This window comes from Trichosurus vulpecula, chromosome 2 (assembly GCF_011100635.1).
Source record: "Trichosurus vulpecula isolate mTriVul1 chromosome 2, mTriVul1.pri, whole genome shotgun sequence".
Lineage (NCBI taxonomy): Eukaryota > Metazoa > Chordata > Mammalia > Diprotodontia > Phalangeridae > Trichosurus > Trichosurus vulpecula.
Window position 1 is genome coordinate 84,401,114 of NC_050574.1, and position 72,089 is coordinate 84,473,202.

The window sequence follows — 72,089 nt, forward strand, 5'->3', positions numbered from 1 at the left end:
GGAGATGGAGTCAGGTGGTCAGATCTCATCTCCCTTGCAGATGGAGATGACTGTGGTGAGATTGGTGTATGTTTAGGAGGATAGTGATGTGTTAATGAAGACAAAGAATGAGTTCTGATTCTGACATGCCTCTTGTTAATAAATAACCAGAAATTTGGTGGTTTTCTTTTCAGCTTGCTTTCTAGAAAGGAGGCCCAATTTCCTTCATTCTTCACTCTATGTCCCTGATCAATGCCACTCATTTCCGCCCTACTTTCTACCTCATTGGCTTCCCTGGTTTGGAGGCCATTCAACACTGGATCCTTATCCCCTTCTGCCTTATGTATCTGGTGGCCATCTTGGGTAACTGCTTCATCCTGTTCATCATTAAGACAAACAATCATCTCCACACACCCATGTACTACCTTCTCTCACTGCTGGCCCTCAATGACCTTGGCCTCTCGGTGTCCACACTGCCTACCACATTGGTCACCTTCTGGCTTGGTTCCCAGGGCATCTACTTTGGCACCTGCCAGTTCCAGATGTTTTGTATCCATTCCTTCTCCTTCATGGAGTCTGCTGTGCTCCTTGTCATGTCATTTGACCGTTTTGTGGCCATCTGTTGCCCGTTGCGGTACTCAGTGATTGTCACAGGCCAGAGAGTGACTCAGGCTGGCCTTGCCATCATTCTTAGGGGTCCTGTGGCTCTACTCCCCATTGTCCTCCTCCTCCAAGCATTCCCATACTGTGGACGGAGAATACTCTCTCACTCTTTTTGTCTGCACCAGGATGTGATTCGCCTGGCCTGTACTGACACTACCTTCAACAATCTGTATGGGCTGACACTGGTGGTATTCACGGTAGTTCTTGACCTGGTTTTCATTGCCTTGTCCTATGCACTCATTCTCCACTCTGTGATGGGCCTGGCCTCACGAGAAGAGCGGCTACGGGCATTTCAGACATGTACCTCACATCTCAGTGCTGTGATGGTTTTTTTTGTACCTATGGTGGGGCTGTCTTTAGTACACCGCTTTGGAAAGCATGCTTCACCTGTGGTCCACCTCCTTATGGCTAACGTCTACCTATTTGTGCCTCCCATGCTGAACCCTATTATCTATAGCATCAAGACCAAGGAGATACGCCGAGCAATTGTCAAGCTCATGGAGCAACTAAAATGGAGTTCTAGGTACTAGGGTTAATAGAAGCCTTCCTGGAAGTGGGGCAGATAATGGTTCCTTTTATATTCAATTAATGACAAATATGTATTAAACCTCTGCTGGGTGCTAGACATTGGGCTCTATCCTGAAAAAGTACATATTTTAAATACACAATCTCTTCCCTCAGGGAGCTCAGCATTTAGTAGATACGTAAGACATCAACACGGGTAACTATAAAACAAAATGTAACATGTCCATTGTGGACAGATGGACCAGTTTCAAACCCAGAGACATCAATAACAACATCATGGCTCATACTTCCATTGAGATTTATCTAGAAATGTTGGATTTGGCTCATTTCTCCTATACCTCTGATCTAGGTGTCTTCAGTTCCCTTGTAAGTACTTTAGTTCATAAGGCATGGAACATAGAATAAGTTTATTGTACCCAGTGTTTTGATTCAATTCAGTTTAATTCAATTCTGAACCAGAGGTCTTAGCTCTTTCTCTAAGCCAATATTCCTTCTATTAATGCAAAAACCTGTATCCTCATTACAAAACAAACAAACAAACAAAAAACTTATGAAGTTGGGGCTAGGGGTGGGGTGGGGAAGTTGACACAAAATGTTATGTGAGATCCAAAGGACAGAAGATCATTATTCCTGGAAAGACTTCCTGGAGGCTTCATGTAGGGGATGACATTTGAACTGGATTGGTTCTTTGATGATAATGTTAGTCAAAGTCTTTCAGAACTAGAGACTTAAAGGAACAGAAGCCTCCTCCTTCCGATTGTGGAAAGGATGTGAGGCCACACTCCATCCAGGAAGGTATCACAGACACAGATACTAGCTATTTTTAACTCAGATAAAATTTACTCAGAGACCCTCTGACCTGTTTCCACTTCTGGCTTCTTCAGTACAGTCCATTCTCTGCCCAAGTGTCTTCCCTCTTTAGTTCCCATAATATTAATAATTTTCTCTAGAAGACTTCCTCTCCCCTCTCATCGGGCTAGGTCCTCCCCCCTCATACTTCCTTACCCCCACCCCACCCCAAGCTCCCTGGCCTATTAAAGAAACTAGCCTCTTCCACTCTGCCAGTTCACTTCCAACTCAATGGTCAGAACAGTCTCCCGGCTCAGATCTCCCAAATTGGGACGCTATAGGAACTTCCTCTTCCACAGCTATGAAGTAAGTGAATCCTAGGGACTTGTTGTAGCCAGAATGGCCTTTGTTTTCTTTGAATGACTCAGCTTACCTCATTGAGCCTCTGGACACTGTGGCTTGCTCTTCCGGGGCAGGACCAGACAACTTCCTGTGTGATGAGTCATGGGGCTGGCTGAGGGGAGGTGTTAACGGCTATGCTAGGGGGAGGGGCCAAGTCAAGAACCAATCGGCCCTGGTCGTTCAGGCGGTGCTTGATGATGTCAAAAACTCTATAAGAGGGGAGAGGACAGCTTGAAGATCCTCTTTTCCTTTTCCGGTTGGAGCCAACGACAGTTACAGCGACAGTTACAGCGACAGTTACGGCAGTTACGTCAGTTACAGCCACAGACACAGCCACAGCTGAAGCAGGAGCTGCCAGTAGCAGAGCTGACCTACGGGAGAAAGCTGAACAAAGACTTCAGGCCAGTGGGTAATCTTATTACCATAGAGGGGGAAACATGATTTTGCTTTACGCAATCATGCTTCTCTGTAGCCTCCTGGTTACTCTTTCAAGGCGTACTTATTGGGCCTGGAAGCTTTTGATCAATATATCAAAATGGGGTTGCTGGTTCATGGGTTGGTTACTGTGGAGCCTAAATAAATGTTTTGATTCTTCTGCCTTCTACTTTGAGAGTTTCTTATATCCGGCGATTCCGAACGTTTCAGACATGTTTATGATCCTCTTTGAGATTATAAACTCTGCCCTCCTAATACATTTGGCGACGAGGATGGGATCGCTAGGTATAAGATCTCTATTTAGAAGCAGAACAATTCCAGAGGAAGAGATGAATATCCCAGGATGGGAGGATCCATTTTATTCCTCCCTAGCAAAAGAATTGGCTAAAAAAGCTGGACCCTGTGAAAACTGGGAACCAAGGCTACGGAGAGGAGATCCTAGGGATTTGGAAAAGTGTTTACGAGAAGTTGGGATTCAGTCAGGGGCATCACTATCTAGGCAAAGCTGGATAGTGTTATCAGCCTACCGGCTAGTATACGAAAGATTGAGATTAAGTGAAAGACATGGGGGCACTCCTACCCCACAGCAAGAAGAGGAATCTCAGATAGCAGGAGACCAAACTGACTCAAATGAGAACTTTTCTATTAATGTGGCTAAGAGCAACAGGAGACCAAAAAAGCCCAGAGTGCATTTCAACCCAGCCCAGAAAGAGCCTGACTGCCTGCTTCGTCCTAGCCATGGTGGCAGAGGAAGTGAGTGGGGAGAAAATGAGACAATGTTAGAGGCTGAGGCACAAAACACTACTGGGGTTCAGGATGTGCCTCACACAGAGAATAGGAGATGGTTAAATGATCAGACAAGGGCTCGACCCATACAAAGGAGGAAGACAGAAACCCGAGGTGAAGATTCAGTTACAAGGGAAATTCAGGAAGATTTCTCACCGCAAGAGGTCACAGATATTTTGAGTAGATTCAGCCAAAGAATAGGAGAACCATTGATATCTTGGATGGTAAGACTCAGTGATCAAGGGGCCAGTGGAATATCAGTAGATGGGACAGACTGCATGAGATTCATAGGTATCAGCCATGATCCTCTAGTTCAACAAGCTTTTAGGGAACATCATCAGCAAGGAGATGGTGATAGCAGGACTACTCTGTTGGCATTAGCCGCTGTGGGATGCAATAAGAGATATGCTACTGATTCTATGTGGCCCACTGAGCACAGACCCTGGTATTCACTTAGAGATTGTATCATGAGACTAAAGGAGGAGGTAATGAAGACTGCCATTATGATAGGAACTGCAGACAAATATTACAACGATCCAATGGGACTGCCTCATAGGAATTTAATAATTAGGACAGCTCCCCCTGCTTATAAACAACTAATTTTGAATTTATTACTTGGAGAAGTAGGGAGCCATCTTACAACAGTGATAAATAAGATTTTACAGTTATATGACTTAGGTGACTGGGGAAGGGATAGATCTCCTCGAGAGAGAAGAGTGAATAACCAGCAAACTTGGCGCCAAAGGAGAGTAACAAGGAAAGAAATGTTTACTGCTTTATTGAGAGCAGGGGTAGGTTTTGAAATGATAGATGGAATTCCAACCAATGAATTATATAGAATGTACAGAGATAAAGGCCTTGATAACAGGAGAGATAGGGAAATCAGAACTGCTCCTGCAAATGCTACAGATGTTGAACCTTCATATCCAAGTGAATCACATGAAAGGGAATACTAGGGAACAGGCCAGGCCCCAGCCCAAATTAAGGAAATACGTAAGCTGGATTGCAGACCTCACATTAACTTGACCATATATTGGAAAAATGGGTCAAGTATGGTAACTGAGGCATTAATAGATACTGGGGCCGAGGCCACCCTTATTTATGGAAATCCAGACAAGTTCAGCCATGGAACTCCTATTACCATTACAGGACTAGGAGGGACTGAAATATCAGCCAGACAAGTTAAATTGATGATGAAAATTGGACAGTTGCCCAAGAAAGAATATAGTGTGGTTATTGTGCCTATTCCTGAATACATCATTGGAATAGACATTTTGAAGGGTATGACCTTAAATTTACCTGAAGGGAAATACCAATTTGCTGTGAGGAAAATAGGCATTAATGCAGTCTTAGTGGGGAAAATCAAGATGGATCCAATCACTTTGCCCGAACCTTCTGAAGTAATTACTTTGAGGCAATATCGTGTGCCAGGTGGGCAAGATGAAATTGCCAACACTATAAGAGAATGTGTTGAGGCAGGAGTGTTAGTCCCTACAACTACTCAATGGAACAACCCTGTCTGGCCAGTCCGAAAGTCAGATGGAACATGGAGGATGACAGTAGATTATAGACAGCTGAACAAAGTGACTCCTCCCTTGTATGCTGCTGTTCCAGACACGGTTACTTTAATAGAGAGAATACAAAAACGTGAAGGGACTTGGTATGCAGTTATTGATTTGGCCAATGCCTTCTTTACAATCCCAATAGACCCCAAGCAATGGAATCAGTTTGCTTTTACTTGGCAAGGCCGACAGTATACATTTACACGCCTGCCGCAAGGATATATTCATAGCCCAACTATTTGCCACAGGATTGTAGCTGAACATTTGGATGAATTAAAGTTACCTGGTGTACAGCTTACACATTACATAGATGACATCATGATACAGGGAAAGAATATAAAGGAGGTGGAGGAGAGTTTAGCATTATTAATTGACCATATGAAAAGCAAAGGATGGGAAATCAACCCCGCAAAGGTTCAAGGGCCAGCTCAAACTGTAAAATTCTTGGGGATACAGTGGAATAGAGGACTGCGAGAAATTCTCCCACAAGCTCGACAAAAAATCCAGGATTTTCCCACCCCTACCAATAAGAAAGAGGCCCAAAAGTTCATAGGGCTGTTTGGTTATTGGAGACACCACATCCCACATTTGGGACAGATTTTAAAACCCTTGTATAAAGTCACCAGAAAGAAATATGAATTTGACTGGGGACTTGAACAAAGTAGAGCTTTTGAGGAAGCAAAGGCTGCTATTCAATTAGCTCTAGACTTATGGCCTATGCAAAATGGGCCAGTGGAGTTACAAGTGACTGTACAAGATGACTATGCAAATTGGAGTCTGTGGCAAAAACAACAAAGCCGAAGTGTACCTTTAGGCTTTTGGTCAAGGAAACTGCCCTCATCTGGAGTGCAATATACACCTTTTGAGAAGCAGCTGTTAGCTGCATATTGGGCTTTAGTAGAAACTGAGCAACTAACTCTGGGTCATGAAGTGGTATTAAGGCCTGGAATTCCAATTATGACTTGGGTAATGAGTACCCCAGCTTCTCACAGAATTGGACATGCACAAGAGGCAAGCATAATCAAATGGAAGTGGTATATTCAGAATAGGTCCAGAGCAGGCAAAAATGGAGTTTCTGCTCTACATGAATCTGTGGCGAACATTGATACTGAGAGCAATGAAAAGCCCCTTGAATCTAAGCAACAGATGGTACCATCCTTAGTGAAATGGAATAATGGATATGACGGACTAAATGAAGAACAGAAGAAACATGCTTGGTTTACTGATGGGACAGCAAAATATTTAGGACAGAAGAGACATTGGAAAGCAGTAGCCTATAACCCCTGTACAAGGAGAACTCTGGAAAGTTCTGGGATAGGTGGAAGTAGCCAATATGCTGAACTGATGGCAGTGCATCAGGCCATCAGAGCAGAGAAAGGAGGACAGTGTCATATATTTACTGACTCGTGGGCGGTAGCTAATGGATTAGCTACGTGGATGCCTATATGGAGGAATCAGAATTGGGAGATTCATGGCAAACAAGTTTGGGGTAAAGAGTTATGGGAAAATATATGGGACATGTCTTTGGTTACAGATCTGTCAGTTTTTCATGTTGATGCTCATGCAACCCTGACCACACCAGAACGTGAATACAATGCACATGCGGATCGACTAGCAAAGATTGCTACTGAATGTATTGTCCCTACTCCGACTCCAACTGATGACCCAGCCTTAGCAAGATGGGTCCACCAGACTGCTGGCCATTTAGGGGTCCAGGCCACCCATCGATGGGCACAGGATCGAGGTATCAGTATTTCTCATGCGTTGTTAAAACAAATAACAGAGGAGTGTTGTATATGCCAATTAGAAAAAGAACGAACTCTTCCTAGGATAGTTACTGGAGAAATAGCAAGGGGAAAAGTTCCAGCCCAAATTTGGCAGATAGATTATATTGGCCCACTACCCCAGGATAAAGGATGTAAATATGTATGTACGTGTGTTGACACCTATTCAGGTGTACTAGTGGCTTGTCCTTATAAAGACGCAACTCAGAAAAACACCTGTAAAACTTTAGATATTGTAAGTTTATATTATGGAACCCCAATGCAGATTCAAAGTGACAATGGGTCACATTTCAAGGGCAAAGAAGTGAAAAGATATTGTGTGTTGAATAATATAGAATGGATATATCATATTCCATATTACCCACAAGCATCTGGGCTAATTGAAAGAATGAATGGATTGTTTAAAGAACAGCTGAGAAAATTAAGCTCAAATAATTCATATCGACATTGGAAGGATAATTTGTCTATTGCCTTACGTAATTTGAATAATAGGCCCTTAGGGGGGAGTACACCTCTAGCCAGAATGATGACCCCAAATCTGCAGATCAGAGAACAGCAAACATGTGAGATCCAAAACATTGAATTTTGGACTGTGAGGGAAGATGTCCCACTACCAAGTCCAGGAACACCTGGTTCAGCAGGATATGATTTACATTGTATAGAGAATTTTAGGTTAAATAGGAAAGAGATAAGAAAAACCCCTACTGGAGTATGTATGAGAATCCCCAAGAATCATCTTGGACGGATATTACCTAAACCAGGATTAGCGGCTCAAGGAATACATGTATTGGCTGGAGTGATAGATTCTAATTATCAAAAAGAAATTGTTGTGACACTCCAGAATATGGGTAAAAAACCTGTACAATTTTGTAGAAATGATAGGATGGTTCAAGTCATTATTATCCCCTGTGAAAAAATACCCTTTGTGAAAACTGACCCTCCTCCCAAAATAACTACTAGAGGGGCAAAAGGGTCTTGCTCCATTGATAGAATAAAGTCAGGAGCTAAGGTATGGGTAAAACGGAAGCCAGATGATATTCCAAAGGCTGCAGAAGTTATAGCCCATGGGAAGGACAACACTGTAACAGTTGTCTATTCAGGGGAAAATAATTACCAAATCGTACCCCTGAACCATATATTTTACCGTGAATAGGTTATAATAATAGATTCACAGACTATTCTTTTTGTCCTTTGTTTTGGCTAACCTTGTTGCTAGTTTTGTTTCCTTCAGGCTTAAGCACCCTGCACTTTCCGGTGACTGCCTAAGCATGTAGCATTCTTGGAATTCCTGCCAGCTCGTTAAAGAAATGACCTCTGGAATGGGACTTTTTGGGGGCAGGGCCATCTCTACATCCAATTTCAGCATGAAGAAGCTATGGAAAATGAGACCTTCACCCCTCACCCCAAGATTTTGAGCCCCAATCGTTCAAGGGGGGTGGAAATGATGATAGTGTTCTGTTTACTTATTTTGTGTTATCCTTGCTGTGTTGTTTTATTGTTATGATATTATTGATCCTATGTAATGGATACAAGGATTTAGGGGTGCACATTTGAATTATTAATAATTATTTTGGGGATGATTGATTGAAAAGATTATCTTGCTGGGACCTAGGGGTGGATCACATTTGAATCGTAAACCAATATTTAAGAATGTCACCAAATGATATGTTTTGCTTTATAATGAATGATATGTTTTAGTTTCCTTTGTAATTGGATCACAATGTATGTTCTAGGATACATGGCTGATTAGATTATGTATCCTATAACAAGGGGTGGAGTGTAGCCAGAATGGCCTTTGTTTTCTTTGAATGACTCAGCTTACCTCATTGAGCCTCTGGACACTGTGGCTTGCTCTTCCGGGGCAGGACCAGACAACTTCCTGTGTGATGAGTCATGGGGCTGGCTGAGGGGAGGTGTTAACGGCTATGCTAGGGGGAGGGGCCAAGTCAAGAACCAATCGGCCCTGGTCGTTCAGGCGGTGCTTGATGATGTCAAAAACTCTATAAGAGGGGAGAGGACAGCTTGAAGATCCTCTTTTCCTTTTCCGGTTGGAGCCAACGACAGTTACAGCGACAGTTACAGCGACAGTTACGGCAGTTACGTCAGTTACAGCCACAGACACAGCCACAGCTGAAGCCAGTAGCAGAGCTGACCTACGGGAGAAAGCTGAACAAAGACTTCAGGCCAGTGGGTAATCTTATTACCATAGAGGGGGAAACATGATTTTGCTTTACGCAATCATGCTTCTCTGTAGCCTCCTGGTTACTCTTTCAAGGCGTACTTATTGGGCCTGGAAGCTTTTGATCAATATATCAAAATGGGGTTGCTGGTTCATGGGTTGGTTACTGTGGAGCCTAAATAAATGTTTTGATTCTTCTGCCTTCTACTTTGAGAGTTTCTTATATCCGGTGATTCCGAACGTTTCAGACATGTTTATGATCCTCTTTGAGATTATAAACTCTGCCCTCCTAATACACTTGTCATCTCCTTAGTCATGACCATGACAAAGTACAGTTATTGAACATGTCAAAGCACAGAACCCAGGCTACAAAGTAAATCAAGAATCCTTATACTACAAGAGGCACAGTGGAGAGGGTGCTGGACTTGGAATCAGAAAGATGGGAATTCAAATCTCACATGAGACATTTACTAGCTGTGTGACCTTGGACAAGTAAAATGAGGGGATTGGATTTGAGGACCTCAAAAGTCCCTTCTTGTTCTAAATCTATGATATGACTCATGTCAGGCTGGGGGTTTGGGGGAGGGGCAGATCATGGAACTGGGTCCCTCAGGCTTTGGTGGGAGAGATTAATGGGAATTGTATGTAGTTATGACCAGGGTACAGTGCCAGGCCTAGAGTCAGGAAGACCTGAGTTCAAATCTAGCCTCAGACAATCATTAGTTGTGGCTAGTCACTTAATCCTGTTTGTCTCAGTTTCCGCATCTGTAAAATGAGCTGGATAAGGAAATGGCAAACCACTCCAGTATCTTTGCCAAGAAAACTCCAAATGGAGTCATGAAGAGTCAGACACAACTGAACAACAGCATGCCTAACTGTATGTTACTTTTATGACTAAATGCATAATATATATGTTTGACATTATACACTTGTAAATATTTCTAGGCAGTGGGGTGGGGTCTGGGAAGAACTAAGATGTATATAATCAGCCTGAGTACCTAAGGCTGTGTGACGGGCAGATCTGAGAAACACTGACAGAAGCTGACTCTTGACCCAGAGCTCTTTCCAGGGTCACCAAAATCAAAATAAAATAAACCTACTGCAGCGTGAACATTTCAATAAGGAGCCAGCTTTTGTGATTAAATACATGTCAAGTTGGGCAAAACCATTTCAGTGACAAACCTTGCCTCCCAGACAGCTTCCCAGGGCAAGCTGAGGTGTGTTGTTTCAGAACCTCATATCTCTCTTGTTCCTGGCTCCCAGTTCAATCTGATTCAAGCATCATTTACTGAGTTTCTACTATATGTGAGGCGCTATGGTGGGTATTGGAGACACAAACAAAAAACTACAAACATGAAACGCAAAGTCAGAACTACCCCCTATTCCTTCTTTCTAAATCCTCTATTCTTAGCAGAAACCAGGCCTATTTCCTTTGTTCTACCATAGATTGAGCTAACTCCAAGGGACCAGCCTCATCCCCAGGACCCTGTTTACATATTCAATCCATCAGCTGTACAGATTCATAGGTGGGGTCCCCTTGACCTAAGGAGAAGCAAGTAAGCTCTCTAAAATTAGAACGTGGACAGAGTACCCCTGGAGAAAGACAATCCTTGTGAGGAATCCATAATCCCTAAAGTCAATCAGGATGAGGATAAAGTCCCCTACGATACAATTCCACATGTAGAATAAACACAAACCAATCTAACTCAGGGACAGAGCCTTAGATCTAAAGAAGCCAAAGGACTGTGTTGATTAAAGGACATCTAGAATCTCTGCCTCTTGGGGGCTAGCTACTGGGACTACAGCACCCACACTTTAGATATTCAGCTCTTTTGCTATGTATGTTTCGTCAATATACAATTATTTATTAAATGTGGTCTCTGAGCTAGGCTCAGCAGTGGGCACTGGGGATAAAAAGACAAAAATGAAACACTCTCCTCTCAAGGGGTTTACATTCTGTAGGAGAGGCAACCTGTGTGGCCGAAGTGGCAAACACAAGGCCTGGGGGCCCAATGTGGCCTACAGCATTCCTGAGAGTGGTCTGAACCACATTATAATGTAATTGGAAAATACTTAGCAAAAAAAATAAAATAACATGTAGATAACAATACATTTAAAAAAAAAAAACAAAGTCAATATGCTGCTGTAGGAGTCCTTATGTGGAGCTTTTTCTATTTGTTTGCCACCTAAAGGGTAAAACAAAACAAAACAAAGCAAAAACACGATAAATACAAAGTAATTTAAGGACGAAACCGTACAGATTTGGAAGGGGGGCCAGAGGAAGCCACTTTCACTACAAATAAAAACTGTCCTTTTGTATTCGTCTCTGATTCCAATCCTCAGTTCCAGCTTTGAGTCTTTCTTGGATACAGCTCTGTTCTCTAAATTCCAGGTTCAATCATTCATTCATTCATTTATTCAACAATTATTTGTTATTTACCTACTGTGTCCTAAGCACTGTGCTCAGCTCTGGGGGGAGAAATGAAGTTTATTCATTTTTTTTTAAAAATAAATGTTGTTTTTATTTTCACTTCCAAATTCTCTCCTCTCTATCTTTCCCCCACTCTTTGAGAAGGCAAGAAATAGAATACTCAAGCAATCAAGTTTATTGTTCTCCCATAGAGGGAAAATTAATGGATTGGAAAATAACTACAGTATAAAACAAAATTAAATAAAACTCCTAATTTTACAGAGAAGGAAACCAAAGGCCCAGAGACAGATAATGATTTGTCCATTATCACATAGCTAGTTAGCAGCAAAGCCAAGATTTGAAGAAAGATCTTTGGACACCACATCTTGTGCTCTTGCAGAGGCAACAACCCACCATCCTGGTCTGCCTTAGAGTTCTGCTGGGGGATGTGGAGTTGCCTTGTGGATTAAGTCTTGATCTGAGCAAGAAAGGCCTGTATTCAAATTCTGCCAGAGTCTTTTAGTAACTGTGTGACCCCGAGGCAATTCTTTTGATATCACTGTCTCTGTTCCTCCTTGGGAAAGTGAGGATAAAGATAACATCTAGTTCAAAGACTTACCCTTGAGGTTCAAATGAGAAAATGAATTGGAAGGGTTTTAAAAGACTTAAGGTGCTATATAAAAGTTATTACCCTACATTTCCCTACTGATTCTCAGACTCCTCCTCTCTAAAAAGGTGGGGTTAAACTAGATGATTCTCAAGGTGTCTTTTAACTTCAAATCCTAGGAACAGCATAAGGCTTTGCTATAATCTCCCAGGAGAAGAGTGAGGACACTGGCCCCACAGGCCTGGGGTGGATACCGGGGCTCCCTGGGAAGAAGTACATCAGTGACTTGGAAATCTCTGCTGAACCTCAAGTCTCAGTGTCAATCTACGAAAGGGGGGGGGATGATGTAACTATCCTGGCAGGGGAGGGGGCCCATATGCTCTTGGGTACTCTGGACAAGGGCCTTAAAGGTACCAGGCAGGCAGAGCACTGTCTCTGTCTCTACAGCCTGTCTCTACAGATGTGGGCAGAGGCACTTGAACTGGCAGAGAGAGCAGGTGAATGAATGCCAAGATGAACACCTGGAGAGGGTAGGGGTTAGGATCCTGTCTCGTGGCAGGAACAGAATCTTGTATTAATGACCTGAGGGAGAGAAGGGGATGCAGGAGAGAGAGAATTTTGAATCATAGTAATACTGTTCCTCACCTTTCTATAGCCTGCTTGTATTTGTTTACACCTGACCTTCATAAAAGTCCTGTGAGGCAAGGAAGACAGTTGTTTAAATCCTGCCTGTTCGGACCAAATCCCTACTGTATGTGGAGATTGAGCCAAAGAGAAATGAAGGAATTTGTCCAAAGCCACACAGCTATTCAGTGACAGTCTTGAAATCATGGATCAAACCCAGGTCTCTGATTGTATGTGCAATGCTCTTACCACTATTTTCAGATCCCACGGGCTTGATTTCAAGAACAGAACATATGAGAAGGACCTGGAGCTTCATCATGAAAGATAGAGCACATTCACAAAAACAAAAACAAAAACAAAAACAAACTTCCTGACAGGGAATTGAGTAAGATATTGGCAGTGCTAATGGAGGGTGGCCATGGAGTCTCCATTCCTGGAGGTCTTGAAAGATTAGATAGATTCACATCTCACAAAGAAAGATTATTTCAAGAGACAGGGCACTGGATGAGGTGGCTGCAGGGAGAGAGACACCATTGTAAGGCCAATATCTCCGCATCTTTCCATTTATAGAGCCTCAAACGCTCAGTCTTCTCTTTCAGTATCATCCAGCCTCCCTTGCCTATGTTCCTTAGCCAAGAAAGAGGTCAAATTGGCCCTTTAAGAGCTGATTATTAAATTTTCAGTCGAGAACATTTATTCACTAAATCTGGACTTGGTTTATTGTTTTGCTGATTGTCTAGACCCAAGCTAGTGATGGAGAAAATATTAATAATGCAAATTAAACTAAAAAGTGTGTAATGGGTAATTTTTTCCTGAGAGTTGATTGATAAATATTTACCTGTATTTTTCTGACCTTAGCCTTCCCTTTCTCTATTCCTCATCCTTCCCCTTCTTGTCTCCCCAGTCTGGTCTTACTCTGTGTTCCTCGGTCTGCTCTCTGTCTTTCAGTGTCTCCTTTTCTAACCCTCGGTCTTTGCTTTTCCTGTCCTCAATATCAGAGTATCTACCTCTCTCTCTGCACCCCTCTGCGCTACCAGTGAGAAAAGGCAATTGAGGTGAAGAAGACGATGCCATGCCTTCAATGTAAACAGAAAAAGTATCAGGAGCAGCAAGAAAAGATCCCAGATATAGCAACTATTGCCTAGAGCAAGGTGTCTTAAGCTTTTTATTCTGTTGTGAACCCCTTTGGCAGTATAGCTAAGCCTATGGGCTCTTCAGAAGAATATTTTTAAATGCATAAAATAAAAAATTAAGATTATAAAAAGTAGCCAATTATATCAAAATATATTCAGTTACTTATAGCTCTGATTGAGAGAGAAGAATAGGAGTGGAGGAGGCTGCGATGAGGGAGAGGAAGAGAAAGATGTGGGAGCAGATGTTCATACACCCATGCACAGAGAATGGGTGGGGCGGACTGTGCTAAAGATTTTTTAAATTTAATTTATTTTCACTTCTGAGTACTATCTTTCTCACCTGCTGACCTACGACCTACTCTCCAACTGAGAAAGGAAATAAAGCATCTTGCATATAGACATAGTCCAGTAAAAATAAATTTCTGTACTCTGTGCTATATATTTTAACAAGATTAGGTAAATACAGTCTCATAGATATCACTGAGACTATGTGGGATGTGACACATGATTAGGAAAGGAACTGGAAGACTGATTTTATTGGTACAGAGAACCCCTTGGTAAAGAAATTTCTTCTATTGATACAGGTCAGCAACTTCCTCTGTAACTTCAGGTCTTAGAGATTCACCAATGACTTACAGAGTCATTTGCCTCAGGTTCCACAGCCAGTATATGATGGATGAAATTTGACCCTCTCTGCAGCGGGCTTTGAAACTAGCTCCCTACCCACATTGCAATTTTCCCAGTCGTGATTAGCATGATAATGCAAGAATATCCTGTTTTTAAAAGGAACAAACTAGATGTTAAAAAATGTAGATGGAATGAAGTAGATATATACATTTGGGTAAGGACCGACAGACTGACTAAGAACATTGGATTTGGTGTCAGAGGACCTGAGTTAGGATCCTGGCTCTCCTCTCTAGTAAAGGAATAAGTCTTTTATCTTCTCTGAGTCTCATTTTGCTGATTTGTGCAATAAGGAAGTTGATCTAAATAATTATGAGATCTTAGATTAATACGTGGAAGGGTCACTAAAAGCAACCCCCTCATTTTATAGACGGGGAAACTAAGCTTCAGTGACATACCTATGGTCGCACAGGAAATGAGTATCAGATGCAGGATTTGAACAATAATTTTCTTTACTCCCAGACCAGCCCCCTATAACTATGATGTGTCTCAATATTACTAAGTCCTGTGATCCTATAAGATTATGGAGCTCTCTCTCTCTCAGGACTGAAAGATGAGCAGCTAATAAATTCTTGGGCAGTTAGGTGGTACAGTGGACAAAGCACTGGGACTGGAGTCAGGAAGACCCAAGTTCAAATTTAGTTTCAGATACTTACTAGACGTGTGACCCTGGGCAAAGTACTTAAACCCTATTTGCCTCAGTTCATCATTTGTAAAATGAGCTGGAGAAGGAAATGGCAAATGACTATCTTTGCAAGGAAAGCTCTAAATGAGGTCACAAGGACATGACTGAACAACAAATTATTACCTTTAATTTCTGGATAATTTCACTCTTCAGAAGTTGGAAGAAGTAAAAGCAACAGCTATTAAGGACCTGCTTTCAGCTTAAAGGGAGGAGCTGTTTAGTGAAGTATGAATGCTGTGAATTTTGGGAGGCAGTGGTCATTGCATCTTATGAATTCCTTACCAATGGGGTAGTAGATTCCAAGTATAATCTGATATGTTCCTTGCACTACAATATTGTGGATTTCAAAGAGTTCAGAGAAAAGAGGTCAACTTAAGTCTTGATACCCTGTTTGGATCTTGGGATATGAAGAAAAGGGGGCTAGGAAAAGAGGAGGCATGTAGGGACTATTGAAAACAGAGTTAGGATTCTGAGGTTCCTGAACTTACTTAACTCTACAAGATAAGTCAAATAAAGAGGTGAGTGGGGAGCATGGCAGTGCCCCAAAACAATAATAAGGAAGATAGGAACAGGGCAGGGGGTTGAGGAGGATCGGAGAGTGAAGTAAATTTTTTTGAAACATATTGAATTTAGTATGCCTGTGGGTTGTGATGTCACCTATGTGATGTCACCAAAGCAGTTGCTGTATATGACTATAACATAGGAGAAAGATAAGGCTATATATATTCATCTTGGAATCATCTATATATGGCTGATAGTTGAAATATGGAAGCTAATGAAATGGCTAACTGAGGTAATAACGAGGGAAATGAAAATAGGGTCCCTGATAGAGCCTTTGGAGACACCCATGTTTAATGGGAATAACATGGAGGAGGAACCACTAAAGGAGATGAGGAATTATTGGAAAAATAAGAAGAGAAACAGGAGTGAGCAGTTTCACAAAAACCTAGAGAGGAGAGAGTTTCTAGTAGCACAGTGTGGTCAGTTCTGGCCAAAGGAATAGAAAAGTCAAGAATAAGGAGGACTGAGCAAGGGCCATTTGATTTGGTAATTATGAGATCATTGGTAACTGTGGAGAGATCAGTTTAGTTGAATGATGTCAAAAGCCAGGTTGTATAAGATTTTGGCAGTGAGAGGAGAAATTGAGATATCTAGTGTAGACAGCTTTCTTTAGTTGACATTGTGTGGGACAAGTGAAGACCTCTCATAAAAGGGAACAAATTAAATAAATAGAAATAAGTAGGATAGTGAGTCCCATTTCTCTACTTAGATATTTTCCCCTCCACAAGCTTAGCTAGTGACCGTAGGCCCCCGAGGTTAAGAACAGGTCCTGTGTGTTTACCTAACGGTGAGAGGCCTGAAAGAAAGAAGGGTTGAGGTGAATAAGTCAGCAACCATAAAATTCTCTGAGGATAAGGATAAGACACAGGATACTCACCCCCTGTACATTGACCCCAAGATAAGAGAACCTCCGTTTGGGGAAGAATGGATGAAAAGCCGAAAAGCCAGGTGCAATATAGATGTGCAAGATTAGTTAGGTATAAGAATGATGGGAGGCAAGGTGTAAGGATACTGGGGATATCCGCCATAGCCACAGATGTGAAGATGAGGTAACTAACAACTAATTCCTGCCTGTCACCTATAACCGAACTGTTTGTTTAATCGTCACTGTCATTTAAGACAGATTTACTACCTTGAGATTGATAGTAGAATGAAACAAGAATGGTGGGAAGTTTATGACTGTCGCCTGCTTGTAAAAATAACCATACTGTTTGTTCCTTGCCATTGTCCCTGGGTAGATTTATTGCGTCTAGATTGTACCCTCAAAGCTTACGTCTGCAAGCTGAGAGGAAGGAGGTTGGGAGGGGGAATTGCGATTAGGGACCTATATAAACACCCCAATTTTCTGTGTCCAGCGCGCTCTGACACTGAGAGGACCCCCAGTCCTCTCGATGTCCAGGTTGCCCTTTCCTGCAGGATCGTAATAAATTTTCCTTTCTACTTTCACCTTGAGATGCCTCTGTTGTTAATTTTTGGATTCGTAAAATCCATCCCACACAACATGAGGAGAGATAGATAGGAAAATAGCTAGCTAGGATAGTAGGGTAAAGAGACTTTTTTTAAGATTGGGGGAGACATTGCTGTGTTTATTGGCAAGAGAGTAGGAGCCAGGTAATAAGAGAGAGCAGGGATTCTAGAGGGGACAATTTTTCTGGAGAATACAGGAGAGTCATGAGAATATAGGTTTAAAGGTAGATGTAGAGGGTCTGGCCTCTGCAAGAAGGGTCATCTCTTTATCTGAGGCCAGAGTGAAGGATATGATAGTGGGAGAAGTTTGAGTGATATAAGGTGAGGGGGAGAGTAGAATTGGGAACTTTGCTTGACCTGCATTTTTTTTTTTGGTGGGGTATGATGCATCAAGGTCCTTAGCCCAGATGGGAAATGGAGGAGGTGCATAAAGAAAATGATGTGTTGAATATATTTATGCTTAAGTACTTTGGCATAACAATTATCATGTGTATTGTTAGATATATGAGATTAACTTTATTGTAAATATCCCTTGATTATAACATCAAACTCTGATCAGGAGATTAGCACTGAATATTCTGGAGGACTCTATGAAGTATGTGTTTAGGTGTAAATGGCCTCTGCTTAAAATTAAATATTAAAAAAAAATGGAGATGTATTTTTTTTTGACACAATAGATACTTCCCTATAGATAGAAATATCTCTTCCCCTCCCACAACCCTGTTACGGGCTCCCGAAGCCTCATAACTATGCTCGGGGTTCCCCCCAAGCCCCAGGCCTTTGCCTAAGCAAAGGACCTGATCTCGCGGACAATGAACGGGGCGGGAGCCGAAAAGATGGTGAGTGACTCCGTTTATTATTTCAGCAAGCAGCATTTTATATGTTTAGTGACGTAGGTACATTCTTTGGTTACGTGGGTGAAGGACAGGTAAAATTCAATACACCTGGGTAACTAGGACCACCCCGACTCAGCCTACTCTCCTCCCCTTCTCTTCCCTCGCTAACCCGAAGCTCCCTGCGGTCAGGCAGTCCAGGCAAAGAACCGGAAACTCCATGTGCTCTGGCAAACCTGGGCAGAGAACCGGAAGTTCCATGTGGTCAGGCAGGCCCGAGCAAAGACCTGGAATTGCCAGGGAGGCAACAAAGGCAAGACCCCTCCTCCTGGCTCCACCCACATCCCAAAGCCCCGAGTCTATCTCAGCAGGCCCCTGGGCCTGGAGGTCCGAGGAGGACAGGGCTCAGCTCTAACTCGGCCTGCAACACAACCCTACAAGAAAGTATGGTTAATTTCTGAAAAAACATTTTTTTAAATGGGAGAAACTTAGAAATTTTGAGCTAGAAGGGACATTCAAATTCAGTTTAGCTACCTCATTTTACAAATGAGGTAACTGAAACTAGGAAATATTGATCAGTAGTAAAAGGAGCTCATTGTAGATGGCTTTTGCATGGATGCTCTTGAGCAAAGGGCTAGGTATGTTTCAGGCTTTAAGGAGGGGCAGAAAGAACTATTTTGTGGAGCCTTTTATTGGACAATGAGTCAAAGGTAGTAGGATTTTTAAGAAGCAGAAAATGCCCATTTGGATGGTGGATAAAAATGGATTTAGCAAAGGCCAAATCATCATTTATCTCCAGCAGCAATACAGCTTGGGGATAATAACAGAGAAAGTTCACAGTGGAAGTGAGGTCTAGTTTTAGGGACTGACAAGTAACATAGAAAGGGATGGTAGAATTGAGTGGAAGGTGGGGGTGGGGTGGGGATGGAGACTTTAAGTGAGGCCTCTGGCAAAAACAATGTTTATGGAGATTCAGCCTAGGCTAGGGCAGACAGAAGGTAAGTGATAGTCTGTGGTTAATTGGAGGGATCAATCTTTTTTTGTTCTATTAACTACCCAATCCCAATTTATCCCAGGAAGAATTTCCAAGGATGCCTAACATGCCCATGAACAATTGCATCTTTACCACCTTTTTGTTGACGTTTTGTTGACATCCCAGGCCTGGAATGGGCTCACTGCTGGATCTCACCGCCCATCTTTGCAAGCTATCTAGTGGCTGTCCTAGGCAACATCTTCATCCTCTATCTGGTGTGCACTAAGAACACCCTGCACCAGCCCATGTACTACTTCCTGGCGATTCTGGTAGTGACAGACCTGGGTCTATGCATGTCGACTCTGCCCACAATGTTGGGTGTGCTGTGGTTTGATGCACGGATCATTGGGCTGGTGTCCTGTATTCTCCAGCAGCTTTTCCTCCACTCCTTCTCTTTCATGGAATCTGCTGTGCTCTTTGCCATGTCCCGGACTGCCTGGTGGTTGGTCATTTGCTTTCCACAATTCTCTCTGGCCCCCATGTGGCATTGGCTGGGGCACTGCTGAGGAGTGCTATTATCACAGCAGCCCCCTCATTCTACTTATTCATTTTTCAGTACTGCTATCCTAGGGTTCTTTCCTGTTGTGTACACCAAGACATGATCCATCTGACTTGCTCTGACACACACTTCAACATCATCTATGGTCTGTGTTTAATCATACTGGCCATGGGTTCTGACGTTCTCTTTATTTTGGTCTCCTATATCATTATCCTCCACACTGTGCTCTCCATTGCCTCTGCCAGGGAGAGACTCCAAGCCCTCAATACATGTGTGTTGTGCTTCTATGTACTTGTGCTTGGTTTGTCCATTGTTCATCGCTTTGGACACTATGCTTCTCCTGTTGTACATGTGCTAATGGGCACAGTCTCAGTCCTCTTCTCACCTCTGATGAGCCCTGTGATCTACAGTGCCCAGACACAGCAAATCCATTTAGCCAACCTCAAAATGGTCTCTTTGGGGAAACATCGATGAGGGGCCTGGGGTATTTTGCCATGAGCAAAATGTTGGAGGCTTTTCAGGGTTGCTCTACACCCAAACAACAATTTATTTAATATTGTTATCTTAAACAGGAGAGGATGATACATGAACTACATACACTCTGAAGACTTCTATGGAACTTTTGAACTTAAAGTTCACTGATTTCAATAGTCCAGGACAAATGTGACAAAGGCATGTTTTATGGTAGTGACTAAATGAGTGGAGAAGAGAGGGTGGATAAAAGAAATATTATAGCAGCAACAGTACTGATTTAGGACATTGATTAGACATGAAGAATTGAAGAGGACTATCAGGCATAGAAGCTGGAAGCCTGGGAGATTGATAGTATAATGAACACATGAATCAATTAGGAAGAATGGTTTTTGTGTGGGTGGGGAGCCAGGGAAAGTAATGAAATTTGAAATTGCTATGAGATAGAAGATAACAATTTTCTTTAGGTCATTGGAATTGTGGTATAGGAGTTCATAGGAGCAGTTTGGGATAGAGGTGCTTATTTGGAATTTATCGACATGGAGGTGATCAGTGAAGTCATATAAGTGGGTAAGGTCAACAAGGGAGAGAGTATAATGAGAGAAAAGAGAAAAAGGGCAAGGGCAGAGCCTTTGGTGAAATCCACCCTTAGAGGTGAGCACAAGAAAGGAGCCTTGCCAGCCTTAGAATGGCCTGACTTCTATCCATGTTTCTCATAGGAGGGGGCAATCTTCATCATTAATACAGATCAGGCACTAGCAGCATCATCTTCACCATCCTCCTCCTCCTCCTCTTCCTTCTCCTCCTCATTGGATAGATACAGATAAGTACTTGAAAGATAAGTAAGATTTGAAAGGGCCACTAGGTGGTGCAGTGGATAGAGCTCCAGGCCTGGAGTCCGGAAGACTTGAATTCAAATCAACCTGAGACTCTTACTAGCTGTGTGACCCTGGGCAAATCACTTAAACTTGTTTGCCTCAGTCTCCTCATTTGTAAAATGAACTGGAGAAAAAATGGCAAACCACTCCAGTATCTTTGTTAAGAAAATTATGACTTGGGGCAACTAGGTGGTGCAGTGAGTAGAGCACCAGTCCTGGAGTCAGGAGGACCTGAGTTCAAATTGGGCCTCAGACACTCTTACTAGCTGTGTGACCTTGGGCAAGTCACTTAACCCCAATTGCCCTGCCTTCCCCCCTCAAAAAATTTATGACTGAAAAACAATTAAACAACAAATATTTAAAACTTTTCCTAATGGTGGAGAATTGTACAAATTGGCTTCTATCAGTTCATTTTGATTCAATAAAATTATATGCAGTCCCAAATACCTAGGTACTTATGCTATGCTAAGCCATGGGAATCCAAAGGATCAGAGTGTGAGAAATGTGCTCGCAAAAGACATTAACTACTGAATCCAGGAAAGCTTTTATTTCGTTCTTGCAAGAGGGGGTAACCTAAGCATAGGCATATTTGTTTAAGGCAAAGATATAATTTTTTTTACCTTATCCTGATTCGCATTTCCCTCCCCTGCTCCCATTGGCTGGTAATTTCAGGATTCAAAGCCTATCCGAAAATGCCTAAAACCCACCCGCATGGGTCTCCTCCTCTGATTACATTTCACATTTCAGCGCCCCTTCCCCCCCATTTTCATTTCCTATATACTTTATTTAGTAAAGGAATGAGAAGTCGTGAATATTTTTAAAGGGATTTTCTCAATTGATAAGAGCCGAACCCAGGATCTTTACATTTCCTTCACCATTAACATGAGAAGAGTCCCAATATTCAACATAGTGTTGTGGAAAGAAGTTCTCCTCCAGCCTTTGAGGTTGTGGACACAAAAGAGAAAATTCCTGGATTTTATGCAAAGAACCAGGAAGGAGACGTTCGCCTTTAGATATGCTGATAAGCAGGTACCCACATCCAGTTGAGTGAAGTGTTAATCAACATTCCCAGGACTTTCCCTCTAATCGATTTATTTTCCTGCATTCAGCAGCAAATAAAAGACTTCCTGGTATTACATATATTACATGATTTCTGTGGAAACAAAAGTTCAATTCATCTCTTACAATAAGTTCACAGAATTAGAGTTAGAAGAGATCTCAGAGGTCATTGAGTCCACCTTTCTCATTTTACAGATAAGGAAACTGAGGTACATAGAGATTAAGTGAGTTGTCGGAGGTGACACATCTAGTAAGTGTCTGAGGTTAGATTTGAACTCTGCTTTTTCTTCTTTATTCCAAGTCCAGTGCTCTATCCTCTATGCCAAATGAAACACAGTCCCCACCCTCAAGGAGTTATTTCTTGATGGATTCAATTTATGAAGCATCTATTTATAGGAAAGAAAAAGTATACACACATTTATTAAGCGCCTACTATGTGCTTAGCATATAGCATAGCTGAGTACTTTACAAATATTATCTTATTTGTTCCTCACAACAACTCTAGGAGGAAGAGAATATTATCATTCGTATTTTACAGTTGAAGAAACAGATTTTAAATGACTTGCCCAAGATCACCCATCTAGTAAATGTCTGATGTCACATTTGAACTCAGGTCTTCCTAACTCCTAATATGTTAAGAACTCTCATAGGCAATGAAGTTACAGACAAAGATGAAACACCTCCTTCAAGGAGCTTATATTTGAATCAGTGAAAAAAAAATTCACATAAGGAAAAAATGCAAAAAGTACACAATATGGACGTAAAATAATTTTCGAGCTTACAACAGCTTGCAGAGTCAGGAAAGGCCTCTTACTGGAGGTGGCATTTAGCCTGCAGGAGAGCTAGGGAAGCACAACAGCATTCCTGATATGAGGGACTCCCTGTATAAAAGTACAGAGAAGGGAGATGGAGTCAGAAATACAGAAGATCGAGTACGTCAGTCTGGCTGAAAGCAGAATTTATAAAGGGAAGCAATGTGAATTTGGTCTGGAAACGTCTATTGTAGCCAAACTGTCAAGGACTTTAAATGCCAAACAGAGGAATCTGGAATTTTTCCTTCTGGCAATAGGAAGATCCAGAAACTTCCTGAGCATTAGGAATCTTGCCTCTCTCTCTCTCTCCCTCTCTCTCTCTCTCTCTCTCTCTCTCTCTCTGTCTCTCTCTGTCTCTCTGTCTCTGTCTGTCTCTCTCCCTGTCTCTCTCTCTGTCTCCATCTCTCTCTCTCTCTCTGTCTCTCTCTCTCCCTCCCTTCCTTCCTCCTTCCCTCCCATCTTGTATTCCTGCCTCAAGTGTCTCCCCACTCCAATCCATTCTCCACTCCATTGTCAAAGATTTCTTCCTGAAATATTAGATAACCATATCCTCCCCCTATTCAATAAACTCCAGTAGATCCTTTTAACCACCAAGATGTATAAAATTCTTTGTTTGACTTTTTAAATCCTTCATAAACTGGCCCCTTCCTACCTTTGCAGTGTTTCTGCACCCCACTTTCCTTCACATACTCTATAACCCAGTGACACTGGCTATCTTTCTGTTCTTTCACAAGATACTCTATCTCCCAACTCCAGGCATTTTGATCAGCTGCCCAGCATGCCTGGGACTCTCTCTCCCCTCATTTCTACCTCCTTTCTTCCCTAGTTTCCTTCAAGTCTCAGTGAAAACCCCGTCTTCTGTGAAAAAGCCTTTCCTGAGTCTTTTTAAAATTTTATTTATTTTAAACATTCTTTTAAATTTTGAGATCCAGATTCACCCCTCCCCCCCAGCCCCTCCCCCACCCACTGAAAAGACAAGCAATGTATCAATTATACATGTGAAATAAAGCAAAATAGGTTTCTATATTAGCCATATTGCAAAAAACCAAAAAAGTGAGAAAATTTTATTTTTTTTTAATTTATTTTTTATTTTTAGTTTCCAACACTCAGTTCCACAAGTTTTTGAGTTCCAAATTTTCTCCCCCTCTCTCTCCTCCCCCCTAAAATGGCATGTAATCCGATATAGGTTCTACATACACTTTCACATTAAACTTATTTACACAATGGTCAAGTTGTAAAGAAGAATTATAATAAACGGAATCAATCATGAGAAAGAAGAAACAAAAGCAAAAAAGAAGGGGAAAAAAGAGCAAATAGTTTGCCTCAATCTGCATTCAGACTCCATAATTCTTTTCTCTGGATGTGGATAGCTTTTTCCATCATGAGTCTTTTGGTGCTGTCTTTGAACCTTGTATTGCTGAGAAGAGCCAAGTCTATCAAAGTTAGCCATCACAGATACAGTGTGTTTGTAATTGTATCTAATGTTCTCCTGGTTCTGCTCCCCTCAGCATCAGATCATGTAAGTCTTTCCAGGTTAATATGAAGGGGGATAAGATTTTTCATCATGAGTCCTTTGGAATCATCTTGGATCGCTATATTTATCAGAGTAGCCAAATCTTTCACAGTTAATTACCATTACAACATTGCAGTTATTGTGCACTGGCAATGAATGTTGAGAGAGTTCAGCTGGATTCCTTCTTCTAATCTGCCATCTTGGATCTGCCCCCTCCTGGGTCCTTCTTAACCTTAATGTTTTCCCTTTGAGACTGCTCCCACCTTTCTTGTATAGACCTTGTCTGTACATTTTTGTTTGCATGTTGTCTTCCTCATTAGACTGTGAGATCCCTGAGAGCAAGAGTTAATTTTTACCTTTCTTTGTTTTCCCGGTACTTAACATAGGCACTTAATAAATGCTTATTGACTTGACTTGTGAACACACGGGTTTGTTGGATGCTCAAAAGAGAAAAGGTATTTGAAAGGCTGTAAAAATGTTAATTAGTGCCTCTCGTTTCGTTTTTCTTAGCCTTAGGCTCCTTTCTTTAAAATGTTGGAGTTAGATTAGTTGATTCCTAAGGTGTCTTAGCTGTAAAACCTAGAAATCTTGATCTACTAGGTGGGGAAGGTGGTGGGGAGGGAGGAGCACTGACCCCACAGGCCTTTGAGGCCAGGGGCTCTCTGTGTGGAACTACAGGAGTCTCTTGGGACTCACTACTGTACCTCAGCCTGAAGTCCTGAGGGTAATGTCTGTGAAAAAAAAGATCTTCTATAAATATCTCAGCAGCAGAGGGGCCCAAGGGCTCTCCACAAATGCCGGGAAGAAGATTGGGGTACTAGACAGGCAGAGAATAGGCCTGGCTCTGCAGATGTAGGCAGAGGAACCCAGCTGACAGAGAAAACAGGTGAGTGAATATGGAAATAAGCACTTGGTGGAGAATATTGGGACTGGGGTGGAGTTCAGCCTTGCCAGAAGATGGTTTCTAATGGCCAGAACAGAATCTTGGATTATTGACCTGGGGGAAGAGGAGGAGGCATGAGAGAAAGAAGTTTAAGTGTTAACAATATATATTTTTCACCTTTTTGCAATTTGTTTTACTTTTCAAAGATCTTTATTTTTCTTATCTATCAATTAATCAATTTTGAGACTGGCTCTCCTGGCTCAGACCCCCTCATTGACACCACCCCACTGCTGATTAGGTTAAAAACTTTGACTAGGTTCATTACATACCCAGGTTAGTTCCTCCACCCCCCCCCACCCCCCCCCCCCACCCCCAGCTCCTCTCATGTAGCCTGCTGGTCTCTTACCTGAAGAAGTTCAACATATTGGTGAAACTTGGTACCTGATGGGCTTCAGTTGTACTGTGGCTCGGAACTCCCAAACCTAAGCTATCCACCAGTCTCAGCTCCCTAAGTATCAGAACCTACAGGTGTGCATCACCATGCCTTTCTTCTACAAATTTGCTTGATCTTCAGAACAATACTGTGAGACAAGGAGGCCAGTTACTATATAACCTGTTTGGTCCCAATCCCTTATATGTGAAGAGATGGAGGCATAGGGAAGTGACACACAGCTTTTCAGTAACAGAGTCTAGAAATATAGAGTAAATTCCTGGTCTTTTAATTGGATGTCCAGGGTATTTTCAAATCCCGCACTAGAATTCCAAGAACACAACATAAGAGAAGGGCTGTCATTCTCACAAAAGAGAAAACCTGTAGCTAGAGAAGTGGGAGAGAGGCTGATGGAGGGAATGGAAGGTGACCATGGAAGTTTCATTCCTGAGGTCTTGAACGATTAGACAGATTCTCATCTCACCAAGAAGGAAAGATCTTGTTAAGAGACAAGACTAGTGAATGAAATGGCTTGGGAGATACCACTGCAGGGTCAGTGTTTTCTATGTCTTTTCACTTACTAAGTCTCATTCGCCCAGTCTTCTCTCTCACCATTGTCTGGCTTCCCCCTCCTGTTTGCTTCCCCTTTCTCTGTTGCTGAGTATTCCCTTCTCTCCTTACCTCAGATAGATTCCCTATTTCTGTAAGTCTCCCACTGTATCAATCTGTCTCTGTCTTTCTCTGTATCTCTGCCTCTGTATCTCTGTCTCTCTTCCCTTCCCCTATTTTTCCAGTTGGCTCTGTCTGTTAGTATTTCTTGCCTCTCATTCTTCTCAGACCTCTTGAATACAAAACCTCTCCCTCTCCCTGTTCCTGAATCTCTTTGCTAGCAGAGGGTGAAATCAATCTAGTCAAAAGATATGCCAATTTTCAATTTAAACTGAAAAAAGAGGGGGGTGAGAAAAGATTGCAGATATAGATAGCAATTAAATCAGATCTACAGAGAACAGGAGGCATTCCTTAGAGTGGGCTTTTCTTTTTCATTGTGGACCCCTTTGTTAGTCCAGTAGAACCTATGAGCTCCTCATAATAATATTTTAAATGCAAAAAATAAGATTAAATGAGAAACCAGTTATACTGGAATGCAGTTATCAAAATATTAAAGAAAACCCAGGTTTGTGGAGTACAGGTTAAGAATCCCTGACTTAGAGAGAGGAGTAGCCCTAAAGATTCCTAGTGATTCACAGAAGGCAGTGGTAGAGAGCTAATATTTGTGGGACCAGATGTTCGTATATCAACGCACAGAAAATGGCAAAGAAACACAATCAGCTAGATATCTTGACGAGAGCAGGTAAATTCAGCCTCATAGCTACCACTGAGAATTTTTGGTATGTGAAATATTATTAAGAAAGGCACTGGAAGAGTGATTTCATAGAGAGCTCTTAGATTTGGACATCCTTTCTGCCAAATCAGGTCAACAATTTTCTCTGCAACTGCCAGTCTTAGAGAGTTGTCCAGCATCCTCAGAAGATTAAAGATTTACCAAGGATCCCATAGTCAGTACGTGACAGAAGTCAGGGCTTGACTGTAACTTATCTTGGCTTTGAAAACAGCTCTCAATCCACTGTGATCATTATACCACTTGTGATTAGTGTGCTAATGGAAGGATATTCTGCCTATAAATGGAACAACATAGATGGTTAAAAAGGTAGATAGCATCATAAATCAGAAGATATTTACCTGCCTGAGAACATATGAACATGAGGTGAGATGTATGCATGAGGGCATTTGGGTGAGGACCCACAGACTGACCAAGAACATCAGTAATAGGGTAAGACTAGACTTCTGGTGTCCTGCCACCCATAAGAACTGGATGAGGCACAGAATGGTTAAGGGGTTTACTCAGGTTTAAAAAAACTAGCAAGGATAAAAGGCAGGATCTGAACTTATTTCATCCAGACACCTAGTGAGGTATATGTACCACCTTGCTCTCAGGATTCTGTGGAGAACCTATGGATCTCATTGCTGAGCCAATATTGTTGACTTCTGAGGAATCACGGTGAGTGAGAGAGATGCTTCAGGATTGGAGATGGTAAAGCACTGTTCCAATTTCCCAAAAGGGGAGGGTGAATATGTCAAACCACAAACCAGAGGAAATGAGGAAACAAGTCAACAAGCATTTATTAAGCGTGTTGTCAGCCAGGCTTATTATGTGCCCAAAACTGTGCTAAGTGCTGAGGGTAAAGTTATAAGCAGAAAGAAAAAGACTACCTGTCCTCAAGTAGCTTACATTCTAAAGGGAAAAGACAAAACACAAAACGCTTAGGTTGAGATGGCAGCTGAGTCACGATGGCCAAGAGCAGAAAGTCAGAAGCAAATCTGAAAGGGGAATGGAGTTTGGCTGGCCTTGGCCCATCTCCCAAATGGAGGCCCAGGAAGACCTCACCAATGGGCCAAAGAGGCCAACATGATAGAGAGAGGTTTCAGGGTAAGACAGCAGCTGAGACAGGGTAGCAAAGTCTAGAAAGTCAGAAGCTGACCTGGAAGGAGAAGTGACTATGATTGTTCCACTGTTCTCTATCCTAATAAGACCACATTTGGAATATTGTGCCACATTTTGAAAGGCACAATTATATAGCGAAGAAAAGACATTCTGGTTGGACAATATGGCATCGGGATCGCCAGATAGATTCCCATTCCTTTACTCTAGAAGGGAAACTCCTTTATTTAGAGACCCCTCTGTCAGGGTTCTAAAATCCTCCAAGCTTATTATTATTATACTCTGTCTCTGCCTCTGCCTTTTCTGAGGCTGAGCAGCACCTTATTTAAACCCAACTTAAGTTAAACACAGCACACATTTTAAAGTCACAAAGAATCATTTACAATCAGAAGTTTGAGCAAAATTAAATCAGTAAAAAAGGAAAAAAGTCCAGTTTTTAAAGCTTAGGTTCTAAGTGATAATCTTCCCACTCTCTAGGTAAAACAGTAAGGTAACAATGTAGAGGATAATTGTCAAAATGCCTATGCAGTTCTGTATCTCAAGGTATGACAGACTCTCCATAAAGAAGGTAGAAGAAGTAAACCATTTATTTAGACACCAGAGAACCATATCCCACAAGCCATTTATCCAGTCAGTCCACTTCATCATAACAGAAAGGAACCCAAAACATTCAATACACAATATCATAAAATGGAGCCTCATCATCCCAAAACCTCTCTGACCCCCTGCTGGGGTCTTCCCCAAAACAAACTCACAGTACAGCTAAGTCAGCCTGTTCAGTTCTAACAATCATGAGGGCAGCCATTAGCAGCCATTACATCTCTCTCTCTCTCTCTCTCTCTCTCTGCATTTCCTGTGACATAACTTCTTTTTCCTGTCAGGAAGCTCCTCCCACCATGTAACTTAGGCTTCCTGTGATGTAAGCAGGTCACATGGCCTATTAATGGGTGGGAAAAATCTTCAAATCTAATTGCTACTACACTAGGGTATCTCTTCATTCTGGTTCTTTCATTATCCTTTTTCTTGCTTTATAAATACTATTTCTGAGGGACTGTAATCAAATTCTTTAGCTATTGGAATGTCTGTCATATGGAAGAAGCTTGATTCCAGAGGAAAACATTGGGAATTTTAGTGAAAAATCTTGTCTGTTTATAAGACATATCTCATGGTCAGACTGTCCAGCAGTGGAATGGGTTTCCTCAGAAGGTAGTGAATTTTCTGTCAATTAAATGTCTTTAGAGACAATCATTTGTAAAATAGGGATAAAAATAATACATGTGCTTTTCAACTCATGGAGTTGTTGGGAAAGTCCTCTGTAAGCTTTGGAATTCTTATTATCTGTCAAAAAGTCTTCTTTGTCCCTTAAGTTTTCTTTATGCTCACTTCTCCCCATATCTGTCTCCCTTTCCTCCGAATCTCTGGAGAGAAAGAAGAGCATCAAAAACTAAAATTGAGGACTTCTCAAATATAATAGCAACAAAAATAAAGACAGTAATACTTCATTGCTTGATAAATCCCTGATTTTATAATGTAACAACTTCCTCCATAGATACAAATTATCCTCCTTTCACAACTTGGTAGAAAGACTTTCAGACTTGATATCTTATGATCCAGCAGCCAACCTTGTCATGAATTCTTTCTGAACAGATAGAAACTTGTCCTTGATAACAAATGGAAAATCTATCACCAGGTACAGACCCAAAGTAGAGACACAAGTACACTGACAAGTACACTCATAAACCCAGACAGTGCCTAGTGGAGGCTAATCTGGTGAGGAATCAGGGTAGAACATTCAACAGGTTTTAGCACTTTATAGATTTTAACTGCTTTATTAAAAGAAGTTCATGAAACAGATAATAATAGCATGGTTATGCCCCATTTTACAGGTAAAAAAGCTGAGGCTCAGAGAAGTTAAGTGACTTTTTCATGGCCTAATAAGTGTTAGAGCATGATTCCCATACCTACTAACTTCAAGGACAGCTCTCTTTCCACTATAACTTTCTGGACCAGAATGAGTAAGAGAAAAAAAATCAACAAAAGCACTGTTTAGAAAGAAAAGACATTTGGAGTACGCAATGTCATGGAATCTAAGGAAAGAAAGGTTTTCAATAAGAAGTGGAGAGTTAAATGTGTCAATTAATTTAGAGAGTTCAAGTAGAATTAGAACTGAGAAAAACCTTTGAATATGACTGGTCAGTTTCTCTTTCTCTCTTTTCCATATTGGTGACCTGAGAGAAAACATTTTAGCAAGTGTTGGAAAAGAAACTCATTTTTAATTTGTCAGTGCAAAAAAGAAGAAAAGAGGTAGTAGGTACAGAAAACATCTGGCTTAAGTGAAATATTTTTCAACTCAGAGAGGAGCTATACATGTTTGAAGGGTGAGAGGAAAGAGCCAATGAAGAAAGAGAGAATAAAAATATTAATAAGAGAAGACACAATTGAAGAAAACTATCTCAGCTATCTGGAGGTGGGGTGCTTGGAATACAGTATGTTAAAGTAGTTATTACATTTCAAGAGGAAGAGGATTTCCTACTAAAACTAGAGGAGACAATGGGCATAGGCAGTCAGTTACTCAAGAAGAGTTTTGGAAGTGCTTACTATTTGCCATGCACTGTGGGGATACAAAAAAGGCAAAAAATATGGTTCCTGCCTTCAAGGAGATCATATTATAATGGGTGAGAAAATATGTATATAATTTGGTATGTACAAGATATATTCAGAGTAGATGGAAAAATCTCAAAGGGGAACATACTGGCAGCTGGGGAAACAGAGAAAGTACTCCTTAAGAAAATAATATTTAAGCTGACTCTTAAAGGAAGGGGAGCATTAGAGGTGTGAGGCACAGACAGTGAAGGAATAGACATAAAGTGTGATGTCTGAGGAATTACTGTTAGACTAGTATATCTGGATCAGAGTGTGAGTGGGGAATGAAAGTAAGTGAAGACCTGAATGGTAGGGGTCAGGTTATTACTTTACATGCCAAACCCTATACTTTATATTTCATCCTGGAGATAATAAGGAACAGGGGCTGACTTCATCAGACTTGCACATTAGGAAAATCATTTTAGCAACTGAGATAATAATGAATTGGAGTAAGGAGGGATGTGAGTAGACAGGAATAGATTGAAGAAAGTGAGAGCAATTTGCCGGGAAAAAATGGAGAGGATAGGAAAATGGGTGAATGTAGAGCTGCTGGTCTCAGTAAAGAGAAAGGCCACATCTTCATGTGAGAATGGGTGACGGAGAAGATAGTAGGGGGAACTGCCTGAGGGATATGAGATAAAAAGGAGAGCAGAAGAGGGACCTCTCCTATGATTGGCCTCAGTGTTTTCTGAGAAATATACAGTGAGATCTTCAGCTGCTAGAGTGAGGGGAGGGGAAACATAAGGACATTGATGTGTGAGTGTGTAACATTATTTGGTGGCATAACTAAGAATGAGGTATGGAATTAATTTTACTGTGAGTATAGCTTGATTACAAAACCAGACTCTGATGATAGGAGATTAGCATTGAGTATTCTCCAGAATTTGATAGAAGTATAAAGTAGAGTTTAGGTTGAAATGCCTTCTCATAAATAAACATTTTTTTTTGAAAAATATATCAATGTGTTTTCTTTCAACATATGCAAAACTTTACAACACAAATACACATATACATCCTCCTGCTCTCCCCCACTAAAAGGATAAAGTGCAATCATCTGTTCACATCTTGAGGGATAAATAGGGGGAATCCTTGAAGTTTAGAGCTAGGAGTGACCTTAAAAATTATCTAGTTTGGTTACTTCATTTTGCAAACTATATGACTGAGGGCAAAAGCTTTAAGGTGACTTACCTAAGAGGAAACATTAGTTGGTAGTAAATAAGTCAGAGAATTAATTGCAGATGGCTTTTGCCTGTGTGCCTACTGGCAAAGAGCTGGGTGTATCTAGGGCTTTAAGGAAGAACTTGAACTATTTTGGGGAGATTTTTATTGGTCAGAGTCAAAGATACTAGGATTTCTGAGAAGCAGAGAACATCCACTGCATGGCAAATGAAATGGATTGAATGAAGGCCAAATCATCACAGCTCTATATTTTTCTCTAGCAGCAATATGGGTATCAGAGAAAAGTCACAGTGAAGGTAATCTAGTCTTAGGGGTTGACAAGGGATACAGAAGGACATCACAGAACAGGGAGGGGGCAGGAAAACTTTGGGTAAAGCCTATGTCAAAAGGACTGATCATGGAGATTCAGCCTGGGCCAGGGTAACCAGCAGAAGGTAAGTTATAATCTGCAGTTAGTGGGAGGGATTGACCTTTTTTTTTGTTCTATTAACTACCCAACTCCAATTTATCCCAGGAATAATTTCCAAGGATGCCTAACCTGCCCAGGACCAATTTCAGCTTTACAACCTTTTTGTTGACTGGCTTCCCAGGCCTGGAATGGGCTCACTGCTGGATCTCTCTGCCCATCTTTGCAGGCTATCTAGTGGCTGTCCTGGGCAACATCACCATCCTCTACCTGGTGCGCACTGAGAACTCCCTGCATCAGCCCATGTACTACTTCCTGGCGATTCTGGCAGTGACAGACCTGGGTCTATGCATGTCGACTCTGCCCACAATGTTGGGTGTGCTGTGGTTTGATGCACGGGTCATTGGGCTGGTGTCCTGTATTCTCCAGCAGCATTTCCTCCACTCTTTCTCCTTCATGGAATCTGCTGTGCTCTTTGCCATGTCCCTGGACCGCCTGGTGGCCATTCGCTTCCCACTGCACTATGCCACTATTCTCTCTGGGCCCCGTGTAGCGCTGGCTGGGGCAGTACTGGGTTTGAGGAGTGCTGCTATCACAGCAGCACCCTCAGTCCACTTGTTCACTTTCCAATACTGCCATCCTGGGGCCCTCTCTCATGCTTACTGCTTACATCAGGACATGATCCGTCTGGCCTGCTCTGACACACACTTCAATAGCATCTATGGGCTGTGCATTATCATGCTGGCCATGGGCTCTGATGTTCTCTTCATCCTGATTTCCTATGCCATTATCCTTCGCACTGTGCTCTCCATTGCCTCTGCCAGGGAGAGACTCAAAGCCCTCAACACATGTGTGTCCCACATTCTTGCTGTGCTGTGTTTCTATGTACCTGTGCTTGGCTTGTCCATCGTTCATCGCTTTGGGCGCCATGCTTCTCCTGTTGTACATGTGCTTATGGGCACAGTCTCAGTCCTCTTCCCACCGCTGATGAACCCTGTGATCTATAGTGTCAAGACACAGCAAATCCGACGAGCCATCCTCAAAGTAGTCTCTTTGGGAAAGCTCTAGTGAGGGGGCTAGGCTCTGCAACAGGCAAAATGTTGAAGACTCTTTAGAGATAAACCAAGCCAAACAATGATTTATTTAGTTATATGAAGTTGTCAGTCAACAAAAATTTATTAAAGGAATACTACATGCCAGGTACTATGCTAAATGCTAGATATGCAAAGAAAGATAATCACAGGGTCCCTACTCACAAAGAGCTCCAAATTGTGAGGAGAAGCTAATGATGCATGAACAACACTTTGAAGGCTTCTACGGAATGCCATGAAGTCTGAGTAGAAGTAAACAATTTAGTGTCTTCATCAGATAAAATTTTCAACAAAATTGACTTAATCCATGTTTAATGATATGCATAGTCATTACCCCAATTTATGTCATTTAGGCATAAAATTTAAGTAGTAGAGAGCCAGAATTGTATAGTATGTAGAGAACTGGTCTTGAAAACAGTACAGACCTGAGCTCATGTCCTATCTCTGATCTATACTAGCCATGTAACCATGGGAAAGTCCCTTAATCTCTCCAAAGCAATCCTTTAAGACTATAATCTGCAAAAAAGGGGATGACCTACATTGGTAGAGGGAGTTTCCTCACCTGGGAATTCCCTACACAAATGAAATCATTGGTCCAGTCCCAGTCCAGTTGAGTAGTTGACATGTCAGTACCAGAGTTGTGATTTTATCACAAGAGGGGTCTTCTAGAGCCCAGAACTCTGTCTTATCAATACAGATCATTACCTTCATCTCAGTTTGTAGTCTTGGAGAGTTGCTTGGGGGTCACTTAGAGGTAAAGTGGTTTGTTCATCATCACTTATACAGTAGAGGAAGGAAACAAACCCAGGTCTTTCTGAGTGAGATCTTCTCTCTACCCACTATGCCACACTGCCTTTCAGTAGGTCAGATAAAAGACTATAACTAGTATTAGTTTATATTCCAAGACTTTCCTTATATTTTTCCTAGTACCAGGGCATGGTGGGTAGAGGCTGGTAAAGAACCAGCCTCAAAACCAGGAAGATATGAGATCCAGTCCTGCCTCTGATACTTGCTGGCTTTGTGACTCTGGGCATGTCACTTGTGCTCTTGTGAGAAACATGGTTTTGGGGATCACTGGACTTCCCCAAATTGTGAGAACACGCGGCTTTGGGGATCATTGGACTTCCTAGGCAGGGCCAAAGTCCTGAGGAAGAACCCTGTGATAATCCCTAGGGAAGGCTGTACAGACCACAGGACTCCCAGGGGAAGACCAAGTGGTAGCCATCCCTTAATCTGTGGGGATCACAGGGCCTCCTAGGGATCAGACCCTAAGGAAGACCCAAGCAAGGGTTCCCCAAGGGAATCCAGAGTGGTAGCCCTCTTAACACCGCAGTGGGGATCACAGGACACCCCAAGACAAGATCCAGGAGTAAGCCCAGTGAGCTTCCGCTGCCTGTTGCTTCTTTTCACTTGACCTTAGGAAAATCCAGGTGATTTGCCCATTCTCACCCAAAGAACTCAAGACCAGAGTGGGCAGAGGAAGGCATTTTATTACATTCCTCGAGAGAGCAGGTGTAGTGCTCAGGGGAACACTCACACTGATACAGCTGCAGGAGCAGGGGTAAACATTCCCTCCACTCCTGCTAGAGTCATGGTTAGTTTACAATCTTTGTTTTTTTACATAGTTTTCCTAGGTTATACAGTTTATAGAAATAGGATAATAAGGAAACAGAAGCAAAAGTGAAGTTAATCAGATTTTCCTTGTCTTAGTTTAGGATTAAACTATATTCTTTTACTTCCCCTACTTTCCCTCTTTAACACATGCAAATTATGCAAATCAGTAGGCCTGGATTCTTGACCAAGACCAGACCCTAGATAAGCTTGAACTGGTTCAAGTGGGTTTGGCCTCTCTAATTCCCTAGACTACCTTCTCAAAAAGTGTGCACATGCGTACAAGCCTCTGACCTCTCACCTGACCGACCTTGAGGCCTGGTCTCTGCTAAAGCTGGGGTGGGGGAGGGCAGGGAAGCACACCTTTAGTTCTGTGGAAACAAAACTCCTCCTCCCATTTCTTACACTCTCAATGTTCTAGGAATCCCTCTAAGCTGCAGAGAAGGACCCTACCTTTATCAGTTTAGAAAGCAAAAAGGAAAACACTCAGGCAGAGCTTGGGGTAAAACTTACACGTAGAAGCCAGCAAGTCTGGAATGGTATCGATCATAGCCATGTTCCTCATCAGATCAGAGGATCTGAATAGTTAATGCAGAGCAGAGAGTCTTTGCTACCCATGGTCAGAATAAGATAAGCAAAGAAATGGTGAATGAAGTTAAAAGCTCTTCTTAAAAATGGGAAGTTGTGGCCTCAGGAGTTCTATAGATTCATTGTCATTAAACAAAAATGTATTTTGTGCCTATGTCATAATTTTTTATTATGCTAGGCCATGGGAAGACAGAGGCAAAATGAAAAACAGTTCTTGTTCTCAAGGACTTTATGTCCTGGCAGATTCAATTCAATTCAGCAAGCATCTATTAAGGACTTGGGATGTATTAGACATTCTGCTAGGGACTGGGGCAGGGGTGGGGAATGTGTGCCCTTGAGGCCACATGTGGCCCTCTAGGTCCTCAAGTGTGGCCCTTTGACTGAATCTAAACTGGCTGCACTTGAGGACCTGGAGGACCACATGGGGTCTCAAGGCCACATGTTCCCCAACCTTGGACTGGAGTCTGCAAGAAGTTTAAATTCTATTGAAGTGGAACAGAAATAAATAAATATGAAATATGTACAAAATAAAAGCAAAATGATTTGAGAGTCTACTAACAACCTGAGTAATCAGGAAAGGTCTCGTATAGGAGGGGGGCCCTTGAACTTGGCCTTGATGGGAGCTAGAGAGTCCAAAAGGTGGAGGTGAAGTAGAAGAGCATTTCAGGTCTGGCGATTGCCTTTGCAAAGGCGTAAGAATGGGTGAATGAATCTCAGCAATGTGGAACATGAAGGAGGTGGGTTTGATTGGAAGTAGAGTTCACGAGACGAAATAATTTGTAATCAGTCTATGGTGAAGTGTTTTAAACACCAAAGGAGTTTGGTTTTTATCCTGTGGGCAATAGGAAACCATAGAAATTTCTTGAGCAGGGGAATGATATTTATTTATAGAGATGGTGTGTGCAAATATACATATACACACACACACATACATGTATATGTGTGTGTACATATGTGTATATAGGTGTATACATGTGTGTGTGTGTGTGTGTGTGTGTGTGTGTGTGTGTGTGTGTGTGTGTATAGCACAAGGGCTATGGCATTGCCCCGTCCATGGTTAGGTCACATCTGAAGTACTGTATTCAATACTGAGTGTCAATTGAATAAAAGGGCATTGAAAAAACTAGTGTGTAGAGAAAAAGGGAGCAAAATACTTCTGGAGACTATATGCTAACAGTTGGAGAAACCAGGGATATTTAGTCTGGAGAAGAAGAAACTTAGGAAAGACATTATTAATACTTCAATAGCTAAGAGAAGAGTTAGTCTGGAGACTGAGTGTACGTGAAGAGGATAAGGAGTTTGAAGGGAAATCTAGTCTGTATGTGGTAGAGGACAAATACGGTGTTTCCACTGTTGTTACTTATGAGAATAAATTGCAGTAAAAAGTTAGCAGACATGTGCCATTTCCATTCTGTTTATTGTCCTTCTATTTTCATCTACAAATACATTTGAGATGATCCAGTTGAGCTGTATCTTACATTGAAATCAGTTAATAAGCCAATAAATATTTATGAAATGCTTTCTTCGTGCCAGACACTGAGGATACAAGGGAAAAAGACTGAAGCAATCTTTATTCACAATGAGTTTATATTCCAGTGAGGGAGATAACAATTACATATAAAAATATATATGACATTAATATGAAGTCAATAAATACAAATATACATAAGGTATTTAAATACAAATTAGTTTGGGAAAGAAGTCCCTAGCAGTTGAGGGGGTCAGGAAAGGCTTTATGAAGAAAATGGTGCCTAAGCAGCAGCTTAAAGCACTTCAGGTGTGGGGGCTGACCAGGGCAAAAACATGGAGATGGGAGATGAAGTGTTATGTGTGAGAAATAGAGGCAAGTTCAGTTTGATCATACTGCAAAATCCAGGAGTGGATGCAATGTCCAATATATGCTTGTTTTCTCATAACAATTTCTTCTTCTTCTTTTTTTTTTTTTGGAAAAGGAAAGAGAGCTCTTCAAGCTGTCCTCTCCCCTCTTGTAGAGTTTTTGACATCATCAAGCGCCGCCTGAATGACCAGGGCCGATTGGTTCTTGAGTTGGCCTCTCCCCCCGACGTAGACTAGGTTAACACCCAATAGGGCATGGCTCTGGAGTCAACACCTCCCCTCAGCCAGCCCCATGACTCATCACACAGGAAGTTCTCTTCTTCCTGGCATGGTTTCTGGGCTTCCTGCCCCGGAAGAGAAGCCCCCAGAACCCAGTGAGGCTCAATGAGGTAAGCTGAGTCACTCAAAGAAAACAAAGGTCACTCTGGTTAACTGAGCCAAATATATGGGAATACAAGCCATTCCCCCCCAATTGAGAAATGGTCAAAGGACATGAACAGGCAGTTTTCAGAGGAAGAAATTAAAGCTATCTATAGGCATATGAAAAAATGCTCTGGATCACTACTGATCAGAGAAATGCAAATCAAAACAACTCTTAGATACCACATCTCTCCTGTAAGATTGTCTAAAATAACAAAGCAGGAGGATGATAAATGTTGGAGAGGATGTGGGAAAATTGGAACATTGTTACATTGCTGGTGGAGTTGTGAGATGATCCAGCCATTTTGGAGAGTAATTTGGAACTACGCCCAAAGAGTCATAGGAATGTTCATACCCTTTGACCCAGCAATACCACTTCTAGGGTTGTATCCCAAAGAAATCACACAAGAGGGGAAGGGACCCATATGTACAAAGATATTTATAGCGGCTCTTTTTGTGGTAGCCAAGAATTGGAAATCAAAGGGATGCCCATCAATTGGGGAATGGCTGAACAAGCTGTGGTATATGAAGGTAATGGAATACTATTGTGCCATAAGAAATGGGGATGATACGGACTTCGTAACAACCTGGAAAAACCTACACGACATAATGCTGAGTGAGCAGAGCAGAGCCAGGAGAACATTGTACACAACCACAGATATATGGATTCTGTGAGGACCAACTCTGACAGACTTCACTCTTCTCAGCAACACAAGGTGCAAGGACAACTCCAAGGGACTCACGATGGAGAATGCCATCTACATCCAGAGAAAGAACTGTGAAGTTTGAATGCAGATTGAGGCATACTACATGCTCGCCTTTTTTCTTCTCTTTTGTTTTTGTTTTTGGGGTTTTTTTTTTTGGTTCTGTTTCTTCTCTCTCATGATTCATTCCATTGGTCATAATTCTTCTCCACAACTTGACTAGTGTATAAATTAATTCAATGTGAAGTTCTACATGGTAGTTATATGAGATTCCATGCCGTCTTGGGGAGAGAGGGGGGAGGGAGGGGAGAAAATCTGGAACTCAAAATTATGTAGAACCGTGTGTTGTAAACTAAAAATAAAAAAAATAAAATAAAAAAAATAAATTGATGTAAAAAAAGTCAACCCCAAATTATGAGTGACACCCCATCTCCTGAGGAATGCCAAACAGAATCCAACAGAGAGTGGCTGACAGTGACCTCTTTTTGGGTCTCTTCATCACTCACGCAGCTCACATTCAACGTGAGCCTGAGGACAACACATATCAGCCAGGAAACAATTCTCTGGAGCCTCCCTACCCAATACAGATCAATGTTGCTAGAGAGAGAAAAATTTAATTACCTCTAGCTTGAACAGCCTTTGCAGATAGGTAGCTGGGGGCTCCAGGGTGAGAGTATGGTGTTCAGCAGGGACTAGAGAGTACAGAGTGTGTCTGGGAAGGACCAGGGATCACTCATAACAACTTCTAACTGAAAAAAAAAAACATTAATTAGAATCTTCCATCAGGATAAGAAGAAACAATGGGTACGTATCACAGAATTGATGAATTTCAAAGTTATAAGGGCTCAAAAAGGTCATTCGATCCAACCACATTCAACTTATCTCCCTTTACAGCATTATAGACAAGTGATCACCTATCTTCTGATTGAAGAATTCTAGTGTGGACAAGTGTAATTGAAATGTAAATGGGAATATCTTTGCCATCCATTAATAGGCCCATGTGACCTTCTTAAGTCAAATGGAAGCTTAAGTCACATGAGCTTGAGTCACATGAAGCCTGTGGTGGCAGGAGCTTGCTGAACTGGTGGAACAGGAAGGGTGGAGCAGAGCTGAGAAGTTGGTCAGAGCAGTTAGAGCTGAGAGAGAGAGAGAGAGAGAGAGAGAGAGAGAGAGAGAGAGAGAGAGAGAGAGGAAACAGGCAACTAGCTGTTTGTTTGTGGGAAGGCCCTAGGAGGAGGAAGGCTTGGGGATGGCGTGCTCCCTGCATTGTTATTGTATGTAGACTTCTTTGTTGCTATGATGGATTTGGCTTCCTAGTGTTGGGATTCGGCTTTCTGGTGTTTGAATAAGTATTTTTGTTTTGTCTTTTATGAGTTGAGTCTGTTATATTTTGCAATTCAGAACTATGCCAGCATATTCATAGCCACCATAGGTGCTGTGAATATCACATTGGCACTACAGCAAATTAATATCTTCCGAAGGATCTAGTTATACTTTTTTTTTAAAAGTTCTAATTATTAAAAAATTCTTTCTTTTTTTGACTCCAAATATACCTTCCTCAATGTCCACAAATTGTTCCTAGTTCTATCTTCCGGGGCCAAACAACCCAAGTCTAATCTAGCTTTCATCTAACAACCCCTCAAATATTTAGTGCAATAGACTAGAGCTGGAAGAGGCCTTAACAATTATTAATACATATATATATATGTGTATAAATATATATATATATATATATGTATATGTATATACATATATTTATATATGTAAGGAAACTGAGACCCAAGGAGGTTAAATGACTTGCCAAGGGTCATACAGGTTGGGATTTATTGGAATTTGAACCCAGGTCTTTGGATTCCAAATCCAGTGCTTTTTTTTTCCCACTGGACCAAGCAAAATATAAAAGGAATTTAAAATGACACAGCAGGATTTACCACCCACTCAACTACTCTATTTGCAAATTACGTGAAGTTTTGAGTATAAAACTTGGTCTCTCCAGGTCTCCAACAGTGATGTTTGGGGAATGTTTCCCATATCTGGTCATTCAATACCCTTTCTGCGTATTCAAAGAATTTACCTCACAACTGGAGCACTGACCTTTCTTTTTCTTCCTAACCTTCTTCTGACCCTGAGACTAATATGTTATTTCCTAGGAACCTATTCCTTGGCCTTTTGTCTCCCTTTGTTTATGTCTTTGGAAATAGCCTTGTGCATTTTTTCTTTGGGTTCATTGAGACCCCTTTCCCTTGATGATGGTGAGTCAGGTTTGATCTTACAGCTATTAGCTTTTCTTTAGGATCAACTTGCTTGAATGGACAATGACATTTCCTCTATATAATCATATAAAACCATTACTTAATATAGTTTCCATTATTATTATACTGGAATTATTTGTCCCCTGAAAACTCATATCTGCAAACCATATCTCAGGATTTCATAACCTTTATCTAAAGAAGGGTCACCCTCCAGGTTTGTGATGGCAGAAAAAGCGGAGAAAACCACTCTGTATTTGCTTAGTCTTGACACTATAGATAACTGGGTTCATTAAAGGGGGGAAAAGGAAGTAGACATAGCTCATTGTGATGTGGACCACATGTGGGACGTGTTTCCCAAATCGATGGATGAAAGTCAGCCCAACCACGGTGACATAGAAGACAAGGATGCAGCAGATGTGGGACACACAGGTGTTGAGGGCCTTGGCCCGTTCCTCCCCAGAGGCGATGCCCATGACTGTCTTGAGTATCAGAACATAAGAGAAGACAATAACCAAAAAGTCAATTAGAACCATTGCAAACACAACTACAACAGGATACAGGCGATTGAAGGTGATGTTGGCACAAGCCAACTTGATGACATCCTGGTGCAGGCAGAAGGCATGGGAGAGGATGTGAGAATGGCAATAAGGGAGCCAATGAAGCCTCACAATGATGGGTATGATAGACAAAGCAGCCCTCATGAGCACCCCAATCCCTATCTTCATCACCTGGGAATTGGTGAGGATAGTGGTATATCTCAGTGGGTTGCGAATGGCAACGAAACGGTCATAGGCCATGGCAAGCAAGACACCTGACTCCACTATAGAGAGTGTGTGGATGAAGTAGGCCTGGGAGAAGCAGACGCCATGGCCAATCTCTCTCTGATCCAGCCACAGGACCCCAAGAACAGTGGGCATTGTGGTTAAGGTCACTCCAAGATCTGTGGCTGCTAGCATGGCCAAGAAATAGTACATGGGCTCATGGAGGCTGTGGTCATTCTTTATGAGGAAAAGGAGAGTGCCATTGCCAAAAATAACAGAAACATACACTGCAAAGAAGGGGATGGAGATCCAGTGGTGAGTTGCTTCCAAGCCTGGGAAGCCAGTCAGCAAGAAGGGAGACATGTTGCTACTGTTAGACATCATGTTGGGAGGGGGTCTTTACAGGTAGAAAAGACTCCTTTTTGGAGGCTATGACTTATGCTTCTGAAGCCTTGGAGTTTCCTGAAGCAAGGGACCTGGTTGAGTATTTAAATGATGTCCATTTTCTCAGCACGATTTCAGGGATAGCAAGGAAGGGAAAGATTTGTCCCTTCTCCAGAATGCCTGAGGGATAGGAAATAGAATATGATTTTAGAACTGATTGGGAGGACGGAAGTCATCTAATCCAACTTATACCTGAACAGGGATCCAGTTCACAATATTTCTGCCTAGTGGTCACCTCGCCTCCACTTTGAGATCTGTCATCAGACACTATGCATCCCAGTCATTTTTTCCCTTTGGTCACATGATAAATTGGTGTTGGAGAATGTGCTATCTCCCAAGGAAGCTTATTCTATTCCATTTTTTGAAAGATTTAAGGGTTAAAATATTTTTTCTCTCTCCCTGTGACTTCAATTCTTTGCTCCCCATTTAAAAACTTACGTGTAGATAGCATCTAAAATCTGCAAAGCACTTCACATATATTATTTCATTTTGAAATTATTATTACATATTATTCATATTTTTCATATTATTCATACATATTATTTCATTTGAGCATCATAATAACCTTGTTGTATATAGAGAGAGCAGGTCTTGGAGAAAAGTAGATATGGGTTCAAGTCCCACTTCCGACACATACTAGATATGTGTCATTGGGCTTGTGACTGGGTCTCAATACAACTTTCCCACCACATTAGCTCAATGTTCAAGTCTTTCCAGAAGAACCCAGCTGGTGGTGGGATACTCTAATGTGTCTTTGGATGCTTATTACTAGAAATAGTGTCTTTCCACTTTATGTTGCTATATCCTGGGATGTGGAACTAGATTTATCATGGTGATACGGGCTAATATTGAGGATGACAGAAATTACAGCAAGTCTCCTCCTGTCAGCAGCCACACCTTAAGAAAGGTACTGGTCCAGAAAAGACTGACCTTTCCTACCTGTCTATATTTGTTTAGGACATTGTGAAGTCTTGTATCAAAAATGCTTCTGTTTGGAATTCTAGCCTAGTATGTATACTTGTGTTTATGCCAGATGGCTCTGGAGGAGAAAGTGAGTCTGGTGACCTTGCATAGCCCTCCCTTACTCAAATCAAAATCAACTGCAAGTCATGTCATCATTTTCCTAATGTCATGGTCCTCTTTGAGATCGTAGGACAAACACAACCTGCGAGTAGCCTCTGTCTCTGCCCCTTTCCCCTTGCCCCTTGCCTCTTGCCTCCTCTCCATGTTCAATTTCAACGGCTGAAGGCTGCCTCCTTAACTTCAGGTTTACTGGCTAGATTTCTTTCTCAAAAACCAAGCCTTAAACCCAATTCAATCTGAAGCTTATAGATTGGACAATAGGTCCCTCCCGTCCTAGCACAGAGTAAATGTAAATACTAAATAGTAACTGGTTCTCTTTTGGCCAAGAACCTTGAGGGTCTTCCTCTCCCAGTTTGATTTTTTTTTTTTGAGTTTTGATTAAAGGGACCATCCCTTGATTAACTTCTTAAAGAGGCCTATTCACTGAATGGGCATTACCTCACTCCAAGTGAGAACCTGAAAAGACCTTAGCCTGAAAGGGTCAGGGTCTCACAATGCATCTTGGACCATCTCCAGTCCTCCTGGTGAATATCAGGCCACTGGACCCAGATAGCTCTGGAGGAGAAAGTGAGACTGGTGACCTTGCATAGCCCTCCTTCACTCAAGTCAAAGTCAACTGCAAGTTATATCATCATTTCACTGACATCATGGTCCTCTTTGAGAACAAAAGACAAACACACACAACTTGTGTTTCTACACACACTCCTCCTTTTCTCTCTTATGCTGTTCTCTCTCCCTCTATGTCTCTCTCCATCTGTCTCTATATTATAGATGTAAAGATTTCTCTCTCTCTGTTTCTCTGTCTCTTTCTGTCTCTGTCTCTCTTTCTCTGCCTCTCTCCTTTCTTCCTTCCCTCCCTTCCTCTCCCACTCCCCCGTCCTAGCATGACAGTGGATAGAGAGCCAGTATTAGAATCAGGAAGACCTGGGTTCAAGTTCTGCCTTGCCACATGTTTACTGTATGACTCTGGACAACTTCAGTAACCATTTAGTGCTCCCAGGAAGTTCTAAGATTTTATATTCAAAGTTCCATAACAATGGAGGACATTTCCTATACAGTTGAAATCATGGGTCTGGATCAAAATTAATATGTAAAGGTGTGTGTATAGATGTGAGTAAGTATATTAATGAGCGAGGGGGTATATGTGTGTATACATATATACACACTTACATATGCATATGCATATGCATATACATATACACACAGTCAGATTTGAGAGTTTATTGGCATGTGGGATTCCCAGTAAAGAAACTAGCTCACTTACAGAGATTGGCAACTATTCTGCAATGGTCTTAGAGAGTTGCCTATGGGCATTGAGAGGCTAAGTGACTTTCCTAGGATAACACAATAAACACATATCAAAGGTGGACTCGAACCCTGGTTTAGCTGATTTTAAGGCTGACTCTCTATACACTATGCCCTGCTGACTCACACGTATATGTGTGTTTGTACGTGTATATATGTATATATCACATGCATACTTATATATCCATATCCATATTTATATGTGTCATAAATATTGGTAACCACAAACACTGGAGTTTCACAAGCTGAAGAAGCAGTCACAAAACGTGAGTATGCTAGACAACATCATAGATATCTACATGAATATACATAGCATATGGCATCAAGATGTGTGATTATAGGTGGCAATTTATCTATGTGATTATTGGCTATTGACATTTCTAGGATGTGCTAAATTCACTATTTTTGGAAAATCTCTTAATGGATCAATCTGTCAAAGCAATCTTTCTTCTAGGCAGTGGTGGGACACAGAGAGCAAAGATGTTGTTTCCTTATAAGATAGAGAGAGTTCAGGGGTGTGTCAGTGTGTACTGTGTTGGAGGGATAGAGAGGGAGAAAATTACTGACTATTCATTAAGTGTTATTGAAGGCAGCTAGGTGGCACGGGGCATAAAGCACTGGGTCTGGAGTCAGGAAGACCTCAATTCAAATGGGTCTCACTCACTTATTAGCTGTGTGACTCAGGACAAGTCAGTTAACCCTGTTTGCCTCAGTTTGCTCATCTGTAAAATGAGCTGGAGAAGGAAATGGCAAACCACTCCAGTCTTTTTCCAAGAAAACCCCAAATAGGGTCACAAAGAGTTGAACATGACTAAAACGACTGAACAGCAGCAACAAAGAACAAGAAGAAATATTGTTGAATGTCCCACTGACAGAATGCCATGATAACATAAAGGAATCTGTTGTATGGACACATTCATTAATTGCACCCCCCCCCACAAACACACTGACTGACTGAGAAACTGATTGACTGGATTGATGACTGAAAGCTTGATGAAGCAGAAATGAGAATTGAAAGAGGTTGATGAAGAGAGGGTCAAGGAGGAATTGATGATAGAAGAGGAGAGAGAAGTGAGAAGGGGGTGCAGCAGATGTAGAGGAGACAGAAAGAGTGGGATGGGAGAGAATATGAAAGGAGGTGAAGGGAGGAGAGAGTGAGGAAAGGAGAGCATAGAGGAGAGAGGGGAGGAGAAACAGCTTAAGAAAAGTAGGAAAGATGTGTGAGAAATGAGCCTCCAGATTCCCTCTGGGTCAGGGTCATGGAGATGGGGGATGAGTATCTGCATGTGTGTCCACGTGAGCTTGAGGAGTTTCCTGGGTACAGTGTGAGGCTCTGGCAAACAAAAGCTTTCCAATTTGCGATAACTCAAATCTAACACTAAGCTGAGTTCCTGATTGGGGCCATCAGTAATATGAAATACCCAGCTTAGTTCTTTGACGCCAACTGATACCACTGAGGTCCTTGTGGTGCATTTTGGGGGATACAGCCTTGTATTTACTCTTTCCCCTACCTCCTATCTCTCTTCCTTCCCATTGGTCATGAGAGCCAATACTGTGTCAGATGTCTTATGTGATGGTAATAGCAATTATTTATATCATTGACTAGGAGGCACAGACTGGGAGTATCGCAGAGCTAAAGGGAGTCAGAGGTTTGGCTCAGGAAACCTTCACTATCTCATAGATGTCTCCCAGATCTGGATATCTCCGTTCATCTTCAGAATCTAGTCTGTTTTCGTCTCCTTGAGAGATATCTTCTTAGACTTTTGCCCACAAGCCAGGCCAAACTGCCCCTGATCCTACCCCACTCAGGGTCCTGAGACGCAAGGCCTCCATCTTACATCCCAGCCCAAGGAGAACAGCTGTCCAAGCCTCCCATTCTACTGGTTCTACAAATAGCAGGAATCTATTTTGGTCTTCAATCTCCTTAGAAGGCATCTAGGTGTCACAGTGAATAGAATGCTGACCATGGAGTTAGGAAGACCTAAGTTCAAATTTGGCCTCAGAAACAAGCCGTGTGATTCTTGGCAAATAATTTAACTTGTGTTTGACTCAGTTTCTTCATCTGTAAAATGGGGATAATATTAATTTCTACCTCACAGGGTTGTTGTAAAGATCAAATGAGGTAATATTTGTAAAGCAGTTAGTACAGACTTGGCAGATAGAAGGTGCAAACACTAGCTATGGCTACTTTTGTTGTTGTTAGTCCATTCTGTTTTTCTTCTCTATGTTCTCTCGCACTCTGACACCTGGATCTCTGTGGCTACTGTTATACACTACAATGCCATCATTTGGGGAACTTGATAGCGCAGGTATACTAAGAAGCACATGACTGGGCACAAGGTGTAGACTAAGTGGTAACCACTAACTGATTGACATATTAAAGCATTCTACCAATCCACAGACTTAGCTGAAGTCAAGGGATCTGGGTTCCAGTTTTAGCTTTTACCACTTACTGCCTGGGTGACCTTGGACAAATAACTTAACCTTTGCAGGCCTCTATGTAATCATTTCTTCATGAAAGAGGCTAGCTTAAATTATCTATATTGTTTCATTTAGTTACTGTGGTAGTGATAGTTTATGGTAACAATGACCCATCAGCTCAAGTAAGTGTTCTTGCCTTTTTGGATATCACTGGGCCCAGCAGAACCCCAAAATGTCAAGCTCTAGGGTTCTTTAAGGAAAAGCATTAAGGTGGCACCTTAGAAAAATCCAGTCTTGGTCTTTCCCTGGCCCTATTATGATACTCAGACAGTTTGTTCTTGGGTCCCTAAGGATCACAGAAGAGGGAGAGAAGAGAAAACCAGTGAAAGCCAGGTCATAAGCCAGCCTATCTCAGATGATCAAAGCAATAACCTAGAGAAAGCATCTAGCATTCTCGGTCCTGGCTGGAGACCTGAGAAATGCTTTGGGAGGGAGGTCCCTGGGATTTATATTGAGGGAGATGAGGGGATGTTCATTGTGGAAAAGAGAAGAATGGACATTATATCCTCAGGCTTCTACATCCCTTTCTCATCTACTCTTTCCTAAATTCTTTCTTCTCTCTTCTAGAAATCTGTGGACTCTTATGAAAGGGAATAATGAGGCCTGGCCTAATTCTCATTGCAGATATCCCGAGAAATGCTCAGATTTAGGGTTGGAAGTTATTGGACATCTAATCTAAATCTCTGACTTTAGGGAAGAAAAAACTGAGGTCCAGAGAAGCTAAGTGATCTGTCTGAAGTCACACAGATAGCAACAGGATTTGAACCCAGGTCATAGATTTAGAGCTAGAGTGGACCTCAGAAGCTATCTAACCCAATTCTATGATTTTATAGATAAAGAAATTGAAATCTAAGGAGGCTAAATTATTTTTTTTCCAAAATCACATAGTAAGTAAATAGAAGAATTTGACCTATATCCACTAGCTCTAAGAAATAAACTTTCCGTTATATCAAAGAGAGGATTTGGGATCTTTCTATGTGGGTGTCTGACTCAAAATTCCATGGACCTGTCCCTCTAGGCTGGATGATGTCCATGCAGAAGCCCCAGAATCACGAGACAAGGCTTCTCTGTTTGTCCCATCTCTAAAGGTGGTAGGGAGAGTCTTAAAAGGCAAACACACACCCTACATCTATTTGCCAGTCCCCCTCACTCACCAGAGCCAGAGCCACAGTGCTGGGGGAAAATCTCTGATCTGATCCAGGGGCTCATTCCTGCCATTGTCACTTGAGTCTTTTCAGAGGCCGGTGATGTAGCACATTTATCCAAGATGACTTCTCCTCAGGATGCTCCTCCCTTTTTCATCAGATGCCTGGGGAATTTCTGCTTGGGTATCTTCTCCTCCCTCAGAGATATCCTAAGGAACCCTAAGTCCCTGTCCTGGTGATCAGTCCCTGCAGCCTGGGACTTGAGATTTAGATTCTCAGGCTCCAGAAGGGGGGAGGAGCATGAGAAACCATGAAGTGGTAGCAAGGACTGAGGAGGAGGATATTAGCTTCTGAATAGTGAGATCCAAGAAGGAGGTGGTATGGGCCTAGTGAGAGTATAGTAAGACCCTTATCCCACCCAGCTGACCCTGAATAGCTGATAAATGCTTTGCCCTTCCCCTTTCTTCTTCATTGGTTACCTGTTTTTGCTCTAACAAGGTCATCTAAAAAAATAAATGTAGGAACTAGGTGCCGAGACTCCCAGTCAGAGGTAAAGCAGAGCTTTACCACAGGATGCCCAATTTTAGAAGGTCCTGATATTATTTTTATTTTGCTGATTTTTTTTACATTATAGACATTTACAAATTAGTCCTACTTTGTAAGAGGTTTCTTGTAATAAAGTACAATAGTTAAGTAAAAGTAATAATAGTGATCTTGTCTAAAAGTTCATACATTTCACATCTGTAGTACTCTCCTACCTCTATTTAAAGAAAAAAAAACAAAAACAAAGAGAAATCTATTTATTTTCTCTTCCTTTCAACCCTGTCACAGTGGGGTGGGGGGAGGAGCAAATTTTTGTAACAAATATGTATAGTCAAGCAAACAAATTTACCCAGTGGCTGTACACAAATATAGGCCTAGAGTCAGGAAGACCTGGGTTCAAATCCAACCTCAGACTCTTACTAACAAGTCACTTAATCCTGTTTGCCTCAGTTTTCTCATCTGTAAAATGATCTAAAATGATCTGGAGAAGGACATGACAAACTGCTCTTTGTGAGAGAAAATAAAATAAATGAATGGGATCATGAAGAGTTGGATATGACTAAACCAACTGAAAAACTGAACAACTCTCTGTCTCTTTCTGTCTCTCTGTCTGTCTCTGCCTGTCTCTGTCTCTCTGTCTCTCTGTCTGTCTCTCTCTCCATACACACACAATCTATCTGATTTATATGTATGAATATGTATATGTGTATATAGATTCTCTACTCTAAATCCATCACTTCTCTATAATGGATCACACATTTCATCATTGGTCCTCTGCAATATTGAATGTCTATTATATTGATCATTGCTTATAGCTTTCAAAGTTGGTCACTTTTGCTTTGTTGGTCTTGTATAAACTGTTCTGGTTCTGTTCATTACATTCTTTATCAATTTATAAATTTTTTAAAAAAAATTGTTCATTTTTTATGATATGGATGCATAGTATAAATTATTATTCTGTTTCTGTTCACTTCACTCTCTTTCCATATCTTTTTAAAATTCATCTACCCCCTCATTTCTTACAGCATAATAAAATTGTGACGCATACATATACTACAACTTATTAAGTCATTCCTTTATTGTTGGACATCCTCTTACTTTCCAGCGGTTTTTCGCATCATAAAAAGTGCCGCCATAAATAGTTTTATACATAAAGAACTTTTTCCTTCTGCTTTTTTCTCTTTTGGATACAAGCCTTGCAGTGGTATAACTGAGTCAAGTGGAAAAGGCAAAGTTTAGTAACTTTTTGTATATAATTCCAAATTGCTTTCCAGAATGGTTGTACCATTCACTGTTCCATCAACAATGCCTCAATATTCTTTTGGTTTTTTTGGCAACCCTGCTGACATCCCCCCCCTTTTTGATCATCTTTGCTATACTGATGAGTGTAAGATGAAATTTCAGGATTGTTTTATTTTGCATTTTTCTAATTAGCAGTGACTTGTAGCATTTTTCATATGATGATAGTCTGTGTTCCCTTCCTTGAGAACTGCCTGTTTATATCCTTTGATTATCAATTGAGGAATGATTCTTTTTCTGATTAAATTTTGAATCATTACTGACAAATAACTGTACTCCTTTAGTAGGTAGAAACAAGTGATGGGTCAGGTTAACATTTGGGGAACACATTGTTTTTTTTTCCACATAGAAATAGCCTCATGTGTCCTGGGAACTCTCCTTCTATGGAGTGTAGTCTTCTGAAGTCTGAGGTGATTAAATTTCTATTGAATTTGGCTTTAAAATTGACCTTTTATTATTTATTTAAAATTGACATGTTTACCCTTTGACGTGATTACCAGAATTATTTTAGGTTTGCTGGATTCAGTCCTCCTGCCAGTTGATTCTCAGATCTAATCTCTTTAGAATTGTCATTCCTTTGTGAAAGCTTCCAGCTACAAAGCCACAGGAATTCTAAGTGGGCAAATACCATATTAATTGATTCTAAGTTAAACCTTATGAAAAATCCCCTCTAAACATCCCCTACAAATGGTCATCCATATTCCTTGGATGACTTCTAACGAGAGGAATCTACCCTCTCTTGAGGCTGCCTATTCCATTTTGAGATAGCTCTAATTACCATTAATCTCATCCTTATGATAAATTTAAATTTTCTTTTCTGTAATCTATCCATTGTTCCTAGTTTTACCCTCTGAAGTGTTTTAGGACAAGCCTAATTCCTTCTCCTGATCACAGCCCTTCAAGTACTTGAAATCCTCACAGGTTCTTTCTTTCTGTTTACCCAGGATCTTGGCAACTGATAGTCCTTAAATCAAGTGGGGACTATAAGAGAAAGAGGGTACTCTTTCCCTATCCTCACCCAGAGAGACAGTGGGTTTAACATTTTGTTGTTTGTCCTAGAATATGAAGGGGAAAGCAGTAGAGAATGATACAAGTAGAAGGTTAGGTGATTGAAAGCCCCCAAACCCTTATTCTTTATTTTTTTCCATTACATGTAAAAAATAATTTTTAACATTAATTACTTTAAAATTTCGGGTTCCAAATTCTTCACCCCCCAAAAAAACAAGAACAACAACAAAACCTTATTATAATATGATTTCCAACTAGGCTCACCTGGCTTCCAGTATTTCACTTTTCAAAGTATCATACAATCATAGGAAGAAACCTCTAGTTCCCTTTCTCTCCTCAACCTGCTCCCCGCTCCATTTTTCTGGTGATAAAGGTGAGGCCCAGAGAGATTAAATTACTTGTCCAGTATGGGCAGTGGCACAGATGCTAAGTGGCACAAGCTGAATTTAAATCTAGATTTTTTTACTTGATATTCAAAACTCTTCCCTCAAGTTTTGTACAAGCCAGGGGCCAACCTTCTACCCTTCCCCTACTGTCCTTCTCCAATGAGTCATCAAGATAACAGTAGCCTTTAGTTGACTAAGGATCTAATTTCTCTTTTACAAGGGACATCACATTATTAATCTAGACTCTAAATCTTCTCTTCCAATTCAGATCCAATATACAGCCCAAACTTTTTTTTAAAGCAGAGGTCTATTTTTTTTTATATCAGCAATAGTCTTTTAAATTTTTTTTATAATTAAGATTTTTTATTTTTAGTTTACAACACTCAGTTCCATATAATTTTGAGTTCCAGATTTTCTTCCTTCCCCTACTCCCCTCCCTCCCCAAGATGGCATGGAATCTGATATATCTTCTACATATAACTTCACATTGAACTTATTTACACAATAGTCAGGTTGTAAAGAGGAATTATGACCAACGGAATGAATCATGAGAAAGAAGAAACAAAACAAAACAAAAAAAACCCCAAAAAACAAAGACCAAAACAAAAGAGAAAAAAAAGAGGGAAAAAAGGCAAGCATAAAGCGTCCCTCAATCTGCATTCAGACTCCATAGCTCTTTCTCTGGATGTAGATAGCTCTCTCCATCATGAGTCCTTTGGAGTTGTCTTTGAGACTTGTATTGCTGAGAAGAGCAAAGTCTGCCAGGGTTAGTCATCACAGAATCCATGTACCTGTGGTTATGTATAATGTTCAATAGCCTTTTTTCTTATTTTGGGCTGCTAGATGGCGCAGTGAGTACAGCACTGGCCCCGGAGTCAGGAGTACCTGAGTTCAAATCCAGCCTCAGACACTTGACACATTTACTAGCTGTGTAACCTTGGGCAAGTCATTTAACTCCAATTGCCCTGCCTTCTACCCTGCAAAAAACAATGAATAGTCTATTTTTAAATATTTATTTTATTCTGAACTTAAGAAATAAAACAATTTCCATAACATAATAGAATTTAAAAAAAAGATGATTGTAAAGGAAACTGCCAATTGATTATGTAAAACTTGCTATTCCTTTTAAAAAATAATAAAGTTACATAGCTTTTTAAAAACTTTTTTCTTCCCCATTAATGAATATGGGTACAAAAATCCTAAATATAATACAGTTATTCTCTCTAGATCATAGCACCTGTGATCTGAAAAATCCGCATAAAATTTTTTGGCCCTTCCTTTGTACTAGAGAAAGAATCTGAATTTTTTCTTTTTCTTTTATAAGTTGTTTATACTATCTTATTGTAAAAATTGGATTAAGTATTTGGTGATAGACTCTCTATTGTTCGCTGTCTGTCATGTGTTGTCTGCTGCTTCTGCCAAAGTCCCCCCAAATTTCCATTTAATTTCTTAATGCCAACTCATTATATATCGAGACTGCGATGGGGAAAGTCGTGATGTGGAAAGGATAACTACTAGCTACAATATCACCAGTATTCTTCAGGTGGCACTGTATCGGAAGCATGGAATAATACTTCAGCATCCAAGGGCAATGAAGAAACAAATAATAGACTGCAGCCTAACATCAACTGAGAGTCACGTATAGGAAACCAAGTACTAGATATTATAAAAGAGAAGCACAAACTAGAAAAAAGAGGTAGGCCATTCATGCAGTGAGGGATGAGAAATGGAAAGCCAGTGAGCTTTTTGTTCTCACAAAAACCAAGGGCAACAGAGTAAACCCCCCGGCACATTGGATGCATGGTTCTCAGATCTGTTTGTCCAGTTCTAACCTCTTTGCTGACCTCCAGTCTTGGATCTCCAGCTGCCTATCAGATACCTCTAACTGGATTACTTGTAGATATCTAAACCAACATGTCCAAAACTGAACTTATCATTTTCCCCTCCAACCCCTCTCTTCTTTTTAACTTCTCTATTACTGTTGAGAGTACCACTCTCTTCCTAGTCCTCTCCCCCCAATATCCAATCACTTGTCAAATACTGTTCTTTCTATTTTCACACCATCTCTCCCATCTACTCCTCATCGCCTCTTTTCTGATACTGCAACCACCCTGGTACAGGGCCTTATCACCTCACACTCCAACTATTGCAATAGCCTGCTGATTGGTCTTCCTGACTCAATTGTCTCCCTACTCCAATCCATGTTCCACTCAGCTGTCAAAGTGATCTTCCTAAAATATAGACCAGACCATGTGCAATAAACCCTATGCAGTAAACTCCAGTGGCTCCCTATTATCTTCATGATCAAATACAAGATTTCTCCTTTGGCTTTGAGAGCCCTTCATAACCCAGCCTCTTTCTGCCTTTCCAGTCTTCTTATACTTCATTATATCTCCTCTACATATTCTGAGATCAACACTCTTACGTGACTCCAATCATTTTCATTGGCTGTCTCCCATACCTGGAATTCTCTTTTTCCCTCCTCATCTCTGACTTCTAGCTTCCACGGTTTCTGTCAAGTTTCAGTTAGAAGGCTTTCCTAGATTCTCCTTAACTTTTGTGCTTTCCCACTGAGATTACTCTGAGTGTGTGTATGCATATATATATATATATATATATATATATATATACACATATATATACGTATGTATATATGTATATATATATATATATACACATATATATACGTATGTATATATGTATATATATATATATATATACATATATTTGAGGCAATCAGGGTTAAGTGACTTGTCCAGGACTTCTAATGAGAAGGAATCTACCATCTCTTGAGGCTGCCTATTCCATTTTGGGATAGATCTAATTATCATTAATCTGGTAGACACAGCTAATAAGTGTCAAGTGTCTGCGGTCAGATTTGAACACAGGTCCTCCTGACTCCAGGGCCAGTACTCCATCCACTGGGTCAACTAGCTGCCCCATTGATCTTGTTTGTATATAATTGTTTCTGTGATGTCTTCCCCATTAGACTGTGGCTGTCCTCCATTCCTGAAACAATATTCCTCCTCTGCTCCAACTACTGACCTCCTTGGCTTCCTTTAAGTTCCAACTAAAATCCTGCTTTCTACAGGAAGCCTTCCCCAATCCCTTTTAATTATAGTGCTTTCCTCTGCTAATTATTTCCTGCCTGTTTTTAGCTTACTTTGTATAGATTTGGTAGCATGTTGTCTCTCCCATCAGATTGTAAGTTCATTGAGGGCAGAGATATATTTTTGCCTTTTTTTTTATATCTCCGGTGATTAGCACAGCGTTTGACACATCATAGGTGCTTAATGTTTATTGTTTGATTGATTTTAAGTTGATAGAATCCAGTGACCTCTGAAAATTGACCTCATAGGTTGAGAACAGCTTTCTGATGGAGATTTCTATAATCTTACTATTTCAAATTAATTTTTCAATTGTATTTCCATATCTATGGAAGTTTTTTTCATCTTTTTGAGTTCAAATCTGGCCTCAGACACTTACTAGCTGTGTGACCCTAGGCAAGTCACAACTCTGCCTCAGTTTCCTAATTTGTAAAATTAACTGGATAAGGAAATAGCAAACCACTCCAGTTACTTTGCCAAGAAAAATCCAAAAGGGGTTGTGAAGAGTTGGACATGACAGTCTGGTGAAGCCTATGGAGCTCTTCTCAGAATAATGTTTTTTAAATGCATAAAATAAAATACATTGAATTGCCAACAATCTCAATTATTTTGAAATATTGTTATCAAAATATTAATAAAAACAAATTCAGGGACTCCACCAAAGTGGACTTGGGTAGGGACAAGGAGAGTTGAAATAGCTTTTGGCTGAGCACCCTCTGGTAATGAGTAGGGTTAGTACAGCCTTCAGGAAAAACCAGCACCATTGGGAGTACTCCATTTGACTGGTGATAGTGCCACCTGGTGGCTAAATTACAAAGTACGGTATACTTCCTGGCTGGTTGTGTTTGTCCTTTGCTTCTGAAGAGGACCATGGCATCAGTGAAATGATGATATGACTTGCAGTTGACTTTGATTTCAGTGAGGTAGGGCTGTGCAAGGTCACCAGCCTCACTTTCTCCTCCAGAGGCATCTGGGTCCAGTGACCTGATATTCATCAGGATAACTGGAGATGACCCAGGATGCAATGGGAGACCCTGGCCCTTGTAGGCTAGGGTCTTTTCACATACTCTCTTAGAGTGAGGTAAGGCCCATTCAGTGAATAGGCCTCTTTAAGAAGTGAGTCAAGGGATGGCCCATTTGATTAGAAAAAGAAAAAAAATAATTAAGCTGAGAGGGGAAGACCCTCAGGGTTACTGTTCCAAAGAGAACCATTCACTCTAAGCCAGGAAGGCCCAAAATACAGCCATTAAGTGGAGCTTGGGCAGAGGCCTATGGTAAGTAGCAAACTGAGTTTCTCTAGGCCGCAGAAGTCACCAAAATGGGCTAGGTGTGAGCTGTTCAGTATTTTAGCAGCACCACCCACATCAACTGTCATGGAGCTAACTTGTAAAACAGTGTGCTAAGTGGCTATGTATGGTTCCTGGGCTCTCATAGCTCCCAGACATAACCCCCATGACTTGTTTCTCCTAGCCACTGCTTTCCCATGAAGTGCCTAGCTCAAGGCTGTCTTAGAAGAAAAGACAGAAATAAAGCCCCAGTGCTGCAGGAAGACATGTCCACTGAAGTCTCCTGAGGGAAATAAAGCCTTTGAACACTAGAAAAAAAAGAAATCCTTCAGGCATGAGAGCAATGTTCTGCTAGTAGCAGCTTTTTATTTGCAGTGATAGAACACTGAGCCTGGAGATAGGAAAACCTAAATTTGAATCTGACCACAAGACACTAGTTGTGTGATCTTAGGTATGTTATTTAGACTGTCTGCCTTAGTTTTCTCAACTGTAAAATGTGGATAACAATAACATAGGATTATTATGAAGATCAAATAAAATAATATTTATAAAGGCCCTGGTACATAACAGGCACTAAATAAATGTTTATTTTCATCCTCGTTTCCTTCCATAGAATTCATTCAGATGCCAAGGGCCCAGCATGCCTTCAAGGGGCAGGCAGCAACTAGAAGTGACTATGTTAAAATGGGTGCTGGCTGATAAGGCATTTCTCCACCTTCTTTGATGCACCTGCTTAATGCCTGAATTACCCTGCAAACACTTGCAATAAATCTATGTTACTACTAAATATGAGTGTCCGTGTCTTACTTCCAGAGAATGCTCAAAATCACTGTGTTCATATAGTTGATCTGAGGATTAAGGCAGACATATACAATCTACCGTAATACATAATGATACGTGAAAAGTGCACTAGAGAGATGCAAAATAAAACCTTAATAGGAGGTGCTTGGAGAAGTGGACATTACTGCCTGCTCACTGCAAAGCATTATGGGGCTTAGAAACAGGACAACCTGAACTTGAGGACATGTTTTGCTACTTAGTTGTATTTGACTGATAAGTAAGTCATTATAGCAATCTTCCAGGAGAAGGTGAGACTTAAGAATGATGCTGATGAACTGGAAGGAATGACAGAATAGGAAATTGCAGGTACTGTGAATAATGATGATGATGATAATTCATATTTATATATTGCTTTAAGGTTTTCAAAGGCCTTACATATCTCATTTGATCCTCACAACAATCCTGGGAGGTAGGTGCTATCGTTATCCCCATTTTACTGAGGAGAAAACTGAGCCAGAAAGAGGTAAAGGTGTGCCCAAAGTCGCAAAGCTAGCGTCTGTGATTGGATTTGAACTCAAGTCTTCCTGAGTCCGGATCATGCTCTCGATAGTTGTGGCACTCAGCCGTCTATTCATGAATACCATAAGTAAAGTCATATAGCACGCGCGTGCGCACACACACACACACACACACACATGTTTCCTGTTGTGGAAATACTGAGAAGAATACTCCAGATGCAATATGAGATTCATAACGATTGAGTAGTAGAAACCAAAACTAGAGAGATAAAGTAGGAACAGACTGTGAAGAGCCTTAATTGTTAAGCCAAGGAGTCGATGCTTTATTTGAAAAGTAGTAGGGACACCCTAAAGATTTTGGGTAGAAGGAGGAGCATTTCACATTCCCTTAGTGCTTTCAAGTTTGATAAGTACTTTCTTCATAGCATCCCCCAAGGCAGGTAAAGCAAGCATTATTAACTTCACTTTGCAGAAGAGGGAACTGGGACTTAGAGATGAAATGAAATATCCACGGTGTCTCAGCTAGAAAGGTTGAAACCATAATTCAAATCCAGTTGCCCTGAATCTGAGTCCAAGACTTTGTCCTATAACAGAGTGCCTCTCTTTTTGCTCTAGGGAAGTTAATATTACAGGTGAATGACAAAGTCTACCCTAATCCTTCCACATCACCACAGGGTGATGAGAGCCTTAAAATATGGCTCAAGGGGCCCAGATCCTTACAGAGGATGAAAAGGGGGAGTTGGAGAGGGAAGCTGAGGAGAGATTCCCCAAGAGCCGTGTTTTAGAAGAGAAAAGGGCTCTGGGGAGCCAGTCTGCAGCATAAATACCCCGATGATAGATGGGATTCCAACAGAATCAGAGGTGACAGCCTGCAACCTGAGAGCTCAGTCAGGTCATAGTGCCCTCCCACCCCCATCCCAATATTTCAGCAGTGCCTTTGGTAAGCTGGGGGCAAAGGGAGTTCAGAAGAAGTGAAGGAATGTCAGGGCTGATTGCCTATGCTTCCCAGAAGTCTGTAAAAGGAGGTGGTGTGGATTAGAAAATACCTTTATCTGGAATTAAGGACTTTGCATGGTAAGTACAATGTAGAGGGCCACACTCCCCAAGGGGTCATAGCTATGTGTTTTTTTTCTTCTCTGAGACTCAGTTTCCTCATCTCTGTAATGAGTGCAGCGGATGTATTGATTTTTAAGGTTCTTTCCAATGTTTTAAATTCTCCGACTAAGAAGGAATAACCATGAGTTTATGGCCCAAATAGCCACCAAGAGATGCCAGGGAGTTTCATATTCAAATACTCTCCTAGTGAAGAATACTCTGCTTTGGATAGCTAGAGATGGTTGATATCAAGTTCACCTTTTCCTCTTGTATGGGGCTAAGAAGCCACATTCCTTGTGGGAAAGGTGGTTGAAAACTCGGGTTTTGAGTGAGACTCAATAGAAAGGTGATATTACTGTGAGCTGTGAAGGCAGCAGGATTCCCATTTTCCTAAATATTATTCTCATCTCCCAATTTCTTTCCTAGTACGATGTCTAGAATTTCCCTCTCATCCTTCCTATATCCCCCAGGGATTGTCCCTCAGAGACCCGTGGGCAGTTCCCATCACTAAATTCAGGATCCTAGACATAATAAGGCCCTGGCAGACTGAAGGGGCCAGAAATGAAGGAGGGGTTATTAGAAAGCATAAGGCACAGCAGCAATGCCTAGTTTCTGACAGTTTGCCTCAGTTCGTCTCTGTGTTAGCCAGTGTGATAAGTCTCATGATAATAGTTTGACTGATGTTGGAGTAAGTCAGTCAAAATCTTAGGACTGATCCAAAGTCTTTAGGTCTGTGGCAGGGCAGAATGGATCAGAGAAGGCCTTTACTATCCAAGGCTGGCTTTATAGTGGGAGGCAGAATCCCAAGAAACTATGACTAAATAAATGCCTTTGGTTAAGTCCTTTTCCTGCTCTGTGCCTCACTATCCCAGTTTACAAAACTAAGATTTTGATTGTAAAATCCTTTAATTCTCCTTAGAATCTTAGAAGCTTACTTTGCTTGAGGAAAAAGAGAGTAGGCAGCAGTGGAAAGAGATCTAGCTTTAGGGTCAGAATACCTGTTTTAAGTACCATATTCCTCATTTAGTTCCTCTGGGCCTTTTGGCAAATCATTTAACCTCTCTTGAGTTTCGGATTTCTCCTATATATAGGTGACATAATACATGTACCACTGAACACAAGAGGATGTTGTAAAAAATGTGGTTGGCAATTCTTAAGCTGCAAAACAAAATGTTGTTGGTGACTTGTATACCTTGTGTCCAGTCTTGGGCTTAGTAGTGGTCAAGTGATTCTCAGTGAAGCTGCTGCTGTTCCAGATGGAGGGAAGAGGAAAGAAACAATGACACTGAGATGAAGAAGGGAAAGGGGAGGCAAGGGGAGGCCAGAAGAGCATATAGAAAGGGAATATGAAAAACTTTCCTACAAAACTCTATCTTTAGAGAGTGAAGGATGCCAAGGTTTACAAAGCACTTTACAAATATCTCTTTTTATCCTCATTTAACCCTAAAATGTAGGTGCTATTGTTATCCTTTACAGATGAAGAGATTGAGGCAGATAGAGTTAGACTTAGGTGGGATCACGCAGCTAATAAGTATCTGAAGCTGGCTTTGAACTCAGATCTTCCTGCCTCCAGGTCCAGTGCTCTACCCACTGTGCCACCTAGATGTTTCCATCTCTCAGTGAGGACTCGTTTCCTTTGTCTGGCACCCAAGCTCTTCATAATTCCAGGGAAGCCATGTGGCTAGAACATTGGGTGAGATGAAATTTAATGTGTAACATCTTACAATTAGGCTCACCAAACCAATTTTACCATAAAAGATAAGAAAGGTTTGTCCAGAAGCCAGTTCATCTCAAAGAAAGATCTTGGGGTGTTAAAGGATGGCAAGCTGAGTACATGTCCGCAGTGGGACTTGGTAATATAGAAGGCAAATATGATACTAAGAGAGGCTGAGAATCCAGGAATGAGGAGGCGATAGTGCCACTGTCCACTGCCCATATCAGACCACATCTGCAGCGGTGTCTAGTTCTAGGGGCTCCATTATAGGAAGGGCATTGATCACCTGTAGAGCTCTCACAGAAGGGCAACCATGATGCTGTCTATGTCATATGAGGATCAGTCAGAGGACTGGAGGTGTTTTGCTTAGAGAAGAGAAAAGTTAGTGTAGATAAGGTAGCTTCCTAGAAACCATTGAAGGGCTGTCATGGAGAAGAGGCAGCAGACTTGATCTATTTGATTATAGATGGCAGAAATTGTAGCAATGTGTTGCCAATACTAAGATGCATATTTAAATTTGATGCAAGAGAAAGAAAAACAATTTGTTATGTAGAATTGTCTCAAAGTAGAATGAGCTCCTTTGGGAAATGGTGGTCTTGAAGGCAAGTCTGGATGAGTCTGTTGTAGAGAGGATCTTTTTTGCCCAGAGTAGGTAGTCTTTGAATTCCCTTCTAATTCTTTAATTTGATGATTCTGTGAGTTCACCTGAATAGGTAACAGGTGTATTCCCCTTGAAATTTATAGGGATCTGATTAAGGCCTGCTATGCTATAGAGGTAGGTGACATATATTTTAGTGAGATTATAGTAATGATTCACAGGTGCCTCTGTACTTATATAATCACAAGGTGTCAAGGCTGAAAGAAGGTGCCATTTCTTCCTCTCCACTAGAGACATAGATTTTAATTCAGGAAGTGATGCAACCTGCCTTGCAACAAGGAATCAGAAGTAAAGTTTCTGAAGTGGGAGGAAGCCAAAGAGAGAAGTGTGAGAGGGGTAGAATCTCTAGTTAAGAAACAGAAGATGAGGGCTATGTAGGAGCAGGGGAGAAGACAGACTGAAAGAATGAGAGGTAAGAAGACATGGATGGGGTTACAGAAATTTATGTGCCCTAAAAGTTTTTAATTTGGGGGCCTGTGAACTTTTAAAAATTATTTCCATAACTATATTTCAATACAATTGGTTTCCTTTGTAGCCCTATGCATTTAAAAATATTATTTTGAGAAAGGGTCCACAGGCATAATCAGACTTCAAAAAGACAGAAAAAAAATTAGGAACATCTATCTAGACTGAAGGAGAAAACCAGAAATGAATTGTCCCCCATACTGGACCTGGCCATTCATTTAAAGTGGAGGACCTGTGATTCTGGCTTAGCCCCTTACAATCTGTGTGACTCTGAACAAGTCACTTAACCTCACTGGGACTCAGGTACCTTATCTGTAGAATGAGGAGGTTGTGCTAATTGTGCCACAAGCTTTAAACCATTAATCCTATGATATCTTAGCCTAAATGATAAATAGTCTGTCTGTAAATTGTCTATAAATGTTTTCCGTCACCAATGCAGGTCTGAGAGCATGCTGATAACATGATGACTTACAGGGAGAAAATGCAAAAAGAAAAAGAGAGACCTGTGTTCTTGAGACAAGAAGTATAATTGGATACATATCTTGGGAGCCACGGACTACAACTAAGCAGAAAGGCAAATGAGTTCCATTAACAGATATGTAACTGCAAAGAACAGACAACCAAGGGATGAAATGATCAGAAAAATGGTACCTATTAGATTCTAAAGCTGAGGAATTCTGCTAAGGTTAAGTAACCAAAACAGGAGAGTTTAATACTTAGTTCAAGCTCAAGCTATATTCTGAAATCTTCACTCTTTTTCTTCTAGAAGCTTGAACAACCTCACTGTGGGACAGACTGACACCCTGTATATTCCTAGACAGGCCCTGATGGCTTTTGTTTATTAAGCAATGCTCACTAAGTCTTAGACCCATACACCATTATGTGGTCTAATACTAGTTTATCCCCCTTCCTTCTGACTGGATTCCCAGGCCTAGAGGCAGTTCATCACTGGATCTCCATACCGTTCTTTGTTGTGTACTTCTCTGTGATTCTTGGCAATGGCACCCTCCTCTTTCTCATCAAGGATGACCATGGTCTCCATGAGACAATGTACTACTTCCTGGCCATGCTGGCAGCCACAGACCTTTTAGTGACCCTAACCACAATGCCCACAGTGCTGGGGGTCCTGTGGCTGGGTCAGAGGGAGATTCAACTTGAAGTCTGCTTCTCCCAGGCCTACTTCATTCACTCACTCTCTATAGTGGAGTCAGGGGTCTTGCTTGCCATGGCTTACGATCGTTTCATTGCCATCTGCAACCCACTAAGATACAGGTCTATCCTCACCAACTCCAAAGTGGTGAAAATTGGGGTTGGGGCGTTGCTGAGGGGCTGCATCTTAGTGGCACCCCCAATTGTCCCACTACATTGGTTCCCTTACTGTCATTCCCATGTCCTCTCTCATGCCTTTTGCCTCCACCAGGATGTCATCAAACTGGCCTGTGCAGATATCACTTTCAATAGAATCTATCCTATGGTTCTGGTTTCATTTACCTTCTTCTTGGACTCTCTGATCATCCTTTTCTCCTATATACTAATTCTGAAAACAGTTATGAGCATTGCATCTGGAGAGGAGCGGACCAAGGCCCTAAACACCTGCATTTCCCACATTTGTTGTGTCTTGGTTTTCTATGTCACAGTGATTGGTTTGTCTCTCATTCATCGATTTGGGAAACATGTCCCACATGTGGTCCACATCACTATGAGCTATGTCTATTTCCTCTTTCCCCCATTTATGAACCCAATAATCTACAGTGTTAAGACCAAACAGATCAGGAATGGCATCCTCCGCAAGTTCTCTCTGCCCAGATTCAGGTTTTAGCCTTTGTTCTGTGGTACAACTCATTGGGTATGGATATATGAGAATCAAATATCATGGAGCCTGCAGTGGGCCTGACCCAGGTGTTTATTCATCTTGGATTACATAGTCACTGAAAAGACTCTCTAGGCATCATTTTGAACTTGTTTTAGGTATCACTAAGTCCATCCCGACATTCTGAATGTATGAAACAAAACATCCCGACATTCTGAATGTATGAAACAAAACCAAATCACTTGTGGACTTAGGTCTGTAGTGTCTTCAGTCATTTGACAACTGAGAGGAAATTTGAAACAGAAGATCCAGATGTAAATATGTTTCACAATAATGGGGCAACCTGGGTGACAATTAGACAATAAGACCCTCCCATTCCCCAAATTGTGCCTCCTACACACCTCCATCCACGTCCCAGACATTTTAACAGTGCTATGTCAACATTCCCTTGTGTCTATATGAGAGGCGAATGGGCATGGATGATCACATTTAGTAGAATTCATGCATAGGTTAAGGGAGGATCAGTTTATCTCCTTCCTTAAGTAGGGCAGATCTTTAACTATACATTCTCTCTGATTTTTTTTTTCAGCTTCAGTAGCCCATATTCCAACCTGACTGATCCCATACTTTCATAGCCCAGTAAGCCTTAAGCAAGGGAGAGTATTAGCTTTTAGAGCATGGATTGGAGCCTGAATCCTGACCACTATTCTATATCTCTTTGCCCAACCTTACTCCCTTCCCATTTCCCTTGATACCCAGGATTAATGTCCAAGGTAGACAACCACAACAATAGGGTGTTCAAACCTATATATCATCTGGGAAAGGGGAGGATGCATTTGCCCTAAGGTCTAGGCCTGTGTCGCTGTGCCAGAAGCTCCCAATTTCAAGTAAGTAATGCTTATTCATTGTATGTGGCCATTCAACAAGTTTGAAACTATCTAATTTTATGATTGTCCAGACCATACTGTCCTATATTTTCCAAAAGAATAATCCAAGATACTTAAAAACTTATTAAACTTGTATAGCAACAAAATAACACATTTCCTACATATTCCTGATTCTTACTTATTTACAAATTCTTACTTATTTACACCATGAGTGGAAAAATAGACACAAATTGGGATCAGTCATGGAGAAGAACATGAACTGATTTTCCCTATAAAATTTTAGTTAGTGAGCTGCTATCTATCATTGTTCCAAACCTGAAATCAGATTTATGATAAAAATCATATTTTTTGATTCTATTTTTTATTGATTCTATTCCATATAAGCTCCAATATGTTGTAAAATTGCCTAAGCCATGTTTCTTTGTCTCTGAGTTTAAGTTCAGGAGTTCAGCTAACCTCTATGAGTTAAGTTGTCCCATGAATCACTTTAAATCAAAGAAACATGTTGTTTTTACACATTTTACTGCCCATGTACTATTAAGGAAGATGTGTTATCTCACTAATAAGCTTTGCAAGATGCAGATGGGCCCCAGGAAGTTCTTAACTCCTTCTTAACTCTGCAATGCTGGCTGTCCTTCAAGAAAGTCTGATCTGTTATTGCTATGACTGTAACTAACCATACAGGTGGAGACCACCAGTGAACTTTCCCTAGCAACAAGATGAAAGGAGGGGTTATTTCTAGTACTGCATTCCTGACTTCACCTGCTTATATTGTTTTCCATCATCTATGATACTTCAGACTTTGTAACAAATCATATTGTTTTCCATCTGTGATGCTTTCGGTTTTTTGTTCTCCTGTAATTTCCAAAACTATATGAAGTCTAGTAAGTCCTACCTCATGCTCATGGTCTTTCAAATGACTAAGGAATTGAGAGACCCCCTTTATTGATAATTGCTAGCCTGATTAGTTAATTGAATATGCTTAGAACTTTATGTTTCAGTCTACCTAATTTACACTGTTACATTTCTCCAAATCTATGGCACATGCCATATCCTTTCTGGCTTTCATATACTTCTCTGTCACAAATTCTAAGAGGAAGTGGTCCCTTTCCTCATAAAATTGAGGAAAAAAACATTTCGAAGCATTTATTTCTGATGAGCACTGTGTTAAGTTCATGGGGATACAAAAAAAGCAAAAATTGTCCCTGTTTTCAGGGAGCTCACTTTCTAATAGAGGAGGCAACATGGAAGCAACATGTTTCTTCCTTTTATCAACAATCATATTAAGAATAGATATTCCTCTTGTGATGAGATTTTCATAAAAGCAATTCAATAAATTATTACTTATGTTTTTGGCTGAGAGCAAATTCCAGCAGATGAGACAGTGAGGATGTTGGAACAAATACAATAAGATAAAATTGAGCAAGATTAATAAAAAGCCTTTCACTTGGCAGAAAAAAGAAAACTACAAAAGTACAAGACAGGGAAGGTGGGACTAAACAGCGGAAAAAGATTTAGGGTTTTGGTGGACTAGTCACAGGGTATTATGGCAGCCCCCCAAAACAACAATAATAACAAAACTAATGGTATCTTGGACTGAATAAAGAGAGGCAACGTTTCCAAGACTAAGGAGGAGATAGGTCCATTGTATTCTGCCCTGGTTGGACCACATCTGGGGTACTGTGTTCATTTATGGGCATCACATTTTAGGAAGAACATTAAGCTGGAAATATTGAAGAACAAAGAACTGGAGAACATTCAAAAGAAGGAAATCAGAATCACTTCATATTTGTGCCCAAAAGTTCAAGAACTGGGTGTGTTTGGCCTAAAAGTCAAAGACGGGATCCAATTCAAAAGCTATCTTCAAATTTTTGATAGCTAGCTATAAGGAAGAGAGATGAGACTATTTTCCACTAAGCCTCTGAGGGAAGAATTAGGATCATTGATGGAAGTCACCGAGGCAAATTTAGGCCTGAAATAAGAATAAACTTCCTAATAATTAGGGCTGGAAAAAGGGAAATGAATTACCGCTAGTGTTCTCCAAGTGTAGCTGGATGACAGTCAATTGCATTGGTCATGTATAGTTTAGACTAGTTGTCTTCCAGCATCCTTTTCAACTCACATTCTGTGAAGTTATTACGGCGGTCTAGGTAAATGGTGCTGAGAGCCTGAAACTTCCATCTCCCTCCATCCCCCATCCAATGCTCACCAAAGAGGATCCTGTGTACTATCCTTCTTTAGGAAGCCTTTCTACATTTTTTGGAATAATGTTTCATTATTTTTCCAAATGACATGAAAAAACAATTTTTAACATTTTAAAAAATTGAGTTCCAAATTCTATCCCTTCCTCTCTACCTCCCCTTTCATCTTCTTGAGACAGCAAGCAATTTTAGATAGGTTATATATGTGCAATTAGGCAAAATGTGTTTCCATATTTGTCATGTTGTGAAAGAAAAGGCAGACCAAAAAAATGACACAAAAAGTCAAAAGTAGTATTCGTTGATCTGAGAGACTCCATTAATTCTTTCTCTGGATCTGGATAGCATTTTTCATCATGAGTCCTTTGGAATTGTCTTGGATCATTATATTACAGAGAATAGCCAAGTTTTTCGCAGTTGATCATCACACAATAGTGCTGTACTGTGCTGTGCATGATGTTCTGGTTCTGTTCACTTTATATCATTTCATATAATTCGAGGTTTTTCTGAAAGCATCTTGCTTATCGTTTCTTATAGCACAATAGAATTCCATTAAAATCAAATACTACAACTTGTTCAGCCATTCTCCAACTGATGGGCATCCCCTCAATTTCCAATTCTTTGCCACCACAAAAGAGCTGCTATAAATACATTTTTTTTTGCATAAATAGGTCATTTCCCGCCTTTAAAAATCTCTTTGGGACTCAGACCTAGTAGTGGTATTGCTGAAATAAAGGCTATGCACAGTTTTATAGTCCTTTGGTCATAGCTCCAAATTACTCTCCAGAATATTTAATCAGTTCCCAACTCCACCAACAATGCATTACTGTCCCAATTTTCCCATATCCCCTGAACATTTATCATTCTCCTTTTCTGTCATATTAGCCAATCTGAAAGGTGTGAGGTGATACCTCAGAACTGTTTTAATTTGCATTTCTCTAATAAATTGCATTTTCATATGACTATAGATAGCTTTGATTTCTTCATCTGAAAACTGCCTGTTCTTATCCTCTGACCATTTATCAATTGGAAAATTAAGCCTTTCTACATTAATTGGAAGAGAGAGTGATTTTGCCATACTTGAGTATTCACTTCCTTTGACAGGCCCCACCAACAACTTTTATCTCATGAATCTCTAATTCATAGGTTCTAAATTATTCATGTACATTGTTGTAGATTACACAGTTTTCCTTAATAAACATGGGTCTGTTCTTAACTGGAGTATCCAGATACTTGACCACATGACCCATCCTCCTGGGGCCAGACTCAACCTATAGCTTCCCATCCACCCCACCCCAATTAGCAGTCTCTATGGTTCTACTCCCTTAGCTAGAGATCTCAGCACCCCTCTTCTAATAGATGTACTGAAGGATTCTGGGACTTCATATAATCCCATGATAATCCAAAAGAGAACTATTTAAATGATCTTGCCTTTTCCTGTCATTCCAAAAGAACATGGGAATCTACATAGGACAAAAGGTATGTGAGGACAGGGGATATTGGGCAGGCACACACAAGTGAGAGAGATGAGGAAGAAAGCAATAGTATGTGCTGGGATGTTGGGTCCTGGGAATAGAAGTGGACACAACTAGATATAAAGAATGTGGACTGGGAGGAAAGCAAGAAATTAGGATGAATATGGTTAGAGATTCCTCACAATCCTAGCGATGAGCTCAATATGTTCTCACAGACAGTGACTAGGTCATTGCTCAATCTTCTCCTTGTTTTAATGAAAGTTAAGGCCACAAGGACTTCAGACAAAGTGAACAAGTAGAATTAAAGGAAAATACTCAATAAAAGGCCATGATACATCATCCAATAGGCTTTTCCTTGCCTTGGCTTGTCATCTTCCCTTCATATCCTTTCTTTTTCCTTTTTCTCTGCTCTATAGTTCCCTGCACTAGATTCACTGATAGACAAGCTGGTTCTCAGGAGCACTTGCTAAGTTCTAACATGGCAGGTGACAGTGGTGGGAATGCTGAGTTAGTGGGGTTAGGGAGCGAAGAGATGACAAAGCTCACTTGCCCCTTTTTCTTTCAGCATCCAGCAGTTAGGTCTATATTTGGGGCAGTGTCATGGTGATAGTATCAGAGAGGAGTCAGATTATAAATCAGAGTAAGGCCACTAGAAGTATGATAAAGGAAGTAGTTTAAATCAAGAAAGTCCCCAAAGCCTTAGTGGAGTTTTAAGCTTTAACACCTTAGGGAATATAACAAACTATAGAGAAATAACATTTGATAGATTACTAAAATTTTGAAAATATTGATATATTTCTTATCTAAATTCAATATAACCATTGTCCTATGCTATACATAACTCTAGTCAATTTTCAAATTGTAAAAAAAAAAATCTTTCCTCAGATGCAGCTCAGTGACTAAAAGAATTGCTTTTGTAATTTTAGACTTAAAATCATCCAGGAAACAGTTTTGGTATATGCCTGACAGTTCTGATGTGGCTACACAAGAAAAATTCTAATGGAGATAGTTCAGGTGACCAAGGTAGCCAAGCAAGAAAAGCTCTTCTACTGATCCACTGGTCTGAGAAAGGCTCATCCAGAGACTGTCACACACAGAATACATAATGATAGGGTGTGCCATCTTGTTGAAACTATAATTGAAAATTTACTATTCAAGATCCACAAAGGTAAAAATAAATATATAAGAAATTTAATTAATTAATATTTCAAATGGTGATTTTTGTCACTTTGTAGCATTTAGACTTTTGAAGTTACTAAGGCTTAAAACTACAGTAAGACTTTTGGGACACAGAGCCAGAGAGAGAAAGAGTGGGATGGAAGAGAGAGAGAGAGAGAGAGAGAGAGAGAGAGAGAGGGAGAGGAAGAGGGAGAGGGAGAGGGAGAGGGAGAGGGAGAGGGAGAGGGAGAGAGAGAGGGAGAGAGATGGAGAGAGAGAGATATTGTTCTGTGTTACCACTAACTCCCTGTGACTTCGCAGATCCAAATCATTCTCCCAAGCCATTACTTTTCTATATAAGGTGGAAGCTCCTTCAAAGCAGAGGCTATTTTGTTTTTAAGCATTTGTACCCCTAGAATTTAGCACAGTGTATGGCACCTGGTAAGTGATTAATAACTTTTTTTCTCTCATTCATTTATAGGTAAGATACATGTGATAAAGTGTGTCCGTTATCTATCAACTATATCATGTTTCCATTTATTTATCTAGCTTTCAATCTTTAGCTGTCATCTAGCTATGTATTATGTCATGTCATATCATGTCATATCTATCTATATCTACCATATTCTCCTCAATATTGCAACTATCCACGTTTTCATTGGCATAATTATTTCTGTTTTTATGAGTTGCTGTGGACAAAAAAATTCATCACCTGGTGGCAGGTTATCTGGTGATGGTCTTCTCTGAGCTTAGCTTGGCTTATGTTACAGAGCATCCTCAGGGTCATACTTGAAGCTTTTGCAGCATTACAGGCCCTTCCATGATTGTTTTAATTCTAGCAGAGCACAGGGTCATCTCTATGTCACAAGGAGACACCAGAGGAGTACTTTAGGAGGATGCACATACATGCTAAAACACACACATATACACATGTGAACACAACGATTCTAGGGTAGAAGATGGATATAGGAGAAAAAGATTTTTTTTAAATTTGGGGATATTTGCAAGGACATAAAGGAAGGACTCCAAATCTCTGGGTTTTAGGCTGTATCTAGTCAATCAGTCTTTCATCATCACTTGGCTTAATTCTGAATTGTCTGTTCAAGGGAAAATGGAGCAGCAGGTCATGAGTATAGACCCATATACGATGTCTCATTCATGAAGCCTCTTTTCATCATTGCTAATCCAAATTTACTTAGGATATCGTGTTTGGCATAGGCCTATATATGTTGTTCCTTTCATTAGAATGTAAGTTCCTTGAGAACAGGGGCTATTTTGCCTTTGTCTTCTTAACTCTAGTGCTTAGAGTGATGACTATCATTGTCACTGTAACTTCTGTCTGTAGGTACTCACTAAATGCTTATGTGTTAGACATACATATGTTGAAATTAGTTAAAATTTATGTATGTGTATATATTTGTATATATAGTGTATGTATATATATGTGTATGTATGTATGCATCTGTCTATATGATTTATAACTTCACTTCAATTTTCAAATAGTACAAGTTATTTGGATTTAAAGGACATTGAGGATATTACATAGCCAAGTTGAATGCTGGATTAGCATATGTAGGAAGAGTGACAGAGGTCTGAAGGTACACTACTAGTGATCAGAGTACAAGGCAGGATCTTAGGCATTGGACTGCCCGCAGTTCCAATTATTAATTTAATAATCAATAATTTAATTTAATTTAATTTAACAAGTGGGATAAGTTTGGAGATTGATTTATGCAATGGAAGAGCCAAGAGTTTTCCCCCAGCTCCTAGGCATTCCATCATCAGGCTTCATCTCTGCCTTTACTGATCTTTTACTTACTGTTTTTTTAGTTCTTGGAAGATCCTTTGACTCATCCTGTGCTCCCTTCCCCTGTCCCAATTCATTTTTCTCTGGATATGTAGGTCTGTATGAAACATATACACTAGTTGGTCATTAAGGTTGGTTTTATTCCTGGCTTCTTAACCTAGAATTCTAACAGAGAATTTTAATTTAATCTCCCCAGTGGTCACATGGCCTCAATGGAGATTGTATGTATCATTTGAATTCCCTCCAAGTGGCAAAAGCTATGACTTCAACTACATTCTTCAGTCCTGTCTGAGAAATGTTTCCAGTTTTCTACTCATTTCAGGTGATAGGTGAGTGGAATACTTGGAGCACAATAATTAGATAACATTGTCTGGCTCAACTTAGCATTGCTATCCATTTTTCTAGGGTTCCTTTGATTATTCATTTCAGAGTAATCTGGGACAGGGGAAGGAAGGATATTAAAATCTTCCCAAAGTCCTAGAATTCTACTTCTATCATAGATTATTTTATAAATAGGGAAGCTATAGAGCAAATAATTGCCAGAAAATTAAGATGAACTTTATATCATTGTAGGAAGAAATTGTACCTGGAGGTCCATCCATTTGTTATGCTGGTCATCACTAACACCTCTGAAGAACCCTTCTACTTCACCCTTACGGGTATTCCGGGTTTCGAGGCTATACACATTTGGATCTCCATCCCCTTCTGCTGCCTATACATGATCTCCATCTTGGGCAATACCGCCATCCTGGCTGTCATTCAGAGAGAGCCCTTGCTCCACCAACCCATGTACCTGTTCCTCTCTATGCTGGCACTAACTGATCTGGGCCTCACCCTCATCACACTACCCACAGTCATGCGACTACTCTGGTTCAATGTCAGGGAGATCAGCTTTGAGGCCTGCTTTGCCCAGTTTTTCTTCCTTCATGGCTTCTCCTTTATGGAGTCTTCAGTGCTGTTGGCCATGGCTTATGACCGCTTTGTGGCCATTTGTCACCCTCTCCACTATGCCTCTATTCTCACAGAAAGTGTCATTGGCAGAATTGGGATAGCCATCATCATTCGATGTGTTTTGGCAGTGCTGCCCTCACTTTTCCTGCTTAAACGCCTGCCCTTTTGTCACTCCCACCTCCTCTCCCATTCCTACTGCCTCCACCAAGACATGATCCGCTTGGTATGTGCGGACACTCGTGTCAACAGCTGGTATGGGTTTGGACTGGTATTGCTCATCATTGTGCTTGACCCTCTCCTCATTCTGGTCTCCTATGGGTTAATCCTGCACAGTGTCCTTGGCACTGCATCTCAGGTTGAGCGATTTAAGGCTCTCAACAACTGCCTATCCCATATTCTAGCTGTACTCATCCTGTATGTGCCCATGGTGGGGCTGTCCATGGCTCACCGCTTTGCCCGACATGCCCCTCCACTGGTTCACGTCATCATGGCCAATGTCTACTTGCTATCACCCCCTGTGATGAACCCCATTATCTACAGTGTGAAAACTAAGCAGATTCGCCAGGGAATTTTCCGCCTCCTTTATCCAGGGAAGGGGCACTAGGGATTAGGGGTAGAGGGCTACCAGACTACTTGAAATATATAATGATAGGGTAGAACAGAGGGTATAGCCATTGTGAACAGTGGGTTACATAAATTCTGGGGTTATGGGGAAATCTGTGGCAATAAGAACCCCAATGTAGTGGTACAAATGATTTTGTGGGGTAAACATCAGGAGGAAGCTTTCTTTTCTAACAGAAGAAAGATAT

The 72,089-nt window shown here is 41.0% G+C and overlaps 5 protein-coding genes and 1 pseudogene across 5 annotated transcripts; 5 read left to right on the forward strand and 1 right to left on the reverse strand.

Annotated features, from left to right (window-relative positions):
* The first annotated feature begins 218 nt into the window (after positions 1 to 218).
* Positions 219 to 1,172, forward strand: LOC118836545 (olfactory receptor 51M1-like). The gene has a single exon (XM_036743799.1). The coding sequence runs from the start codon at positions 219 to 221 to the stop codon at positions 1,170 to 1,172; it is 954 nt and encodes a 317-aa protein (XP_036599694.1).
* Positions 1,173 to 19,199: 18,027 nt separating this feature from the next.
* LOC118835859 lies at positions 19,200 to 20,114 on the forward strand (annotated as a pseudogene).
* A 12,423-nt stretch (positions 20,115 to 32,537) lies between these two features.
* Positions 32,538 to 33,482, forward strand: LOC118835836 (olfactory receptor 51L1-like). The gene has a single exon (XM_036743116.1). The coding sequence runs from the start codon at positions 32,538 to 32,540 to the stop codon at positions 33,480 to 33,482; it is 945 nt and encodes a 314-aa protein (XP_036599011.1).
* Positions 33,483 to 38,698: 5,216 nt separating this feature from the next.
* Positions 38,699 to 42,061, reverse strand: LOC118839365 (olfactory receptor 51B6-like; the record flags this gene model as incomplete). Its single annotated transcript, XM_036746824.1, has 2 exons — positions 41,164 to 42,061; positions 38,699 to 38,718 (listed from the first exon to the last, which is right to left on the reverse strand). Coding segments are annotated over exons 1-2 (918 nt in total), but the record flags the coding sequence as incomplete, so codon positions are not given.
* A 19,813-nt stretch (positions 42,062 to 61,874) lies between these two features.
* On the forward strand, positions 61,875 to 62,813 carry LOC118836547 (olfactory receptor 51B5-like). The gene has a single exon (XM_036743800.1). It carries the CDS (start codon positions 61,875 to 61,877, stop codon positions 62,811 to 62,813), a length of 939 nt encoding a protein of 312 aa, XP_036599695.1.
* Positions 62,814 to 70,936: 8,123 nt separating this feature from the next.
* LOC118839431 (olfactory receptor 51Q1-like) lies at positions 70,937 to 71,884 on the forward strand. The gene has a single exon (XM_036746894.1). The coding sequence runs from the start codon at positions 70,937 to 70,939 to the stop codon at positions 71,882 to 71,884; it is 948 nt and encodes a 315-aa protein (XP_036602789.1).
* Positions 71,885 to 72,089: the final 205 nt, after the last annotated feature.

What these genes read in the sequence shown, in the direction of transcription:
- LOC118836545 (XM_036743799.1), top strand. Translation starts at nt 219, where the DNA reads ATGTCCCTGATCAATGCCACTCATTTCCGCCCTACTTTCTACCTCATT.
- LOC118835836 (XM_036743116.1), top strand. Translation starts at nt 32,538, where the DNA reads ATGCCTAACCTGCCCAGGACCAATTTCAGCTTTACAACCTTTTTGTTG.
- LOC118836547 (XM_036743800.1), top strand. Translation starts at nt 61,875, where the DNA reads ATGTGGTCTAATACTAGTTTATCCCCCTTCCTTCTGACTGGATTCCCA.
- LOC118839431 (XM_036746894.1), top strand. Translation starts at nt 70,937, where the DNA reads ATGCTGGTCATCACTAACACCTCTGAAGAACCCTTCTACTTCACCCTT.